Here is a 72,089-nt window from a genome sequence, read left to right as displayed (position 1 = left end):
AAAGAATAATATTTCATAAAATGATTATAAATAATTTCTAGCACCTTCCTATCAAAAGCTCTAAAAATTGCAGTACTCCTCCAATTTAAAGGGGGTGCTAGCCCTGTAATACCAACATCTCCATGTTCAAAATTCCAATATCTCAGTAAAATTCACTAACAATTCAAAACGTTTTTTTTTATGCAAATCAGCCCAGTATGTCCATAAAAGACCCAATATGTCTGTAAAATACCCTAACGAGTGAGTTCAAATCAACAATGTAGTTTTTCACTATGTCAACATGCATGTTATTCCAAACTTCACCAGCAGGCTCAGGGAGGCCATCGCATCTAGAATCCTGATTCTTAGATTCGTACCACCTTCCTGAAGCCAGTTCTTTTCTGGGGCTACATAGGGGCCCCAAACTTAGGATGCTCAATTCAGTATCCGACACAGTTCACAAATGTGCTCTTGGATTATGGATTTATTGATGTCCTGTTTAGGGACTTTTACAGACATGTTGGATTTTTCATACTGAGATGTTGGGTCAAACAAAGAATTAAATGAATTAATTTGAGACCATCATCTCAGTACAGCTATGTTGATGGGACCGACTTCTCCTTTTGAGACCCTTCAGTGTAAATAACTCTTGGATTTGCCACGAGAATGGAGTTGAGACTCCAAATTTAACCAAAAGGCTCCCAGAGGCCATGGCATCTAGAATCCTGAATCCTACACCAATAGCACCTTCCGTAAGCCAGTTCTTTTCTGGGGCCACGTAGGGGCCCGAAACCACCTGAGGTCACTTCGGAATCTGCCACAGAGCACAGTAAACCTATTATATTGCCATTATGAAACAATTTTATTTTTTAAGATAAAATTTGAGCATCAGGTCGCCGGGGGCCCCCGCTCATTTGAGACCAGGATCTCAGTACAGCAATATTGATGGGACCGACTTCTCAATGCAAGACCATTCAATGTAAGTAACGCTTGGATTTGCCACGAGAATGGAGTTCAGACTCCAAATTTAACCAGAAGGCTACCGGAGGCCATGGCATCTAGAATCCTGAATCCTACAGCGGTAGAAGCTTCCCGAAGCATTTATTTTTCCTTATTTTTTTGGATAAAGTGCTGGTTAATTTGTTTTATTTTTACTTTATATTTAATGTTAATTATTTTTGTGTATTTTTGGGGGGCTGTAGAACAAGTAATTTGAAATTGCATTATTTCTTATGGGAAAATTTGCTTTGATTTATGAGTGTTTTGGAATACGAGCCCACCAGCGCAGGTCTGATCCAGGATCTCAATAGTGTGACATGTTGTGTTTTATACTAAGATGTTGGGTGTGACCCAGTATTAAGTGTACAGTAAACTTCAGATTAGGAGTAACGTGGTTTTTGTGTCTTCCGCAAGACGATCAAAATTTTTTAATAAATTTAAACATTGATAACAAGCATTGTCTTGGTTTACGAGCACCAAGTATCATGTATTACGCATGCCCTTCTTGATTTGACACAGAGCATCACCTGATCACAACTTAGCCAACGTTTTTTCTCTCTTTTTTGCGCTGTAGGTAATCATCCACCCTGCTGGTTCTTAGTGCTCGTCTCTTACTGGTATAATCAACATCCGTATTGAGATACTGCCTCCGACCCAACATCTCGGTATAAAACCACCTGAGCTCACTTTAGCATCTGCCACAGACCACAATAAACCTATTATATTTCCATTGTAAATCATTATTGTTTTTTGAGCTGGGGGAGCCATGTCTGTCTCCCTGGGCCATTACAACACTTGTGGCTACTCGAACGAACTAAATTTCGCATTTTGGTAAAAATCCGAGCGCCCCTCCCCCGATGGCAAGCTATCATTTGAGACCATCATCCCAGTACAGCAATGTTGATGGGACCGACTTCTAAATGCAAGACCCTTCAATGTAAGTAACTCTTGGATTTGCCACGAGAATGGAGTTGAGACTCCAAATTTAACCAGAAGGCTCCCGGAGGCCATGGCATCTAGAATCCTGAATCCTACACCGGTAGCACCTTCCCGAAGCCGGTTTTTTTCTGGGGCCACGTAGGGGCCCCAAACCACCTGAGCTCACTTCGACATCTGCCACAGACCACGGTAAACCTATTATATTGCCATTGTTAATAATTTTTGTTTTTGAAGCTAAGGGAGCCACGTCTGTCTCCCTGGGCCATTACAACATTTGTGGCTAAGCATGGACTACTCTAACGAACTAAATTTTGCATTTTGGTAAAAATCGGAGCGCCCCTCCCCCGATGGCAAGCTATCATTTGAGACCATCATCTCAGTACAGCTATGTTGATGAGACCGACTTCTCCTTTTGAGACCCTTCAGTGTAAATAACTCTTGGATTTGCCACGAGAATGGAGTTGAGACTCCAAATTTAACCAGAAGGCTCCCAGAGGCCATGGCATCTAGAATCCTGAATCCTACACCAATAGCACCTTCCGTAAGCCAGTTCTTTTCTGGGGCCACGTAGGGGCCCGAAAACACCTGAGGTCACTTCGGCATCTGCCACAGAGCACAGTAAACCTATTATATTGCCATTATGAAACAATTTTATTTTTTAAGATAAAATTTGAGCATCAGGTCGCCGGGGGCCCCCGCTCATTTGAGACCAGGATCTCAGTACAGCAATATTGATGGGACCGACTTCTCAATGCAAGACCCTTCAATGTAAGTAACTCTTGGATTTGCCACGAGAATGGAGTTGAGACTCCAAATTTAACCAGAAGGCTACCGGAGGCCATGGCATCTAGAATCCTGAATCCTACAGCGGTAGAAGCTTCCCGAAGCATTTATTTTTCCTTATTTTTTTAGATAAAGTGCTGGTTAATTTTTTTTTTTTTCACTTTATATTTAATGTTAATTATTTTTGTTTATTTTTTGGGGGCTGTAGAACAAGTAATTTGAAATTGCATTATTTCTTACGGGAAAATTTGCTTTGATTTATGAGTGTTTTGGAATACGAGCCCACCAGCTCATGGGTGCAGCTCGCGCAGGTCTGATCCAGGATCTCAATAGTGTGACATGTTGTGTTTTATACTAAGATGTTGGGTGTGACCCAGTATTAGGTGTACAGTAAACTTCAGATTACGAGTAACGTGGTTTTTGTGTCTTCCGCAAGACGATCAAAATTTTTTAATAAATTTAAACATTGAGAACGAGCATTGTCTTGGTTTACGAGCACCAAGTATCATGTATTAAGCATGCGCTTCTTGATTTGACACAGAGCATCACGTGATCACAACTTAGCCAACGTTTTTTCTCTCTTTTTTGCACTGTAGGTAATCATCCACCCTGCTGGTTCTTAGTGCTCGTCTCTTACTGGTATAATCAACATCCGTATTGAGATACTGCCTCCGACCCAACATCTCGGTATAAAACCACCTGAGCTCACTTTAGCATCTGCCACAGACCACAATAAACCTATTATATTTCCATTGTAAATCATTATTGTTTTTTGAGCTTGGGGAGCCATGTCTGTCTCCCTGGGCCATTACAACACTTGTGGCTACTCGAACGAACTAAATTTCGCATTTTGGTAAAAATCCGAGCGCCCCTCCCCCGATGGCAAGCTATCATTTGAGACCATCATCCCAGTACAGCAATGTTGATGGGACCGACTTCTAAATGCAAGACCCTTCAATGTAAGTAACTCTTGGATTTGCCACGAGAATGGAGTTGAGACTCCAAATTTAACCAGAAGGCTCCCGGAGGCCATGGCATCTAGAATCCTGAATCCTACACCGGTAGCACCTTCCCGAAGCCGGTTCTTTTCTGGGGCCGCGTAGGGGCCCCAAACCACCTGAGCTCACTTCGACATCTGCCACAGACCACGGTAAACCTATTATATTGCCATTGTTAATAATTTTTGTTTTTGAAGCTAAGGGAGCCACGTCTGTCTCCCTGGGCCATTACAACATTTGTGGCTAAGCATGGACTACTCTAACGAACTAAATTTTGCATTTTGGTAAAAATCGGAGCGCCCCTCCCCCGATGGCAAGCTATCATTTGAGACCATCATCTCAGTACAGCTATGTTGATGAGACCGACTTCTCCTTTTGAGACCCTTCAGTGTAAATAACTCTTGGATTTGCCACGAGAATGGAGTTGAGACTCCAAATTTAACCAGAAGGCTCCCAGAGGCCATGGCATCTAGAATCCTGAATCCTACACCAATAGCACCTTCCGTAAGCCAGTTCTTTTCTGGGGCCACGTAGGGGCCCGAAAACACCTGAGGTCACTTCGGCATCTGCCACAGAGCACAGTAAACCTATTATATTGCCATTATGAAACAATTTTATTTTTTAAGATAAAATTTGAGCATCAGGTCGCCGGGGGCCCCCGCTCATTTGAGACCAGGATCTCAGTACAGCAATATTGATGGGACCGACTTCTCAATGCAAGACCCTTCAATGTAAGTAACTCTTGGATTTGCCACGAGAATGGAGTTGAGACTCCAAATTTAACCAGAAGGCTACCGGAGGCCATGGCATCTAGAATCCTGAATCCTACAGCGGTAGAAGCTTCCCGAAGCATTTATTTTTCCTTATTTTTTTAGATAAAGTGCTGGTTAATTTTTTTTTTTTTCACTTTATATTTAATGTTAATTATTTTTGTTTATTTTTTGGGGGCTGTAGAACAAGTAATTTGAAATTGCATTATTTCTTACGGGAAAATTTGCTTTGATTTATGAGTGTTTTGGAATACGAGCCCACCAGCTCATGGGTGCAGCTCGCGCAGGTCTGATCCAGGATCTCAATAGTGTGACATGTTGTGTTTTATACTAAGATGTTGGGTGTGACCCAGTATTAGGTGTACAGTAAACTTCAGATTACGAGTAACGTGGTTTTTGTGTCTTCCGCAAGACGATCAAAATTTTTTAATAAATTTAAACATTGAGAACGAGCATTGTCTTGGTTTACGAGCACCAAGTATCATGTATTAAGCATGCGCTTCTTGATTTGACACAGAGCATCACGTGATCACAACTTAGCCAACGTTTTTTCTCTCTTTTTTGCACTGTAGGTAATCATCCACCCTGCTGGTTCTTAGTGCTCGTCTCTTACTGGTATAATCAACATCCGTATTGAGATACTGCCTCCGACCCAACATCTCGGTATAAAACCACCTGAGCTCACTTTAGCATCTGCCACAGACCACAATAAACCTATTATATTTCCATTGTAAATCATTATTGTTTTTTGAGCTTGGGGAGCCATGTCTGTCTCCCTGGGCCATTACAACACTTGTGGCTACTCGAACGAACTAAATTTCGCATTTTGGTAAAAATCCGAGCGCCCCTCCCCCGATGGCAAGCTATCATTTGAGACCATCATCCCAGTACAGCAATGTTGATGGGACCGACTTCTAAATGCAAGACCCTTCAATGTAAGTAACTCTTGGATTTGCCACGAGAATGGAGTTGAGACTCCAAATTTAACCAGAAGGCTCCCGGAGGCCATGGCATCTAGAATCCTGAATCCTACACCGGTAGCACCTTCCCGAAGCCGGTTCTTTTCTGGGGCCGCGTAGGGGCCCCAAACCACCTGAGCTCACTTCGACATCTGCCACAGACCACGGTAAACCTATTATATTGCCATTGTTAATAATTTTTGTTTTTGAAGCTAAGGGAGCCACGTCTGTCTCCCTGGGCCATTACAACATTTGTGGCTAAGCATGGACTACTCTAACGAACTAAATTTTGCATTTTGGTAAAAATCGGAGCGCCCCTCCCCCGATGGCAAGCTATCATTTGAGACCATCATCTCAGTACAGCTATGTTGATGAGACCGACTTCTCCTTTTGAGACCCTTCAGTGTAAATAACTCTTGGATTTGCCACGAGAATGGAGTTGAGACTCCAAATTTAACCAGAAGGCTCCCAGAGGCCATGGCATCTAGAATCCTGAATCCTACACCAATAGCACCTTCCGTAAGCCAGTTCTTTTCTGGGGCCACGTAGGGGCCCGAAAACACCTGAGGTCACTTCGGCATCTGCCACAGAGCACAGTAAACCTATTATATTGCCATTATGAAACAATTTTATTTTTTAAGATAAAATTTGAGCATCAGGTCGCCGGGGGCCCCCGCTCATTTGAGACCAGGATCTCAGTACAGCAATATTGATGGGACCGACTTCTCAATGCAAGACCCTTCAATGTAAGTAACTCTTGGATTTGCCACGAGAATGGAGTTGAGACTCCAAATTTAACCAGAAGGCTACCGGAGGCCATGGCATCTAGAATCCTGAATCCTACAGCGGTAGAAGCTTCCCGAAGCATTTATTTTTCCTTATTTTTTTAGATAAAGTGCTGGTTAATTTTTTTTTTTTTCACTTTATATTTAATGTTAATTATTTTTGTTTATTTTTTGGGGGCTGTAGAACAAGTAATTTGAAATTGCATTATTTCTTACGGGAAAATTTGCTTTGATTTATGAGTGTTTTGGAATACGAGCCCACCAGCTCATGGGTGCAGCTCGCGCAGGTCTGATCCAGGATCTCAATAGTGTGACATGTTGTGTTTTATACTAAGATGTTGGGTGTGACCCAGTATTAGGTGTACAGTAAACTTCAGATTACGAGTAACGTGGTTTTTGTGTCTTCCGCAAGACGATCAAAATTTTTTAATAAATTTAAACATTGAGAACGAGCATTGTCTTGGTTTACGAGCACCAAGTATCATGTATTAAGCATGCGCTTCTTGATTTGACACAGAGCATCACGTGATCACAACTTAGCCAACGTTTTTTCTCTCTTTTTTGCACTGTAGGTAATCATCCACCCTGCTGGTTCTTAGTGCTCGTCTCTTACTGGTATAATCAACATCCGTATTGAGATACTGCCTCCGACCCAACATCTCGGTATAAAACCACCTGAGCTCACTTTAGCATCTGCCACAGACCACAATAAACCTATTATATTTCCATTGTAAATCATTATTGTTTTTTGAGCTTGGGGAGCCATGTCTGTCTCCCTGGGCCATTACAACACTTGTGGCTACTCGAACGAACTAAATTTCGCATTTTGGTAAAAATCCGAGCGCCCCTCCCCCGATGGCAAGCTATCATTTGAGACCATCATCCCAGTACAGCAATGTTGATGGGACCGACTTCTAAATGCAAGACCCTTCAATGTAAGTAACTCTTGGATTTGCCACGAGAATGGAGTTGAGACTCCAAATTTAACCAGAAGGCTCCCGGAGGCCATGGCATCTAGAATCCTGAATCCTACACCGGTAGCACCTTCCCGAAGCCGGTTCTTTTCTGGGGCCGCGTAGGGGCCCCAAACCACCTGAGCTCACTTCGACATCTGCCACAGACCACGGTAAACCTATTATATTGCCATTGTTAATAATTTTTGTTTTTGAAGCTAAGGGAGCCACGTCTGTCTCCCTGGGCCATTACAACATTTGTGGCTAAGCATGGACTACTCTAACGAACTAAATTTTGCATTTTGGTAAAAATCGGAGCGCCCCTCCCCCGATGGCAAGCTATCATTTGAGACCATCATCTCAGTACAGCTATGTTGATGAGACCGACTTCTCCTTTTGAGACCCTTCAGTGTAAATAACTCTTGGATTTGCCACGAGAATGGAGTTGAGACTCCAAATTTAACCAGAAGGCTCCCAGAGGCCATGGCATCTAGAATCCTGAATCCTACACCAATAGCACCTTCCGTAAGCCAGTTCTTTTCTGGGGCCACGTAGGGGCCCGAAAACACCTGAGGTCACTTCGGCATCTGCCACAGAGCACAGTAAACCTATTATATTGCCATTATGAAACAATTTTATTTTTTAAGATAAAATTTGAGCATCAGGTCGCCGGGGGCCCCCGCTCATTTGAGACCAGGATCTCAGTACAGCAATATTGATGGGACCGACTTCTCAATGCAAGACCCTTCAATGTAAGTAACTCTTGGATTTGCCACGAGAATGGAGTTGAGACTCCAAATTTAACCAGAAGGCTACCGGAGGCCATGGCATCTAGAATCCTGAATCCTACAGCGGTAGAAGCTTCCCGAAGCATTTATTTTTCCTTATTTTTTTAGATAAAGTGCTGGTTAATTTTTTTTTTTTTCACTTTATATTTAATGTTAATTATTTTTGTTTATTTTTTTGGGGCTGTAGAACAAGTAATTTGAAATTGCATTATTTCTTACGGGAAAATTTGCTTTGATTTATGAGTGTTTTGGAATACGAGCCCACCAGCTCATGGGTGCTGCTCGCGCAGGTCTGATCCAGGATCTCAATAGTGTGACATGTTGTGTTTTATACTAAGATGTTGGGTGTGACCCAGTATTAAGTGTACAGTAAACTTTAGATTAGGAGTAACGTGGTTTTTGTGTCTTCCGCAAGACGAGCAAAATTTTTTAATAAATTTAAACATTGATAACAAGCATTGTCTTGGTTTACGAGCACCAAGTATCATGTATTACGCATGCGCTTCTTGATTTGACACAGAGCATCACGTGATCACAACTTAGCCAACGTTTTTTCTCTCTTTTTTGCGCTGTAGGTAATCATCCACCCTGCTGGTTCTTAGTGCTCGTCTCTTACTGGTATAATCAACATCCGTATTGAGATACTGCCTCCGACCCAACATCTCGGTATAAAACCACCTGAGCTCACTTTAGCATCTGCCACAGACCACAATAAACCTATTATATTTCCATTGTAAATCATTATTGTTTTTTGAGCTGGGGGAGCCATGTCTGTCTCCCTGGGCCATTACAACACTTGTGGCTACTCGAACGAACTAAATTTCGCATTTTGGTAAAAATCCGAGCGCCCCTCCCCCGATGGCCAGCTATCATTTGAGACCATCATCCCAGTACAGCAATGTTGATGGGACCGACTTCTAAATGCAAGACCCTTCAATGTAAGTAACTCTTGGATTTGCCACGAGAATGGAGTTGAGACTCCAAATTTAACCAGAAGGCTCCCGGAGGCCACGGCATCTAGAATCCTGAATCCTACACCGGTAGCACCTTCCCGAAGCCGGTTCTTTTCTGGGGCCACGTAGGGGCCCCAAACCACCTGAGCTCACTTCGACATCTGCCACAGACCACGGTAAACCTATTATATTGCCATTGTTAATAATTTTTGTTTTTGAAGCTAAGGGAGCCACGTCTGTCTCCCTGGGCCATTACAACATTTGTGGCTAAGCATGGACTACTCTAACGAACTAAGTTTTGCATTTTGGTAAAAATCGGAGCGCCCCTCCCCCGATGGCAAGCTATCATTTGAGACCATCATCTCAGTACAGCTATGTTGATGAGACCGACTTCTCCTTTTGAGACCCTTCAGTGTAAATAACTCTTGGATTTGCCACGAGAATGGAGTTAAGACTCCAAATTTAACCAGAAGGCTCCCAGAGGCCATGGCATCTAGAATCCTGAATCCTACACCAATAGCACCTTCCGTAAGCCAGTTCTTTTCTGGGGCCACGTAGGGGCCCGAAAACACCTGAGGTCACTTCGGCATCTGCCACAGAGCACAGTAAACCTATTATATTGCCATTATGAAACAATTTTATTTTTTAAGATAAAATTTGAGCATCAGGTCGCCGGGGGCCCCCGCTCATTTGAGACCAGGATCTCAGTAAAGCAATATTGATGGGACCGACTTCTCAATGCAAGACCCTTCAATGTAAGTAACTCTTGGATTTGCCACGAGAATGGAGTTGAGACTCCAAATTTAACCAGAAGGCTACCGGAGGCCATGGCATCTAGAATCCTGAATCCTACAGCGGTAGAAGCTTCCCGAAGCATTTATTTTTCCTTATTTTTTTAGATAAAGTGCTGGTTAATTTGTTTTTTTTTCACTTTATATTTAATGTTAATTATTTTTGTTTATTTTTTTGGGGCTGTAGAACAAGTATTTGAAATTGCATTATTTCTTATGGGAAAATTTGCTTTGATTTATGAGTGTTTTGGAATACGAGCCCACCAGCTCATGGGTGCAGCTCGCGCAGGTCTGATCCAGGATCTCAATAGTGTGACATGTTGTGTTTTATACTAAGATGTTGGGTGTAACCCAGTATTAGGTGTACAGTAAACTTCAGATTACGAGTAACGTGGTTTTTGTGTCTTCCGCAAGACGATAAAAATTTTTTAATAAATTTAAACATTGAGAACGAGCATTGTCTTGGTTTACGAGCACCAAGTATCATGTATTAAGCATGCGCTTCTTGATTTGACACAGAGCATCACGTGATCACAACTTAGCCAACGTTTTTTCTCTCTTTTTTGCACTGTAGGTAATCATCCACCCTGCTGGTTCTTAGTGCTCGTCTCTTACTGGTATAATCAACATCCGTATTGAGATACTGCCTCCGACCCAACATCTCGGTATAAAACCACCTGAGCTCACTTTAGCATCTGCCACAGACCACAATAAACCTATTATATTTCCATTGTAAATCATTATTGTTTTTTGAGCTGGGGGAGCCATGTCTGTCTCCCTGGGCCATTACAACACTTGTGGCTACTCGAACGAACTAAATTTCGCATTTTGGTAAAAATCCGAGCGCCCCTCCCCCGATGGCAAGCTATCATTTGAGACCATCATCCCAGTACAGCAATGTTGATGGGACCGACTTCTAAATGCAAGACCCTTCAATGTAAGTAACTCTTGGATTTGCCACGAGAATGGAGTTGAGACTCCAAATTTAACCAGAAGGCTCCCGGAGGCCATGGCATCTAGAATCCTGAATCCTACACCGGTAGCACCTTCCCGAAGCCGGTTTTTTTCTGGGGCCACGTAGGGGCCCCAAACCACCTGAGCTCACTTCGACATCTGCCACAGACCACGGTAAACCTATTATATTGCCATTGTTAATAATTTTTGTTTTTGAAGCTAAGGGAGCCACGTCTGTCTCCCTGGGCCATTACAACATTTGTGGCTAAGCATGGACTACTCTAACGAACTAAATTTTGCATTTTTGTAAAAATCGGAGCGCCCCTCCCCCGATGGCAAGCTATCATTTGAGACCATCATCTCAGTACAGCTATGTTGATGAGACCGACTTCTCCTTTTGAGACCCTTCAGTGTAAATAACTCTTGGATTTGCCACGAGAATGGAGTTGAGACTCCAAATTTAACCAGAAGGCTCCCAGAGGCCATGGCATCTAGAATCCTGAATCCTACACCAATAGCACCTTCCGTAAGCCAGTTCTTTTCTGGGGCCACGTAGGGGCCCGAAAACACCTGAGGTCACTTCGGCATCTGCCACAGAGCACAGTAAACCTATTATATTGCCATTATGAAACAATTTTATTTTTTAAGATAAAATTTGAGCATCAGGTCGCCGGGGGCCCCCGCTCATTTGAGACCAGGATCTCAGTACAGCAATATTGATGGGACCGACTTCTCAATGCAAGACCCTTCAATGTAAGTAACTCTTGGGTTTGCCACGAGAATGGAGTTGAGACTCCAAATTTAACCAGAAGGCTACCGGAGGCCATGGCATCTAGAATCCTGAATCCTACAGCGGTAGAAGCTTCCCGAAGCATTTATTTTTCCTTATTTTTTTAGATAAAGTGCTGGTTAATTTGTTTTTTTTTCACTTTATATTTAATGTTAATTATTTTTGTTTATTTTTTTGGGGCTGTAGAACAAGTAATTTGAAATTGCATTATTTCTTATGGGAAAATTTGCTTTGATTTATGAGTGTTTTGGAATACGAGCCCACCAGCTCATGGGTGCAGCTCGCGCAGGTCTGATCCAGGATCTCAATAGTGTGACATGTTGTGTTTTATACTAAGATGTTGGGTGTGACCCAGTATTAGGTGTACAGTAAACTTCAGATTACGAGTAACGTGGTTTTTGTGTCTTCCGCAAGACGAGCAAAATTTTTTAATAAATTTAAACATTGATAACGAGCATTGTCTTGGTTTACGAGCACCAAGTATCATGGATTACGCATGCGCTTCTTGATTTGACACAGAGCATCACGTGATCACAACTTAGCCAACGTTTTTTCTCTCTTTTTTGGCGCTGTAGGTAATCATCCACCCTGCTGGTTCTTAGTGCTCGTCTCTTACTGGTATAATCAACATCCGTATTGAGATACTGCCTCCGACCCAACATCTCGGTATAAAACCACCTGAGCCTACTTTAGCATCTGCCACAGACCACAATAAACCTATTATATTTCCATTGTAAATCATTATTGTTTTTTGAGCTGGGGGAGCCATGTCTGTCTCTCTGGGCCATTACAACACTTGTGGCTACTCGAACGAACTAAATTTCGCATTTTGGTAAAAATCCGAGCGCCCCTCCCCCGATGGCAAGCTATCATTTGAGACCATCATCTCAGTACAGCAATGTTGATGGGACCGACTTCTCAATGCAAGACCCTTCAATGTAAGTAACTCTTGGATTTGCCACGAGAATGGAGTTGAGACTCCAAATTTAACCAGAAGGCTCCCGGAGGCCATGGCATCTAGAATCCTGAATCCTACACCGGTAGCACCTTCCCGAAGCCGGTTCTTTTCTGGGGCCGCGTAGGGGCCCGAAACCACCTGAGCTTACTTCGACATCTGCCACAGACCACGGTAAACAAATTAGATTGCCATTGTTAATAATTTTTGTTTTTGAAGCTAAGGGAGCCACGTCTGTCTCCCTGGGCCATTACAACATTTGTGGCTAAGCATGGACTACTCTAACGAACTAAATTTTGCATTTTGGTAAAAATCCGAGCGCCCCTCCCCCGATGGCAAGCTATCATTTGAGACCATCATCTCAGTACAGCTATGTTGATGAGACCGACTTCTCCTTTTGAGACCCTTCAGTGTAAATAACTCTTGGATTTGCCACGAGAATGGAGTTGAGACTCCAAATTTAACCAGAAGGCTCCCAGAGGCCATGGCATCTAGAATCCTGAATCCTACACCAATAGCACCTTCCGTAAGCCAGTTCTTTTCTGGGGCCACGTAGGGGCCCGAAAACACCTGAGGTCACTTCGGCATCTGCCACAGAGCACAGTAAACCTATTATATTGCCATTATGAAACTATTTTATTTTTTAAGATAAAATTTGAGCATCAGGTCGCCGGGGGCCCCCGCTCATTTGAGACCAGGATCTCAGTACAGCAATATTGATGGGACCGACTTCTCAATGCAAGACCCTTCAATGTAAGTAACTCTTGGATTTGCCACGAGAATGTAGTTGAGACTCCAAATTTAACCAGAAGGCTACCGGAGGCCATGGCATCTAGAATCCTGAATCCTACAGCGGTAGAAGCTTCCCGAAGCATTTATTTTTCCTTATTTTTTTAGATAAAGTGCTGGTTAATTTTTTTTTTTTCACTTTATATTTAATGTTAATTATTTTTGTTTATTTTTTTGGGGCTGTAGAACAAGTAATTTGAAATTGCATTATTTCTTACGGGAAAATTTGCTTTGATTTATGAGTGTTTTGGAATACGAGCCCACCAGCTCATGGGTGCAGCTCGCGCAGGTCTGATCCAGGATCTCAATAGTGTGACATGTTGTGTTTTATACTAAGATGTTGGGTGTGACCCCGTATTAAATGTACAGTGAACTTTAAATTACGAGTAACGTGGTTTTTGTGTCTTCCGCAAGACGAGCTATAATTTTAAATCAATTTAGACTTGGATACCGAGCATTGTCTTTGTTTACGAGCACCAAGTCTCATGTATCACGCATGCGCTTCTTGATTTGACACAGAGCATCACATTATCACAACTTAGGCAAACGTTTTTTCTCTCTCTTGCGCTGTAGGTAATCATCCACCCTGCTGGTTCTTAGTGCTCGTCTCTTACAGGTATAATCAACATCCGTATTGAGATACTGCGTCCGACCCAACATCTCGGTATATAACCACCTGAGCTCACTTTGGCATCTGCCACAGACCACAATAAACCTATTATATTGCCATTGTAAATCATTATTGTTTTTTGAGCTGGGGGAGCCATGTCTGTCTCCCTGGGCCATTACAACAATTGGGGCTACTCGGACGAACAAAGTTTCGCATTTTGTTAAAAATCCAAACGCCCCTCCCACAATGGCAAGCTATCATTTGAGACCATCATCTCAGTACAGCAATGTTGATGGGACCGACTTCTAAATGCAAGACCCTTCAATGTAAGTAACTCTTGGATTTGCCACGAGAATGGAGTTGAGACTCCAAATTTAACCAGAAGGCTCCCGGAGGCCATGGCATCTAGAATCCTGAATCCTACAGCGGTAGAAGCTTCCCGAAGCATTTATTTTTCCTTATTTTTTTAGGTAAAGTGCTGGTTAATTTGTTTTATTTTTACTTTATATTTAATGTTAATTTTTTTTGTGTATTTTTTTGGGCAGTAGAACAAGTAATTTGAAATTCCATTATTTCTTATGGGAAAATTTGCTTTGATTTATGAGTGTTTTGGAATACGAGCCCACCAGCTCATGAGTGCAGCTCGCGCAGGTCTGATCCAGGATCTCAATAGTGTGACATGTTGTGTTTTATACTAAGGTGTTGGGTGTGACCCAGTATTAAGTGTACAGTAAACTTCAGATTACGAGTAACGTGGTTTTTGTGTCTTCCGCAAGACGAGCAAAAATTTTAAATAAATAAAATTCACTGCTTTTAGGCCATGAATCTGGTTTAGAGCTCGAATGTGCATTGGACGTTCAGGCCTATTTCGGAGGAACAGAATGTCTGACTAACCTGTGTTATGCCAAGATGTAAAGGTGGCATTCTAAGCATTTATTTTATATTCTAAATAAATCATATATCTTTTAAGGAATTTGATTGGGATGCTTATGAACATGTGCATTTTTATGCTGCTTTTAGGCCAATAAATCTGGTTCAGACCTCAAATGTGCATTAGACATTCAGGCCTGTATCGGAGGAACAGAATGTCTGACTAACTTGTGTTATACCAAGCTGTAAAGAGGCATTCTAAGCTTTTATTTGTGATCAGATTGATCTGTATATCTTTTAAATTTATTAAAGTTGTTTAAAGAGTTGCCTCTTGCGTCTTGTCTCTGCCTCGTGTCTGCACGCCTGTTTTTCTCTGATGCAACAGAAGAACCTGGTCTTTCACAGAGGCATTGTGGGTGTTGGACATTAAACCTATTTTAAACAGGACATTGGCTTACTTAGAATATAAAATCCCTAAAATATAATTGAAATTTAATAAAATTTTCCACACTTTTTTTCTGAGAAATATGCGGTTTATTCAGACATTAGAAAAAAACAAACAAAAAAACAACTTGATATAAACTCACAGAAATTACTGTAGTGAACAGCAAACACTGTTTGAAATACATTTAACTGTTAAGGTAGATCCTTATTTTGTGTCCATCCTGTTAACCAAAAACTGAGGAGTAACTACTTAAACGTAGCTTCTACATCATTATTCAAGGGCATCTCCAAGAGCAGCGACTAAATATCTTGAGTGGCCACATCACTGCCAATCTTAATCACATTCCGGCCTTGCCCGGATCAGACTTCTGTACGGGAAGTGAGAACATACACCAGACAGTATTTTATAGACACTATAACTTCCGGTATTTAACTCCGCACACAAACTAGAAATCAAACTTTTTTTTCAAGGAAACAGACGCACATCACCTAAGATTTAAATTCAAGAACATCCAGGTATCACACCCTTGAGGCTGAAAAATAGTTTGTTTTTGAAAAACGTTTTTACCTAGAGTTAAATGAAGCAGACTAAAGTTGGGTGTTGGCTTGTCTCATGAGTGAACACTGTCAAGCAAAAACAAGGCCCAGGACAACATGGGCCACAACTGCTACGTAGCCGAGGATTAGGATACTTGTCTTGCTTACACAACAGGAAAGGATTTAAATATGATATGAACCTGTTTTGTTACAATGACATAAAAATAGTGGACATTTGTTTTAGTGACTTTAATGTTTTGCACATATCCAACATAGCTATCCAACACTACCTTTACAAGCGCTTAAGAAATATGCTTTTCATGCCAAAGATTTATTAAAATGCACCCAAAAAAAAAGTCCAATGATACTTTTTAAAATAAAAAATGATTTTTTGGATGACCAACAAAATTGGTTTCCTTACATAAAACATGATAGAAAAAAACCCATCTGAATATATCTGTAATAACTTGTTCTAATGAATACATCTGTTAAAAAAAAAAAAAGTGTTGTAATTTAAGCTTAGTGTTTGTACAGTATAGTGAAACTTAAAATGTAGTGTGACCACTTATGTGACTGTTGTGAATCAGCAAATTCATATTTCTTGAATTGAAAAACAAGCACCAAGAAAGGATTTGTTACTTTGCAGAAAACACTTGTTTAAAAATAACCAATCACATTCCATATAAACTTAATTTTGCTTGTGTAAAGCTGTATTAAAACAATTGTTAAAAGCCCTATACAAATCAAATATGACTCCAAGTTTCAGCAGATGCTGAAGGATGATTTATGAAACAGTGCAGGGTTAACCTTTGACCCTGCTGTACAGGCCTGTATTCACTGGCTTTTATAGTTAAGGGACTTAAGTCTAGAACTTGGTTCTTTTAACTATCATATACTGAGAAGTTGGTCTCAATGAACTGCTGAAACTTGGAGTCATATTTAGGGCCTTTGCTGTTGTGCAAGACAGACAAAACCAAGGATCTTAGTCCTCAGCTACACAGCAAACGTCATTGCGATTTAAAGCAAGTCTGTCAGCTTGACCTCAATACCTTATTGGGTTACCTCACATTAACAGCACCTTGTATTAGACCCATTATGATGCCAATACATCAACAAACTGTTCAAAGGAGATTATTGCATATTTTGGACACCTGCGGCATAGCTTTACAATGTGAAATAATCAGGAATGACCATGGAGGTAGGAAATGATCTCATCAGTAAAAACAAAAACTCAGTTGTGTCAATATAAACTTTTATTCCAACTAAAGACCTTATAAAACAAAGCCATTGAGCCTGCCAAATCACCATTTATGCCAGCTCCACCTTCTCCTCCATGCTGTTCTGTTAAAAACCTCCTCCTACACGTCTGCTCCTTCATCCCGGTTCCTTTTCTTCAAAACCGCCTCTTGAATGTCTGCTTCTTCTGCCCATCCTTCAACTTTACTCCTCCTCCCACTTCACCCAGGGCTCCTTCAGTTTGAGAAGATATTATAGAAATCATGTGTAACCAAAGTACTTACAATTGACAAACCTGAGGTCTTTGGCTGTTAAAAAAAGATTTACTTAACATTTACTGTAATTTGCAATTACCAGATGTTTGTGAGGTGGCTTCAAAGAGACTTGGCTGACAGAATATCATCCTCTTCACCTTACTGGTTCCATGAATTTTGCGAGTGACCTTCCAGGACACTTCCTGTTCCTACGAAGGTATCCTGCATCGAGAGGTTAAAAAAAAAAAAAAAAAAGCCAAAGAGCTAGGGTGCTCTTACACCAGTAGGGCCTCGAACTGTGATCCTTTGATCCTGTGGTGAAAGATGAAAGAATTGTTTAAGCATTCTAGAGTTTACACATTGATTCAAAGTATCTGGATTTGTGACATTCACATTGTTCATCACCAACAATGGCAAAATCCAAATTCTAAACAATATACATGTTTGTTTTAATTACCCCCTTCCCCCCCATACACACCTTGGGAGTTTAGAGTCACCAGAATCACTGGAACAATTGATGTATGCAGTTGGAGATGTGGAGCTGGTCTAGTCTTATCCTGTTAAAATAAAGATACAATATTCTGAAGACATTTTTATAGTTGGACCACCACATGACTACAGACCCAGTTTGTACATGCAAGTCCCTATAATATAAAAATCTGCATCCTTTATATTTACCTGCTTGGATATTTATAAATAGATACACCACTTTCATAAGATATTTGTTCCAATTACATAAATGAGCAGATTTTGAAGGAGGCACACATTTGGTTTGGCTTGAAAAGCAGGTTTGAAGCTCTCTAATGCCAGTTCCTTTGTAACATATCTATCCTCTCTACATGGAGTGATGGTAGGTTTCTAAAAATATACAGATGTAATGTCAATCACTTGAGCACAATTTAACATTTGCCTACAGAGTAAGCATAAATAAATACATACAGCATTCCTGAGCCCATGTTGACTACATAAGACCAAAGGAGCACAGAATCTTTAATGGTGATATTAGATTAAGAGCTACCTTCCCAATACACAAACACCTAGAGACCAACTTCAAACATACCTCAAGTTTGTGGATTTTTTGCAGGTGCTTGTCTAGTCTAATGTATTTAGCCTTGCAGAATTGGACTGGACAGGTGGTGGATGTAGGAGCATCAGGCCAGAGGCATCAGAAGCAGGCTACTGCTGTCTCAAAGTAAAGCTGTAGAAATAAACAGATTATTTTAAAACAAAATGGGCATTTAAGCAAATGTAAAACTGCATCCAATGCAGGTTCAAATTAAGCCTAGAAAAGAGAAAACAGGATACTTACTGTCAGTGAGAAAGTTTGGGTAAAAGAGCAGATTCAGTAACCTTTTCTGTGGACCTTGGGTGCTGGGCTACATCAGCATACACTTGACCACAAATGGGACACCTACAGGTATATCCACCTAGTCGATCGATGCACCTTCGAGAAAGCCGTAGCCTGCCACTCTGCTCCTGATGCCTATGGCCCGATACTCCCACATCCACCACCTGTAAACATTATATTCACAAAAGAGAAACATTTTTAGAAATGCTGCATCACAACCATATTTTGGGGAATAGAGACTCATTAATGAGCTGTTAAAGGGTGCCAGTCTGCTAAAGATTTACAAAGATAACTGCATGAAAAACAGTGATGGTTTTAACCAAGTCCTACATATAAGCTTAAACAAAAAATCACAATAACACACTACCTGCACCCTACAGATATTAAGGCATGCCATTACTCTTTGTTTCTTACCTGCACACTGACAACTTCTCCCTCCACTCAAGAAATTCTTCCCTCAAAAGACCTGCTATTTAAGTGCTTAAACTAATCAACAAGTCTGATCTGATTGGCTGCAGCTCCATTAATTGTTTTCTGCACCTGATTGTGTTCAGTTCATCAAAGGAACACAATCTTATCCTTGGAAATTCACTGGATTGGGAGCTACTGAGATGTTTTAATGATTTTAATGTTTTAAAGTCTAAAGCTATTTCTTTAAAATTAATTCAATAAATTCATTATATAAAGTTAAAATGATCCCTGGTTTTGTCTTTTCTACACAACAGCAAAGGCCCTAAATATGACTCCAAGTTTCAGCAGTTCGTTGAGACCAACTTCTCAATATATGATGGTTCAAAGACCCAACTTCTAGACTTAAGTCCCTTAACTATAAAAGCCAGTGAAAAAAAGTTAACAATGAATGATTAAGGTTTTTATTAAAATGCATCCAAAAAAAGTCCAACAATAATGTTGTGAATCAGCAAATGAATTCATATTTCTTAAATTGAAATACAACAAGCACCAAGAAAGGATCTGTTACTTTGCAGAAAACATTTGTTTAAAAATAACCAATTACATTCCATACAAACTTAAATAATTCTTTTGATTGTGTAAAGCTGCTTTGGGACAATGACAATTGTTAAAAGCTCTATGCAAATAAAATTGAATTGAATTAAATATGACTCCAAGTTTCAACAGTTCATTGAGACCAACTTCTCAGTATATGATGGTTAAAAGACCCAACTTCTAGACTTAAGTCCCTTAACTATAAAAGCCAGTGAATAAAAAGTTAACAATGCATGATGAAGGTCACTGTACACGTATGACTAAAGGTGTTCAGTAGGGATTATGCACTACACTGTGAGAACATGGTACACTCTTATTGAAGGCCTATACAGTAGAGTCAGAGGTTAACCCTGCACCGTTTCATGAATCCTCCATTAGCATCTGCACGTAAGGGGGGTCTTTTAACATGCTTAATATCATTGTAAAGCAGAACTTTTCAGATTTTTTCCTACGTTTTAAGGCTCTTTTCAGCTGTAATTTCCTTTACATTAAGTTGACTAGTGTTTAGATCTTTGCCGTTGTATGATAAAAGGTGTGCACATGCCACAGAATCAGAGGATTGCCATTAACGTCTCCTTTGCTGCAAGAGCGCGCTAGTTTACCCCAGTTACAAGTATATTAGCAACAAGAATACATCTAGCACTTAATTGTATTTTCAGATGCAGCAGGTCTACATAAGCCCAGGTACAGCAAGTATCCTGGAAAATTAATCTTCAAAAATTGTGATGGAACCAATAAGATTAAGAGGCATACATGTGAGTTACAACAGTCAGCGGTATGCAACTATTTACATATAAACTTCTGTAAGGCTTAACATTAACAGACTAGACAAGCACACCAGCAATGATCTCCCATCTTGATGAGGTTCAAGACAGCAGTTGAAGAGGGCATTGGGAGGGAGATGGATGAAACTTTAAGGTGATCACTGAAAAACATGCATCCTCCTTCAAACTCTTGCAGGTCTGGTCAAATAAAAAACACAAGACTGAAAATACATGCAACCTTCACTGTATTTAAAAAACGTGTATATATATATATATATATATATATATATATATATAAGTACTAAGTACCTCTCATCCCTCCCCGCTGAGCGAGCTCGGCCGATCAGCTCTGTCTGGATCTCTGGCTGCGAGAGGTTACAGCATCACCAGGGAACCGAACTAGGGAGCACTTTACCACTGCACTACTCAGAGTCCAGCTAAAAGCATTTTAAATGCAGCAACTTTAATATATGCAATCATAGTAACTGCACTCATTTTAGATGTTTGACGATCAATGGCTAATGGGAGATTTTTTTTAAGGTGCTCTGAATGTTATTTATGATGTATATATTCTCTTTAGTATTATAATATTATATATATATATATATATATATATATAACACTCCTACATCCACCACCTGACCATGGAAACATTAATCACAGAACAAACATTTTTAGAAATGCTGCATCACATGACCATATTTTATTTTTGTCCAGTACATTTAATCTTAATTCCAAGATTACAGTATGTAAAGCATGTTTCTGATATACATGGGAAATAATCTATTACCAGCTATTAAAGTAGAAAGACCGTGTGTAACGAAGAGTGTCGGGGGAAAAATCAAACGCGTCACTCCGGAGTTAATGTGTTAACGACGCATGCGCGCGTGCACAGCGATGGCGGAAATAAAAACTAGTACTGGGACGAAGCGCGCCGTGTGTGTAGAAATCCCGGAAGTGTTTACGGCATCCGACGTCATGGATGACGTTTGAAGCCTCGCTGCGATTGGCGGAAGTGGGTCGTGTCTTGCCGTAATGTGAGTGGATTTATTTTTATTATTTTTTTTAAGGTGCTCTGAATGTTATTTATGATGTATATATTCTCTTTAGTATTATAGGTCTCATGCTTTGTTGTTTTTTGTGTTCACTGTCTTGTTTCGTAAAAATATATATATATAAAACCGGAAGTACTTTCGCCTCCGAGTGGCGCAGTGGCAAAGCGCTCGCCCTATCATCCGGGGATCGCCGGTTCGAACCCCGGGTGATGCTGTTGTCCTCACACAGCCGGAGGCACAGAGAGAGCTAAATTGGCCGAGCTCTCTCAGGGGGGGTGATGACATTAATCATTCAGGGCGTCTGTGAGCCACGGCGTTCGGAGGAACCACGTGACAGCCCTTAGCCTGAGTGGTAGTATGTGAGAGCCCCCCCAGTAATTCGAAAGCAAATTGGACACGCTTAAATTAAAAAAAAATTGTAAATATGTATATATGTAAATATGTATATATATTTATTTTCATTTGTGTTCTAATCGTATATTTATACATTCTATATTTATGTATAAATATACGATTCATTTAGAATATATATAGAATATATGATTTAGAATATAGAATATATGATTCGTATATTTATATATATTATATTTATATATAAATATACGAATCATTTGTCTTTTAAAGATTGGCACGCTAATGAATCTGTTTCATTTGCATTGGATGTTCAGGCCTATTACGAAGGAACAGAATATCTAAATCCTTGTGTTTCACCAAGATGTTAATGTGAGGTTATTGAGGTCGAGCCGGTTGACGACTCATTTCGAATCGCAATGACGTTTGCTCTGTAGCCAAGGACTAAGATCCTTGGTTTTGTCTTTCTTACACAACAGCAAAGGCCCTAAATATGACTCCAAGTTTCAGCAGTTCGTTGAGACCAACTTCTCAGTATATGATGGTTAAAAGACCCAACTTCTAGACTTAAGTCCCTTAACTATAAAAGCCAGTGAATAAAAAGTTAACAGTGCATGATGAAGGTTACAGTACACATATGACTAAAGGTGTTCAGTAGGTTTTATGCACTACACTGTGAGAACATGGTACACCCTTATTACAGGCCTGTACAGCAGGGTCAAAGGTTAACCTTCCACTCTCTCATAAATCATACTTTAGCATTTTAACATACTGTATATTATTGTTAAACAGACCTTTCAGAAAGAGCAGAATCTAATCATAATCCTACTACAATGAGCTTTTGTACAACGGTACATTTTACACACAGAGTCAAAGGTCAAAGGTCAATCCTGCACTGGTAATCAAGCCTATTTTGTAGGAACAGAATGTCTGATTAACTTGTGTTATACCAAGCTGTTAAGGTGGCATTCTAAGCTTATATTTCTGATTAGAATGATTTATATATATTTTAAAGAATTTGATTGGGACGCTTATGAACACGTGCATTTCTATACTGCTTTTAGGCCGATGAATCTGTTTCAGAGGTCAAATGTGCATTAGACGTTGAGGCCTGTATCGGAGGAACAGAATGTCTGACTAACTTGTGTTATACCAAGATGTTAAGGGGGCATTCTAAGCTTTTATTTTTGATTAGAATGATCTGTATATCTTTTAAAGTATTTGATTGGGACGCTTATAAATACGTGCGTTTAATGCTGCTTTTTAGGCCCTATAAATCTGGTTCAGAGCTCAAATGTGCACTGGACGTTCAGGCCTATATCGGAGGAACAGAATGTCTGACTAACTTGTGTTATGCCTTGATCTAAAGGTGGCATTCTAAGCGTTCATGTTAGTTCTATATGATTTATGTATCTTATAAAGTATTTGATCAGGATGCTTATGAATACGTGCGTTTCTATGCTGCTTTTAGGCCGATAAATCTGGTTTAGAGCTCAAATGTGCATTAGACGTTTAGGCCTATATCGGAGGAACAGAATGTCTGACTAACTTGTGTTATACAAAGATGTTAAGGGGGCATTCTAAGCTTTTATTTTTGATTAGAATGATCTGTATATCTTTTAAAGTATTTGATTAGGACGCTTATAAATTTGTGCGTTTAATGCTGCTTTTTAGGCCGATAAATCTGGTTCAGAGCTCAAATGTGCATTAGACGTTCAGGCCTATATCGGAGGAACAGAATGTCTGACTAACTTGTGTTATACCAAGATGTTAAGGGGGCATTCTAAGCTTTTATTTTTGATTAGAATGATCTGTATATCTTTTAAAGTATTTGATTGGGACGCTTATAAATACGTGTGTTTAATGCTGCTTTTTAGGCCGATAAATCCGGTTCAGAGCTCAAATGTGCATTAGACGTTCAGGCCTGTATCGGAGGAACAGAATATCTAAATCCCTTGTGTTTTACCAAGATGTTAATGTGAGGTTATTGAGGTCGAACCGGCTGACGACTCATTTCGAATCGCAATGAGGTTTGCTCTGTAGCCAAGGACTAAGATCCTTGGTTTTGTCTTTCTTACACAACAGCAAAGGCCCTAAATATGACTCCAAGTTTCAGCAGTTTGTTGAGACCAACTTCTCAGTATATGATGGTTAAAAGACCCAACTTCTAGATTTAAGTCCCTTAACTATAAAAGCCAGTGAATAAAAAGTTAACAGTGCATGATAAAGGTTACAGTACACATATGACTAAAGGTGTTCAGTAGGTTTTATGCACTACACTGTGAGAACATGGTACACCCTTATTACAGGCCTGTACAGCAGGGTCAAAGGTTAACCTTGCACTGTCTCATGAATCATACTTCAGCATTTTAACATACTGTGTATCATTGTTAAACAGACCTTTCACAAAGAGCAGAATCAAATAATTCTACTACAATGAGCTCTTGTACAATGGTACATTTTACACACAGACTCAAAGGTCAAAGGTCAATCCTGCACTGGTAATCAGGCCTACTTCAGAAGAAGAGAATGTCTGACTAACTTGTGTTATACCAAGATGTAAAGGTGGCATTCTAAGCTTTTATGTGTGTTCTAAATGATTCATGTATCTTTTAAAGAATTTGATTAGGACGCTTATGAATACGTGCGTTTTTATCCTGCTTTTAGGCCGATAAATCTGGTTCAAAGCTCAAATGTGCATTAGACATTCAGGCCTGTATCGGAGGAACAGAATGTCTGACTAACTTGTTTTATGCCATGATGTAAAGATGGCATTCTAAGCTTTCAGTTCAGCTTTAAATGATTAATGTATCTTTTAAAGAATTTGATTAGGATGCTTATGAATACGTGCGTTTTTATGCTGCTTTTAGGCCGATAAATCTGTTTCAGAGCTCAAAAGTGCACTGGACGTTCACGGCTATTCCGGAGAAACAAAATGTCTGACTAACTTGTGTTATACCAAGATGTAAAGGTGGCATTCTAAGCTTTTATTTCTGATTAGAATGATCTGTATATCTTTTAAAGTATTTGATTGGGACACTTATAAATACGTGCGTTTAATGCTGCTTTTTAGGCCGATAAATCTGGTTCAGAGCTCAAATGTGCATTAGACGTTCAGGCCTGTATCGGAGGAACAGAATGTCTGACTAACTTGTGTTATACCAAGATGTAAAGATGGCATTCTAAGCTTTCAGTTCAGCTTTAAATGATTAATGTATCTTTTAAAGAATTTGATTAGGATGCTTATGAATACGTGCGTTTAATGCTGCTTTTTAGGCCGATAAATCTGGTTCAGAGCTCAAATGTGCATTAGACGTTCAGGCCTATATCGGAGGAACAGAATGTCTGACTAACTTGTGTTATACAAAGATGTTAAGGGGGCATTCTAAGCTTTTATTTTTGATTAGAATGATCTGTATATCTTTTAAAGTATTTGATTGGGACGCTTATAAATACGTGCGTTTAATGCTGCTTTTTAGGCCGATAAATCTGGTTCAGAGCTCAAATGTGCATTAGACGTTCAGGCCTATATCGGAGGAACAGAATGTCTGACTAACTTGTGTTATACCAAGATGTTAAGGGGGCATTCTAAGCTTTTATTTTTGATTAGAATGATCTGTATATCTTTTAAAGTATTTGATTGGGACGCTTATAAATACGTGTGTTTAATGCTGCTTTTTAGGCCGATAAATCCGGTTCAGAGCTCAAATGTGCATTAGACGTTCAGGCCTGTATCGGAGGAACAGAATATCTAAATCCCTTGTGTTTTACCAAGATGTTAATGTGAGGTTATTGAGGTCGAACCGGCTGACGACTCATTTCGAATCGCAATGAGGTTTGCTCTGTAGCCAAGGACTAAGATCCTTGGTTTTGTCTTTCCTACACAACAGCAAAGGCCCTAAATATGACTCCAAGTTTCAGCAGTTTGTTGAGACCAACTTCTCAGTATATGATGGTTAAAAGACCCAACTTCTAGATTTAAGTCCCTTAACTATAAAAGCCAGTGAATAAAAAGTTAACAGTGCATGATAAAGGTTACAGTACACATATGACTAAAGGTGTTCAGTAGGTTTTATGCACTACACTGTGAGAACATGGTACACCCTTATTACAGGCCTGTACAGCAGGGTCAAAGGTTAACCTTGCACTGTCTCATGAATCATACTTCAGCAATTTAACATACTGTGTATCATTGTTAAACAGACCTTTCACAAAGAGCAGAATCAAATAATTCTACTACAATGAGCTCTTGTACAATGGTACATTTTACACACAGACTCAAAGGTCAAAGGTCAATCCTGCACTGGTAATCAGGCCTACTTCAGAAGAAGAGAATGTCTGACTAACTTGTGTTATACCAAGATGTAAAGGTGGCATTCTAAGCTTTTATGTGTGTTCTAAATGATTCATGTATCTTTTAAAGAATTTGATCAGGATGCTTATGAATACGTGCGTTTTTATGCTCCTTTTAGGCCAATAAATCTGGTTCAAAGCTCAAATGTGCATTAGACATTCAGGCCTGTATCGGAGGAACAGAATGTCTGACTAACTTGTTTTATGCCATGATGTAAAGATGGCATTCTAAGCTTTCAGTTCAGCTTTAAATGATTAATGTATCTTTTAAAGAATTTGATTAGGATGCTTATGAATACGTGCGTTTTTATGCTGCTTTTAGGCCGATAAATCTGTTTCAGAGCTCAAAAGTGCACTGGACGTTCACGGCTATTCCGGAGAAACAAAATGTCTGACTAACTTGTGTTATACCAAGATGTAAAGGTGGCATTCTAAGCTTTTATTTCTGATTAGAATGATCTGTATATCTTTTAAAGTATTTGATTGGGACACTTATAAATACGTGCGTTTAATGCTGCTTTTTAGGCCGATAAATCTGGTTCAGAGCTCAAATGTGCATTAGACGTTCAGGCCTGTATCGGAGGAACAGAATGTCTGACTAACTTGTGTTATACCAAGATGTAAAGATGGCATTCTAAGCTTTCAGTTCAGCTTTAAATGATTAATGTATCTTTTAAAGAATTTGATTAGGATGCTTATGAATACGTGCGTTTAATGCTGCTTTTTAGGCCGATAAATCTGGTTCAGAGCTCAAATGTGCATTAGACGTTCAGGCCTATATCGGAGGAACAGAATGTCTGACTAACTTGTGTTATACAAAGATGTTAAGGGGGCATTCTAAGCTTTTATTTTTGATTAGAATGATCTGTATATCTTTTAAAGTATTTGATTGGGACGCTTATAAATACGTGCGTTTAATGCTGCTTTTTAGGCCGATAAATCTGGTTCAGAGCTCAAATGTGCATTAGACGTTCAGGCCTATATCGGAGGAACAGAATGTCTGACTAACTTGTGTTATACCAAGATGTTAAGGAGGCATTCTAAGCTTTTATTTTTGATTAGAATGATCTGTATATCTTTTAAAGTATTTGATTGGGACGCTTATAAATACGTGCGTTTAATGCTGCTTTTTAGGCCGATAAATCTGGTTCAGAGCTCAAATGTGCATTAGACGTTCAGGCCTGTATCGGAGGAACAGAATATCTAAATCCCTTGTGTTTTACCAAGATGTTAATGTGAGGTTATTGAGGTCGAACCGGCTGACGACTCATTTCGAATCGCAATGAGGTTTGCTCTGTAGCCAAGGACTAAGATCCTTGGTTTTGTCTTTCTTACACAACAGCAAAGGCCCTAAATATGACTCCAAGTTTCAGCAGTTTGTTGAGACCAACTTCTCAGTATATGATGGTTAAAAGACCCAACTTCTAGATTTAAGTCCCTTAACTATAAAAGCCAGTGAATAAAAAGTTAACAGTGCATGATGAAGGTTACAGTACACATATGACTAAAGGTGTTCAGTAGGTTTTATGCACTACACTGTGAGAACATGGTACACCCTTATTACAGGCCTGTACAGCAGGGTCAAAGGTTAACCTTGCACTGTCTCATGAATCATACTTCAGCATTTTAACATACTGTGTATCATTGTTAAACAGACCTTTCAGAAAGAGCAGAATCAAATAATTCTACTACAATGAGCTCTTGTACAATGGTACATTTTACACACAGACTCAAAGGTCAAAGGTCAATCCTGCACTGGTAATCAGGCCTACTTCAGAAGAAGAGAATGTCTGACTAACTTGTGTTATACCAAGATGTAAAGGTGGCATTCTAAGCTTTTATGTGTGTTCTAAATGATTCATGTATCTTTTAAAGAATTTGATCAGGATGCTTATGAATACGTGCGTTTTTATGCTCCTTTTAGGCCAATAAATCTGGTTCAAAGCTCAAATGTGCATTAGACATTCAGGCCTGTATCGGAGGAACAGAATGTCTGACTAACTTGTTTTATGCCATGATGTAAAGATGGCATTCTAAGCTTTCAGTTCAGCTTTAAATGATTAATGTATCTTTTAAAGAATTTGATTAGGATGCTTATGAATACGTGCGTTTTTATGCTGCTTTTAGGCCGATAAATCTGTTTCAGAGCTCAAAAGTGCACTGGACGTTCACGGCTATTCCGGAGAAACAAAATGTCTGACTAACTTGTGTTATACCAAGATGTAAAGGTGGCATTCTAAGCTTTTATTTCTGATTAGAATGATCTGTATATCTTTTAAAGTATTTGATTGGGACACTTATAAATACGTGCGTTTAATGCTGCTTTTTAGGCCGATAAATCTGGTTCAGAGCTCAAATGTGCATTAGACGTTCAGGCCTGTATCGGAGGAACAGAATGTCTGACTAACTTGTGTTATACCAAGATGTAAAGATGGCATTCTAAGCTTTCAGTTCAGCTTTAAATGATTAATGTATCTTTTAAAGAATTTGATTAGGATGCTTATGAATACGTGCGTTTTTATGCTGCTTTTAGGCCGATAAATCTGTTTCAGAGCTCAAAAGTGCACTGGACGTTCACGGCTATTCTGGAGGAACAAAATGTCTGACTAACTTGTGTTATACCAAGATGTTAAGGGGGCATTCTAAGCTTTTATTTTTGATTAGAATGATCTGTATATCTTTTAAAGTATTTGATTGGGACGCTTATAAATACGTGCGTTTAATGCTGCTTTTTAGGCCGATAAATCTGGTTCAGAGCTCAAATGTGCATTAGACGTTCAGGCCTATATCGGAGGAACAGAATGTCTGACTAACTTGTGTTATACAAAGATCTTAAGGAGGCATTCTAAGCTTTTATTTTTGATTAGAATGATCTGTATATCTTTTAAAGTATTTGATTGGGACGCTTATAAATACGTGCGTTTAATGCTGCTTTTTAGGCCGATAAATCTGGTTCAGAGCTCAAATGTGCATTAGACGTTCAGGCCTATATCGGAGGAACAGAATGTCTGACTAACTTGTGTTATACAAAGATCTTAAGGGGGCATTCTAAGCTTTTATTTTTGATTAGAATGATCTGTATATCTTTTAAAGTATTTGATTGGGACGCTTATAAATACGTGCGTTTAATGCTGCTTTTTAGGCCGATAAATCTGGTTCAGAGCTCAAATGTGCATTAGACGTTCAGGCCTATATCGGAGGAACAGAATGTCTGACTAACTTGTGTTATACCAAGATGTTAAGGGGGCATTCTAAGCTTTTATTTTTGATTAGAATGATCTGTATATCTTTTAAAGTATTTGATTGGGACGCTTATAAATACGTGTGTTTAATGCTGCTTTTTAGGCCGATAAATCTGGTTCAGAGCTCAAATGTGCATTAGACGTTCAGGCCTGTATCGGAGGAACAGAATATCTAAATCCCTTGTGTTTTACCAAGATGTTAATGTGAGGTTATTGAGGTCGAACCGGCTGACGACTCATTTCGAATCGCAATGAGGTTTGCTCTGTAGCCAAGGACTAAGATCCTTGGTTTTGTCTTTCTTACACAACAGCAAAGGCCCTAAATATGACTCCAAGTTTCAGCAGTTTGTTGAGACCAACTTCTCAGTATATGATGGTTAAAAGACCCAACTTCTAGATTTAAGTCCCTTAACTATAAAAGCCAGTGAATAAAAAGTTAACAGTGCATGATAAAGGTTACAGTACACATATGACTAAAGGTGTTCAGTAGGTTTTATGCACTACACTGTGAGAACATGGTACACCCTTATTACAGGCCTGTACAGCAGGGTCAAAGGTTAACCTTGCACTGTCTCATGAATCATACTTCAGCATTTTAACATACTGTGTATCATTGTTAAACAGACCTTTCAGAAAGAGCAGAATCAAATAATTCTACTACAATGAGCTCTTGTACAATGGTACATTTTACACACAGACTCAAAGGTCAAAGGTCAATCCTGCACTGGTAATCAGGCCTACTTCAGAAGAAGAGAATGTCTGACTAACTTGTGTTATACCAAGATGTAAAGGTGGCATTCTAAGCTTTTATGTGTGTTCTAAATGATTCATGTATCTTTTAAAGAATTTGATCAGGATGCTTATGAATACGTGCGTTTTTATCCTGCTTTTAGGCCAATAAATCTGGTTCAAAGCTCAAATGTGCATTAGACATTCAGGCCTGTATCGGAGGAACAGAATGTCTGACTAACTTGTTTTATGCCATGATGTAAAGATGGCATTCTAAGCTTTCAGTTCAGCTTTAAATGATTAATGTATCTTTTAAAGAATTTGATTAGGATGCTTATGAATACGTGCGTTTTTATGCTGCTTTTAGGCCGATAAATCTGTTTCAGAGCTCAAAAGTGCACTGGACGTTCACGGCTATTCCGGAGAAACAAAATGTCTGACTAACTTGTGTTATACCAAGATGTAAAGGTGGCATTCTAAGCTTTTATTTCTGATTAGAATGATCTGTATATCTTTTAAAGTATTTGATTGGGACACTTATAAATACGTGCGTTTAATGCTGCTTTTTAGGCCGATAAATCTGGTTCAGAGCTCAAATGTGCATTAGACGTTCAGGCCTGTATCGGAGGAACAGAATGTCTGACTAACTTGTGTTATACCAAGATGTAAAGATGGCATTCTAAGCTTTCAGTTCAGCTTTAAATGATTAATGTATCTTTTAAAGAATTTGATTAGGATGCTTATGAATACGTGCGTTTTTATGCTGCTTTTAGGCCGATAAATCTGGTTCAGAGCTCAAATGTGCATTAGACGTTCAGGCCTATATCGGAGGAACAGAATGTCTGACTAACTTGTGTTATACCAAGATGTTAAGGAGGCATTCTAAGCTTTTATTTTTGATTAGAATGATCTGTATATCTTTTAAAGTATTTGATTGGGACGCTTATAAATACGTGCGTTTAATGCTGCTTTTTAGGCCGATAAATCTGGTTCAGAGCTCAAATGTGCATTAGACGTTCAGGCCTATATCGGAGGAACAGAATGTCTGACTAACTTGTGTTATACAAAGATCTTAAGGGGGCATTCTAAGCTTTTATTTTTGATTAGAATGATCTGTATATCTTTTAAAGTATTTGATTGGGACGCTTATAAATACGTGCGTTTAATGCTGCTTTTTAGGCCGATAAATCTGGTTCAGAGCTCAAATGTGCATTAGACGTTCAGGCCTATATCGGAGGAACAGAATGTCTGACTAACTTGTGTTATACCAAGATGTTAAGGGGGCATTCTAAGCTTTTATTTTTGATTAGAATGATCTGTATATCTTTTAAAGTATTTGATTGGGACGCTTATAAATACGTGTGTTTAATGCTGCTTTTTAGGCCGATAAATCCGGTTCAGAGCTCAAATGTGCATTAGACGTTCAGGCCTGTATCGGAGGAACAGAATATCTAAATCCCTTGTGTTTTACCAAGATGTTAATGTGAGGTTATTGAGGTCGAACCGGCTGACGACTCATTTCGAATCGCAATGAGGTTTGCTCTGTAGCCAAGGACTAAGATCCTTGGTTTTGTCTTTCTTACACAACAGCAAAGGCCCTAAATATGACTCCAAGTTTCAGCAGTTTGTTGAGACCAACTTCTCAGTATATGATGGTTAAAAGACCCAACTTCTAGATTTAAGTCCCTTAACTATAAAAGCCAGTGAATAAAAAGTTAACAGTGCATGATAAAGGTTACAGTACACATATGACTAAAGGTGTTCAGTAGGTTTTATGCACTACACTGTGAGAACATGGTACACCCTTATTACAGGCCTGTACAGCAGGGTCAAAGGTTAACCTTGCACTGTCTCATGAATCATACTTCAGCATTTTAACATACTGTGTATCATTGTTAAACAGACCTTTCAGAAAGAGCAGAATCAAATAATTCTACTACAATGAGCTCTTGTACAATGGTACATTTTACACACAGACTCAAAGGTCAAAGGTCAATCCTGCACTGGTAATCAGGCCTACTTCAGAAGAAGAGAATGTCTGACTAACTTGTGTTATACCAAGATGTAAAGGTGGCATTCTAAGCTTTTATGTGTGTTCTAAATGATTCATGTATCTTTTAAAGAATTTGATCAGGATGCTTATGAATACGTGCGTTTTTATGCTCCTTTTAGGCCAATAAATCTGGTTCAAAGCTCAAATGTGCATTAGACATTCAGGCCTGTATCGGAGGAACAGAATGTCTGACTAACTTGTGTTATACAAAGATCTTAAGGGGGCATTCTAAGCTTTTATTTTTGATTAGAATGATCTGTATATCTTTTAAAGTATTTGATTGGGACGCTTATAAATACGTGCGTTTAATGCTGCTTTTTAGGCCGATAAATCTGGTTCAGAGCTCAAATGTGCATTAGACGTTCAGGCCTATATCGGAGGAACAGAATGTCTGACTAACTTGTGTTATACCAAGATGTTAAGGAGGCATTCTAAGCTTTTATTTTTGATTAGAATGATCTGTATATCTTTTAAAGTATTTGATTGGGACGCTTATAAATACGTGCGTTTCTATGCTGCTTTTAGGCCGATAAATCTGGTTCAGAGCTCAAATGTGCATTAGACGTTCAGGCCTGTATCGGAGGAACAGAATATCTAAATCCCTTGTGTTTTACCAAGATGTTAATGTGAGGTTATTGAGGTCGAACCGGCTGACGACTCATTTTGAATCGCAATGAGGTTTGCTCTGTAGCCAAGGACTAAGATCCTTGGTTTTGTCTTTCTTGCACAACAGCAAAGGCCCTAAATATGACTCCAAGTTTCAGCAGTTTGTTGAGACCAACTTCTCAGTATATGATGGTTAAAAGACCCAACTTCTAGATTTAAGTCCCTTAACTATAAAAGCCAGTGAATAAAAAGTTAACAGTGCATGATAAAGGTTACAGTACACATATGACTAAAGGTGTTCAGTAGGTTTTATGCACTACACTGTGAGAACATGGTACACCCTTATTACAGGCCTGTACAGCAGGGTCAAAGGTTAACCTTGCACTGTCTCATGAATCATACTTCAGCATTTTAACATACTGTGTATCATTGTTAAACAGACCTTTCAGAAAGAGCAGAATCAAATAATTCTACTACAATGAGCTCTTGTACAATGGTACATTTTACACACAGACTCAAAGGTCAAAGGTCAATCCTGCACTGGTAATCAGGCCTACTTCAGAAGAAGAGAATGTCTGACTAACTTGTGTTATACCAAGATGTAAAGGTGGCATTCTAAGCTTTTATGTGTGTTCTAAATGATTCATGTATCTTTTAAAGAATTTGATCAGGATGCTTATGAATACGTGCGTTTTTATGCTCCTTTTAGGCCAATAAATCTGGTTCAAAGCTCAAATGTGCATTAGACATTCAGGCCTGTATCGGAGGAACAGAATGTCTGACTAACTTGTGTTATACAAAGATCTTAAGGGGGCATTCTAAGCTTTTATTTTTGATTAGAATGATCTGTATATCTTTTAAAGTATTTGATTGGGACGCTTATAAATACGTGCGTTTAATGCTGCTTTTTAGGCCGATAAATCTGGTTCAGAGCTCAAATGTGCATTAGACGTTCAGGCCTATATCGGAGGAACAGAATGTCTGACTAACTTGTGTTATACCAAGATGTTAAGGAGGCATTCTAAGCTTTTATTTTTGATTAGAATGATCTGTATATCTTTTAAAGTATTTGATTGGGACGCTTATAAATACGTGCGTTTCTATGCTGCTTTTAGGCCGATAAATCTGGTTCAGAGCTCAAATGTGCATTAGACGTTCAGGCCTGTATCGGAGGAACAGAATATCTAAATCCCTTGTGTTTTACCAAGATGTTAATGTGAGGTTATTGAGGTCGAACCGGCTGACGACTCATTTTGAATCGCAATGAGGTTTGCTCTGTAGCCAAGGACTAAGATCCTTGGTTTTGTCTTTCTTGCACAACAGCAAAGGCCCTAAATATGACTCCAAGTTTCAGCAGTTTGTTGAGACCAACTTCTCAGTATATGATGGTTAAAAGACCCAACTTCTAGATTTAAGTCCCTTAACTATAAAAGCCAGTGAATAAAAAGTTAACAGTGCATGATAAAGGTTACAGTACACATATGACTAAAGGTGTTCAGTAGGTTTTATGCACTACACTGTGAGAACATGGTACACCCTTATTACAGGCCTGTACAGCAGGGTCAAAGGTTAACCTTGCACTGTCTCATGAATCATACTTCAGCATTTTAACATACTGTGTATCATTGTTAAACAGACCTTTCAGAAAGAGCAGAATCAAATAATTCTACTACAATGAGCTCTTGTACAATGGTACATTTTACACACAGACTCAAAGGTCAAAGGTCAATCCTGCACTGGTAATCAGGCCTATTTCAGAAGAAGAGAATGTCTGACTAACTTGTGTTATACCAAGATGTAAAGGTGGCATTCTAAGCTTTTATGTGTGTTCTAAATGATTCATGTATCTTTTAAAGAATTTGATTAGGACGCTTATGAATACGTGCGTTTTTATGCTCCTTTTAGGCCAATAAATCTGGTTCAAAGCTCAAATGTGCATTAGACATTCAGGCCTGTATCGGAGGAACAGAATGTCTGACTAACTTGTTTCATGCCATGATGTAAAGATGGCATTCTAAGCTTTCAGTTCAGCTTTAAATGATTAATGTATCTTTTAAAGAATTTGATTAGGATGCTTATGAATACGTGCGTTTTTATGCTGCTTTTAGGCCGATAAATCTGTTTCAGAGCTCAAAAGTGCACTGGACGTTCACGGCTATTCCGGAGGAACAAAATGTCTGACTAACTTGTGTTATACCAAGATGTAAAGGTGGCATTCCAAGCTTTTATTTCTGATCAGAATGATCTGTATATCTTTTAAAGTATTTGATTGGGACACTTATAAATACGTGCGTTTAATGCTGCTTTTTAGGCCGATAAATCTGGTTCAGAGCTCAAATGTGCATTAGACGTTCAGGCCTGTATCGGAGGAACAGAATGTCTGACTAACTTGTGTTATACCAAGATGTAAAGGTGGCATTCTAAGCTTTTATTTCTGATTAGAATGATCTGTATATCTTTTAAAGTATTTGATTGGGACGCTTATAAATACGTGCGTTTAATGCTGCTTTTTAGGCCGATAAATCTGGTTCAGAGCTTAAATGTGCATTGGACGTTCAGGCCTGTATCGGAGGAACAGAATGTCTGACTAACTTGTGTTATGCCTTGATCTAAAGGTGGCATTCTAAGCGTTCATGTTAGTTCTATATGATTTATGTATCTTATAAAGTATTTGATCAGGATGCTTATGAATACGTGCGTTTCTATGCTGCTTTTAGGCCGATAAATCTGGTTCAGAGCTCAAATGTGCATTAGACGTTCAGGCCTATATCGGAGGAACAGAATGTCTGACTAACTTGTGTTATACCAAGATGTTAAGGGGGCATTCTAAGCTTTTATTTTTGATTAGAATGATCTGTATATCTTTTAAAGTATTTGATTGGGACGCTTATAAATACGTGCGTTTCTATGCTGCTTTTAGGCCGATAAATCTGGTTCAGAGCTCAAATGTGCATTAGACGTTCAGGCCTGTATCGGAGGAACAGAATATCTAAATCCCTTGTGTTTTACCAAGATGTTAATGTGAGGTTATTGAGGTCGAACCGGCTGACGACTCATTTCGAATCGCAATGAGGTTTGCTCTGTAGCCAAGGACTAAGATCCTTGGTTTTGTCTTTCTTACACAACAGCAAAGGCCCTAAATATGACTCCAAGTTTCAGCAGTTTGTTGAGACCAACTTCTCAGTATATGATGGTTAAAAGACCCAACTTCTAGATTTAAGTCCCTTAACTATAAAAGCCAGTGAATAAAAAGTTAACAGTGCATGATAAAGGTCACTGTACACGTATGACTAAAGGTGTTCAGTAGGTTTTATGCACTACACTGTGAGAACATGGTACACCCTTATTACAGGCCTGTACAGCAGGGTCAAAGGTTAACCTTGCACTGTCTCATGAATCATACTTCAGCATTTTAACATACTGTGTATCATTGTTAAACAGACCTTTCAGAAAGAGCAGAATCAAATAATTCTACTACAATGAGCTCTTGTACAATGGTACATTTTACACACAGACTCAAAGGTCAAAGGTCAATCCTGCACTGGTAATCAGGCCTATTTCAGAAGAAGAGAATGTCTGACTAACTTGTGTTATACCAAGATGTAAAGGTGGCATTCTAAGCTTTTATGTGTGTTCTAAATGATTCATGTATCTTTTAAAGTATTTGATGAGGAGGCTTATGAATACGTGCGTTTTTATGCTCCTTTTAGGCCAATAAATCTGGTTCAAAGCTCAAATGTGCATTAGACATTCAGGCCTGTATCGGAGGAACAGAATGTCTGACTAACTTGTTTTATGCCATGATGTAAAGATGGCATTCTAAGCTTTCAGTTCAGCTTTAAATGATTAATGTATCTTTTAAAGAATTTGATTAGGACGCTTATGAATACGTGCGTTTTTATCCTGCTTTTGGGCCGATAAATCTGGTTCAGAGCTCAAATGTGCATTAGACGTTCAGGCCTGTATCGGAGGAACAAAATATTCAAATCCTTGTGTTTCACCAAGATGTTAATGTGAGGTTATTGAGGTCGAGCCGGTTGATGACTCATTTCGAATCGCAATGACGTTTGCTGTGTAGCCGAGGACTAAGATCCTTGGTTTTGTCTTTCTATATATATATAACACTCCTCCATCCACCACCTGACCATGGAAACATTAATCACAGAACAAACATTTTTAGAAATGCTGCATCACATGACCATATTTTATTTTTGTCCAGTACATTTAATCCTAATTCCAAGATTACAGTATGTAAAGCATGTTTCTGATATACATGGGAAATAATCTATTACCAACTATTAAAGTAGAAAGACCGTGTGTAACGAAGAGTGTCGGGGAAAAATCAAACGCGTCACTCCGGAGTTAATGTGTTAACGACGCATGCGCGCGTGCACAGCGATGGCGGAAATAGAAACTTTTTTTTTTTTTTTTTACAAACCAATGACGTTTATTTTGCAGTCACAATGCTTACACTATATGTAGCAGACATCCAAACAATTCAACCAGCTATCTTATCACGCAGAAAGGACTCCACACATACACACACACACACACGCCAAACAGACACATTCATATCAGGTGAACCCCCCCCCAAAAAAAAAAGGAAAACGTAATTGAGTGTTGAACATAGTTAAAGAGATGAGCTAGTTCTTCACAAACAGTTAGCAGCAGCATGTTGAGAAGTAGCACAATATCGTCGCTAAAAATATTCCATTCTGGTTCTGTAAATCTATCATATTTCTGATGCACAATTTCTTTGTTGCTTTTAAAATGAAATGGAATTCTTTACAGGGGAAAAAAAAATAAAGTAAAGAGGGGTAAAGGGGTAAGGGGCAAGCTAGAGGAAAACTGGCAAGTGTGATCAGCTCTTGCTTTAACAATGCTTAGTACCAAGTTGTGTTTTATTTTTAAAGTACACAGTTGCAACCTGTAAAGGGGCACCAGTCTGTGGGGGAAAAAAAGGGTTTAGTGAGAAAACAAGTGAAGGCTGATCTAATGTATCCACACACGAGTCATCTTGAACGTTACATTTCTCAAAAGACCCTAGACACAGAGTCGGTTGGCCATACGTCCCATTTCTGTTCTTAACTCGCCTGTGTTGACTTCCCCTTGTTTGAAAATAGAAACTAGTGACAGACCGAAGCGCGCCGTGTGTGGAGAAATCCTGGAAGTGTTTACGGCGTCCGACGTCATGGATGAGAGGTGTGTTCTATATTTATGTATAAATATACGATTCATTTAGAATATATATAGAATATATGATTTAGAATATAGAATATATGATTCGTATATTTATATATATTATATTTATATATAAATATACGAATCATTTGTCTTTTAAAGATTGGCACGCTAATTAATCTGTTTCATTTGCATTGGACGTTCAGGCCTATTACGAAGGAACAGAATATCTAAATCCTTGTGTTTCACCAAGATGTTAATGTGAGGTTATTGAGGTCGAACCGGCTGACGACTCATTTCGAATCGCAATGACGTTTGCTCTGTAGCCAAGGACTAAGATCCTTGGTTTTGTCTTTCTTACACAACAGCAAAGGCCCTAAATATGACTGCTAGTTTCAACAGTCCGTTGAGACCAACTTCTCAGTATATGATGGTTAAAAGACCCAACTTCTAGGTTTAAGTCCCTTAACTATAAAAGCCAGTGAATAAAAAGTTAACAGTGTATGATGAAAGTTACAGTACATGTATGACTAAAGGTGTTCAGTAGGGATTATGCACTACACTGTAAGAACATGGCACACCCTTATTACAGGCCTGTACAGCAGGGTCAAAGGTTAACCTTTGTCTCTGTGTGTAAAATCATAAATCATCCTTCAGCATTTTAACATAGTGTATATCATTGTAAGGCAGACCTTTCAGAAAGAGCAGAATCTAATCATAATCCTACTACAATGAGCTTTTGTACAACGGTACATTTTACACACAGGGTCAAAGGTCAATCCTGCACTGGTAATCAGGCCTATTTCAGAGGAACAGAATGTCTGACTAACTTAGGTTATGCCATGATCTAAAGATGGCATTCTAAGCTTTTAGTTTAGCTTTAAATGATTAATGTATGTTTTAAAAAATTTGTTGAGGAGGCTTATGAAAACAGGCGTTTTTATGCTGCTTTTAAGCCGATGAATCTGATTCAGAGGTCAAATGTGCATTAGACGTTCAGGCCTGTATCGGAGGAACAGAATGTCTGACTAACTTGTGTTATGCCTTGATCCAAAGGTGGCCTTCTAAGCGTTTATGTTAGTTCTATATGATTTATGTTTCTTATAAAGTATTTGATCGGGATGCTTATGAATACGTGCGTTTTATGCTGCTTTAGGGCAATAAATCTGGTTCAAAGCTCAAATGTGCATTAGACGTTCAGGCCTGTATTGGTGAAACAGAATATCTAAATCCTTGTGTTTCACCAAGATGTTAATGTGAGGTTATTGAGGTCGAACCGGTTGACGACTCATTTCGAATCGCAATGACGTTTGCTCTGTAGCCAAGGACTAAGATCCTTGGTTTTGTCTTTCTTACACAACAGCAAAGGCCTTAAATATGACTCCAAGTTTCAGCAGTTTGTTGAGACCAACTTCTCAGTATATGATGGTTAAAAGACCCAACTTCTAGACTTAAGTCCCTTAACTATAAAAGCCAGTAAATAAAAAGTTAACAGTGCATGATGAAGGTCACTGTACATGTATGACTAAAGGTGTTCTGTAGTCAAGTGCTTAAGAAATATGCTTTTCACACCAAACATTTTTATTAAAATGCATTGAAAAAAAGTCCAATAATGATATTTTTTTAAATAAAAATGATTTTTTGGATGACCAACAAAATTGGTTTTCTTACATAAAACATGATAGAAAAAACAACTCGTCTGAATATATCTGTGTAATAACTTGTTCTAATGAATACGCCTGTATTAAAGAAGAAAAAATACAAACAACAAAAAAAAACTAGTGTAGCCATTTAAGCTTAGTGTCTGTACAGTATAGTAAAACATTTAACAAGAAAATGTAGTGTGACCATTTATGTGACTGTTGTGAATCAGCAAATGAATTCATATTTCTTAAATTGAAATACAACAAGCACCAAGAAAGGATCTGTTACTTTGCAGAAAACATTTGTTTAAAAATAATCAATCACATTCCATACAAACTTAAATAATTCTTTCGATTGTGTAAAGCTGCTTTGTGACAATGACAATTGTTAAAAGCTCTATACAAATAAAATTGAATTGAATTAAATATGACTCCAAGTTTCAGCAGTTCGTTGAGACCAACTTCTCAGTATATGATGGTTCAAAGACCCAACTTCTAGACTTAAGTCCCTTAACTATAAAAGCCAGTGAAAAAATGTGAATAAGAAGTTAACAAGGCATGACCAGGTTGCAATGCACATTAGCTGATGTATGTTTGGGAGCAAATATAACCACTGACAGACAAAAATCTAAGAAAGAGCACAAACACTTTTAAAAACAATAGCGTATATTAAAGTTGCTGCATTAAAAAAGCTTTTAGCTGGATCTCAGTTCCAGTGATGGATGTTAAACTAGCCATAGATCGTCAAACATCTAAAAAAAGAGCACAACTGCTATGATGGCATATGTTAAAGTTGCTGCATTAAAAAAGCTTTTAGCTGGATCTCAGTTCCAGTGATGGATGTTAAACTAGCCATAGATCGTCAGACATCTAAAAAAAGAGCACAACTGCTATGATGGCATATGTTAAAGTTGCTGCATTAAAAAAGCTTTTAGCTGGATCTCAGGAGTGGGCAGACCCTGACTCCCCATTGCCCCACAGAAACCCTTGTCCTTTCAGGGGTGAGTGTTTAAAGTGGGCCGCCAAACTTGCCAGATAGGACTCGGGTTTTATTAGGTCTTTCCTAAAGATTTTATTATTCTTACTGATGTGAATAAAAAAATGTATTTAAAAAATTGTGTGGGGTTCAAGTGATGGATGTAAAACTAGCCATAGATCGTCAGACATCTAAAAAAAGAGCACAACTGCTATGATGGCATATGTTAAAGTTGCTGCATTTAAAAAGCTTTTAGCTGGATCTCAGCAACAGAGGCAAGATGTGCGATACCTCTATTAGTACATCTACCTGCTCAAAAAACATCTGGACTATAAACCGGTGGCTCTACTCTTCCACAAGATGATGTTTGAAACTGCCCATGTTCGGTGGTGGGAACTGAACCCCTCATTTTGTTGTCTACCAACTAAAGGTCAAAATACATATGCTAATCCAGCACACACGGCGGGAAGACAACCACTTCCAGTATGTGGAGATATCAAAGTGGAATTCTATCAAAAACAGAGCAAGATGAGAAGGACTAAGATGTTTTACTTCTGGGTAAACACATTCCTTATCCCTGGATCAGTGGGGAACAGATTATTTTCCACAAACTTTAAGGTGAAGCTATATTTCACAAAAACATTGGAGGAACCATCCAACTCAGAGGACAGCCCTTCCGCATGCGTAACCAGTGACATGACAATGAACCGGATCATTATATCATTTTTCTGACTAATATTGATACCCAGGAAGGGATAGAGGCCATAAAAATATCTTAAAAAAGAATCCAAACGCATCCAGGCCTGAACAAAAGCTTTTGACTTTTAGAGGCATGATCACAATACAAGCACATGTAGGAAAGGCGTGGTAGACAGACCCTCCAGCCAATCTGAACTTTTAATTGAACGACGGAGGGAGAATCTGTCAGCGATCAGGTAAGAAAACCAGGATAACTGCATGTATTAATATCTGTATGGTGCAGGTAGTGATTACTGTAAATGTTTAAGATGTATGTAAAACTCGATGTCTGAGGAAAAACATATTGGGTCTTGCAATATGGGTCTGGGCAAGTTGGCTTTGACCATATTGGGTTTTGCATACATTCATAACAAATATTTATAATTATCCTGCTTAAATGGTTAAAGGGTCTTTTACGGACATGTTGGGTTTTTTCATACAAAGATGTTGGGTAATTTAAATGTTTTAAAGTTTAAATCACTCATGAAGGTTTTTAAAACCTATTTCTTTTAAATTAATTCAATAAATTCATTATATAAAAGTAAAATGATCCTTGGTTTTGTCTTTCTTACACAACAGCAAAGGCCCTAAATATGACTCCAAGTTTCAGCGGTTCGTTGAGACCAACTTCTCAGTATATGATGGTTAAAAGACCCAACTTCTAGACTTAAGTCCCTTAACTATAAAAGCCAGTGAATAAAAAGGTAACAATGCATGATAAAGGTTACAGTACATGTATGACCAAAGATGTTCCGTAGGGATTATGCACTACACTGTGAGAACATGGTACACTCTTATTGAAGGCCTATACAGTAGAGTCAGAGGTTAACCCTGCACCGTTTCATGAATCCTTCATTAGCATCTGCACGTAAGGGGGGTCTTTTAACATGCTTAATATCATTGTAAAGCAGAACAGATTTTTTCCTACGTTTTAAGGCTCTTTTCAGCTGTAATTTCCTTTACATTAAGTTGACTAGTGTTTAGATCTTTGCCGTTGTATGATAAAAGGTGTGCACATGCCACAGAATCAGAGGATTGCCATTAACGTCTCCTCTGCTGCAAGAGCACGGTAGTTTACTCCAGTTACAAGTATATTAGCAACAAGAATACATCTAGCACTTAATTGTATTTTCAGATGCAGCAGGTCTACATAAGCCCAGGTACAGCAAGTATCCTGGAAAATTAATCAGTAAAAATTGTGATGGAACCAATAAGGTTAAGAGGCATACATGTGAGTTACAACAGTCAGCGGTATGCAACTATTTACATATAAACTTCTGTAAGGCTTAACATTAACAGACTAGACAAGCACACCAGGAATGATCTCCCATCTTGATGAGGTTCAAGACAGCAGTTGAAGAGGGGATTAGGAGGGAGATGGATGAAACTTCAAGCTGCTCACTGAAAAACATGCATCCTCCTTCAAACTCCTGCAGGTCTGGTCAAATTAAAAACACAAAAAAAAAGACTGAAAATACATGCAACCTTCACTGTATGAAAAAAAGTATATATATATATATATATATATATATATATATATATATATATAAGTACTAAGTACCTCTCATCCCTCCCCGCTGAGCGAGCTCGGCCGATCAGCTCTGTCTGGATCTCTGGCTGCGAGAGGTTACAGCATCACCAGGGAACCGAACTAGGGAGCACTTTACCACTGCACTACTCAGAGTCCAGCTAAAAGCATTTTAAATGCAGCAACTTTAATATATGCAATCATAGTAACTGCACTTTTTTTAGATGTTTGACGATCAATGGCTAGTTTTTTCTCCCAAACCTTCATGAGTTGGTTTTTCATCAGCCTCTGACCCAACACTCCTACATCCACCACCTGATCATGGAAACATTAATCACAGAAATGCTGCATCACATGACCATATTTTATTTTTGTCCAGTACATTTAATCCTAATTCCAAGATTACAGTATGTAAAGCATGTTTCTGATATACATGGGAAATAATCTATTACCAGCTATTAAAGTAGAAAGACCATGTGTAACAAAGAGTGTCGGGAAAAAATCAAACGCGTCACTCCGGAGTTAATGTGTTAATGACGCATGCGCGCGTGCACAGCGATGGCGGAAATAGAAACTATTTTTTCCTGCTTTCACAGACCATTAATTTATTCTACAACTGAACAGTCATAAATCCAAGTCTCACACTTACACTTTCCTGTAGAACTGTAGGCTGTAAAAACTGTGGGGAGTCGGTTGCATTTACACTGTTTTGCTCAGTGCATGGACTTCTGTGTAAATACACAAGTAGTGAAAGTGCATAATAATGATAATAAAAACAACAACAACGGAGCGGAAATAGAAACTAGTGACAGACCGAAGCGCGCCGTGTGTGTAGAAATCCCGGAAGTGTTTACGGCATCCGACGTCATGGATGACGTTTGAAGCCTCGCTGCGAATGGCGGAAGTGGGTCGTGTCTTGCCGCAATGTGGGTGGATTTATTATTTTTTCATTTTTTATTTTTTTAAGGTGCTCTGAATGTTATTTATGATGTATATATTCTCTTTAGTATTATAATTATATATATTTATATATATATATATATATATATATATATATATATATATATATATATATATAACACTCCTACATCCACCACTTGATCATGGAAACATTAATCACAGAACAAACATTTTTAGAAATGCTGCATCACATGACCATATTTTATTTTTGTCCAGTACATTTAATTCTAATTCCAAGATTACAGTATGTAAAGCATGTTTCTGATATACATGGGAAATAATCTATTACCAACTCCGGAGTTAATGTGTTAACAACGCATGCGCGCGTGCACAGCGCTGGCGGAAATAGAAACTAATGCTGGGACGAAGCGCGCCGTGTGTGTAGAAATCCCGGAAGTGTTTACGGCGTCCGACGTCATGGATGACGTTTGAAGCCTCGCTGCGAATGGCGGAAGTGGGTCGTGTCTTGCCGCAATGTGGGTGGATTTATTTTTTTTAAGGTGCTCTGAATGTTATTTATGATGTATATATACTCTTTAGTATTATTGGTCTTTGCTGTGTTGTTTTTGTGTTCACTGTCTTGTTTTGTAGATTACATTATATATATATATATATATATATATATATATATATATATATAAGCCGGAGAAATCCCTGGGTAGTATGTAGTGGGTAGTATTGTTTTTGAATAAACATTCATTCATTTTCATTTGCGTTGGGACGCCTATTAATACATGATTTTGTATTATCTGCTTCACCTAGGCCTGGTTTGGAAACGGCACCATGCAGGACAGACGAGCTCTACAGAGGATGGTGCGATCAGCCGAGCGCATCATCCGCACCGAGCTCCCTGACCTGCACTCGATCTACACCAAGCAGTGCTGGACCAAGGCCAGGAAGATTGTGAAGGACCAACAATGGACTGTTCTCTCTGTTGCGATTCCGCTCCCTGAAGGCCAACACAGAGAGACTGAGAAGGAGCTTCTTCCCGCAGGCGATACGGTCTCTCAACCAGATCAATACTCAGGACTAAACAATCTCTGCATCCTTGCACATTGCACAATTCACAGTTATGGACATTTTACGGGATCTACAGTAACCTCTCTGCATTTTTGCACGATACATCGTAATGGACACTCATGCACAGTTGCACAAACCCTGGACATTCATGGCACATTTCACATTCATGCACATTTGCACTTTTGCACAGATGATGGACATTTATGGACCACGGACACACATCTACGTACACATGCACATTTGCACACTTCCTGGTCATTTCCAGTTACTGTATTTCCATCTAAATTCTTCTTTATATTTTTATCCCGTTGTATAGATGTTTTTTTTTTTTTAATCTTATATATTTTTTGAAGTGTTTTATATTTTGTTTTATTTATTTATTGTTAATTTTATGTCACGGGAGGTTGTTTAAGCATTTCAGTGCATAGCTGGCTGACGACTCATTTCGAATCGCAATGACGTTTGCTCTGTAGCCGGGGACTAAGATTCTTGGTTTTGTCTCTCCTACACAACAGCAAAGGCCCTAAATATGACTCCAAGTTTCAGCAGTTCATTGAGACCAACTTCTCAGTATATGATGTTTAAAAGACCCAACTTCTAGACTTAAGTCCCTTAACTATAAAAGCCAGTAAATAAAAAGTTAACAATGCATGACCAGGTTGCCATGCACACATTAGGCTTAAGATGTTCGGTAGGGATTATGCACTACACTGTGAGAACATGGTACACCCTTATTACAGGCCTGTACAGCAGGGTCAAAGGTTAACCTTGCACTGTCTCATGAATTATCCTTCAGCATCTGCACCTAGGGGGGTCTTTTAACATGCTGTATATCATTGTAAAGCAGAACTTTTCAGATTTTTTTTCTACTTTTTAAGGCTTATGAATTAATGTGTTTTTCAGCTGCTCTTAGGCCCATGGACCTAGTTCAGAGGTCAAATGTGCACTGTAATTTTTTAATGGCTTTTGATATTTTTAGCTTTTGTGTTTTGTTTTTAATTTTATTATCTTGTGTTTTGTTTTGTGTGGGTTTTTTTTTGTTTGTTTGTTGTAAAGACTCCATTTTGAGCTTTCATTTGAACTCTAAATGATTCATGTATCATTTAAGGGATTTGAGGGGCAGCCTGATGAATTGATGATGTTCAGCTGTTCTTGAGGCCATGGAGCTGAGGTTGAACATGCACTAGGGAATTAGGCATATTTTGGAGGAAAAGAACATCAAAATCCCCTCTGCTATAAAAAAAGATGTAAAGGTAATCTTCTAAGTGTTAATCTGAGCTCTAGTGGTTCATCCATGGTTAATATATCTTTTAAAGAATTAAATTGGCAGCCTGATGAATTAATGTTTTTCAGTTGCTCCTAGGCCCATGGATCTGAGGTTAAATGTGCATTGCATAGTCAGGCCTATGTTAAAGGAAAAGAATGTCTGAATAAATTATGCTATACCAAGATGTAAAGGTTAAATTCTAAGCTTTCATGTCTGTTCTAAATGTTTTATATATCTTTTAAGGAATTTGATTGGGATGCTTATGAACACCGTGTTTTTTATCCTGCTTTTAGGCCGATAAATCTGGTTCAGAGCTCAAATGCGCATTAGACGTTCAGGCCTGTATCGGAGGAACAGAATGTCTGACTAACTTGTGTTATGCCAAGATGTAAAGTTGGCATTTTAAGCTTTTAGTTTAGCTCTAAATGATTAATGTATCTTTTAAAGAATTTGATTAGGATGCTTATGAATACGTGCGTTTTTATCCTGCTTTTAGGCCGATAAATCTAGTTCAGAGCTCAAATGTGCATTAGACGTTCAGGCCTGTATCGGAGGAACAGAATGTCTGACTAACTTGTGTTATACCAAGATGTTAATGTGAGGTTATTGAGGTCGAGCCGGTTGACGACTCATTTCGAATCGCAATAACGTTTGCTGTGTAGCCAAGGACTAAGATCCATGGTTTTGTCTTTCTTAAACAACAGCAAAGGCCCTAAATATGACTCCAAGTTTCAGCAGTTCGTTGAGACCAACTTCTCAGTATATGATGGTTAAAAGACCCAACTTCTAGACTTAAGTCCCTTAACCATAAAAGCCAGTGAATAAAAAGTTAACAATGCATGATGAAGGTTACTGTACATGTATGACTAAAGGTGTTCAGTAGGGATTATGCACTACACTGTGAGAACATGGTACACCCTTATTACAGGCCTGTACAGCAGGGTCAAAGGTTAACCTTCCACTCTCTCATTAATCATCCTTCACCATTTTAACATACTGTATATCATTGTAAAACAGACCTTTCAGAAAGAGCAGAATCTAATCATAATTCCACTACAATGAGCTCTTGTACAACGGTACATTTTACACACAGACTCAAAGGTCAAAGGTCAATCCTGCACTGGTAATCAGGCCAATTTCAGAGGAACAGAATGTCTGACTAACTTGTGTTATACCAAGATGTAAAGGTGGCATTCTAAGCTTTTATTTGTGATCAGAATGATCTGTATATTTTTTAAAGAATTTGATTAGGACGCTTATAAATACGTGCGTTTTTATGCTGCTTTTAGGCCGATAAATCTGGTTCAAAGCTCAAATGCGCATTAGACGTTCAGGCCTGTAGCGGAGGAACAGAATGTCTGTGTAACGGTTAGCCCCTAGAGGGCGCCAAAGCGCCTGGGTTTGTTTGTTTTATTTTGGAGTTATGTTTAAGCTGGACTGCATGTCCCAGACAGCACCTCGGTCAGGTGACGTGGGAGTTCACCTGAACCGAGGTAAGGTAATTAAGTTGATTATAAAGAGCCTGACTGGAGCACAGTCAGGCGTCTAGCTTTTGTTGTCGTTATTTAGTGTATGATTTAAGTCGGTGTTTTCTTTATGTGTTGCTTTAATAATAAAAGCCGATATTGAACCGCCAGCTCGCCTCCTGCAATTATGCCACGCACACACACACGCCGACTGAAGATCCATGACAGTCTGACTAACTTGTGTTATACCAAGATGTAAAGGGGGCATTCTAAGCTTTCAGTTCAGCTTTAAATGATTAATGTATCTTTTAAAGAATTTGATTAGGATGCTTATGAATACGTGCGTTTTTATCCTGCTTTTAGGCCGATAAATCTAGTTCAGAGCTCAAATGTGCATTAGACGTTCAGGCCTGTATCGGAGGAACAGAATGTCTGACTAACTTGTGTTATACCAAGATGTAAAGGGGGCATTCTAAGCTTTTATTTGTGATCAGAATAATCTGTATATCTTTTAAAGTATTTGATTGGAATGCTTATGAACACGTGCGTTTTTATGCTGCTTTTAGGCCGATAAATCTAGTTCAGAGCTCAAATGTGCATTAGACGTTCAGGCCTGTATTGGTGGAACAGAATATCTAAATCCTTGTGTTTCACCAAGATGTTAATGTGAGGTTATTGAGGTCGAGCCGGTTGACGACTCATTTCGAATCGCAATGACGTTTGCTGTGTAGCCAAGGACTAAGATCCTTGGTTTTGTCTTTCCTACACAACAGCAAAGGCCCTAAATATGACTCCAAGTTTCAGCAGTTCGTTGAGACCAACTTCTCAGTATATGATGGTTAAAAGACCCAACTTCTAGACTTAAGTCCCTTAACTATAAAAGCCAGTGAATAAAAAGTTAACAATGCATGATGAAGGTCACTGTACATGTATGACTAAAGGTGTTCAGTAGGTTTTATGCACTACACTGTGAGAACATGGTACACCCTTATTACAGGCCTGTACAGCAGGGTCAAAGGTTAACCTTCCACTCTCTCATAAATCATACTTCAGCATTTTAACATACTGTATATCATTGTTAAACAGACCTTTTAGAAAGAGCAGAATCTAATCATAATCCTACTACAATGAGCTCTTGTACAACGGTACATTTTACACACAGACTCAAAGTTCAAAGGTCAATCCTGCACTGGTAATCAGGCCTATTTTGTAGGAACAGAATGTCTGATTAACTTGTGTTATACCAAGATGTAAAGGTGGCATTCTAAGCTTTTATTTGTGATCAGAATGATCTGTATATCTTTTAAAGAATTTGATTAGGACGCTTATAAATACGTGCGTTTTTATCCTGCTTTTAGGCCGATAAATCTGGTTCAGAGCTCAAATGTGCATTAGACGTTCAGGCCTGTATCGGAGGAACAGAATGTCTGTGTAACGGTTAGCCCCTAGAGGGCGCCAAAGCGCCTGGGTTTGTTTGTTATATTTTGGAGTTATGTTTAAGCTGGACTGCATGTCCCAGACAGCACCTCGGTCAGGTGACGTGGGAGTTCACCTGAACCGAGGTAAGGTAATTAAGTTGATTATAAAGAGCCTGACTGGAGCACAGTCAGGCGTCTAGCTTTTGTTGTCGTTATTTAGTGTATGATTTAAGTCGGTGTTTTCTTTGTGTTGCTTTAATAATAAAAGCCGATATTGAACCGCCAGCTCGCCTCCTGCAATTATGCCACGCACACACACACGCCGACTGAAGATCCATGACAGTCTGACTAACTTGTGTTATGCCAAGATGTAAAGGTGGCATTTTAAGCTTTTAGTTTAGCTCTAAATGATTAATGTATCTTTTAAAGAATTTGATTAGGACGCTTATGAATACGTGCGTTTTTATCCTGCTTTTAGGCCGATAAATCTGGTTCAGAGCTCAAATGTGCACGGGACGTTCAGGCCTATTTCGGAGGAACATAATATCTAAATCCTTGTGTTTTACCAAGATGTTAATGTGAGGTTATTGAGGTCGAACCGGCTGACGACTCATTTTGAATCGCAATGACGTTTGCTCTGTAGCCAAGGACTAAGATCCCTGGTTTTGTCTTTCTTAAACAACAGCAAAGGCCCTAAATATGATTCCAAGTTTCAGCAGTTTGTTGAGACCAACTTCTCAGTATATGATGGTTAAAAGACCCAACTTCTAGACTTAAGTCCCTTAACTATAAAAGCCAGTGAATAAAAAGTTAACAGTGCATGATGAAGGTCACTGTACACATATGACTAAAGGTGTTCAGTAGGTTTTATGCACTACACTGTGAGAACATGGTACACCCTTATTACAGGCCTGTACAGCAGGGTCAAAGGTTAACCTTCCACTCTCTCATTAATCATCCTTCACCATTTTAACATACTGTATATCATTGTAAAACAGACCTTTCAGAAAGAGCAGAATTTAATCATAATTCCACTACAATGAGCTTTTGTGCAACGGTACATTTTACACACAGACTCAAAGGTCAAAGGTCAATCCTGCACTGGTAATCAGGCCTATTTCAGAGGAACAGAATGTCTGACTAACTTGTGTTATACCAAGATGTAAAGGTGGCATTCTAAGCTTTCATGTGTGTTCTAAATGATTCATATATCTTTTAAAGTATTTGATTGGGACGCTTATAAATACGTGTGTTTAATGCTGCCTTTAGGCCGATAAATCTGGTTCAGAGCTCAAATGTGCACTGGACGTTCAGGCCTGTATCTGAGGAACAGAATGTCTGACCAACTTGTGTTATGCCTTGATCCAAAGGTGGCATTCTAAGCGTTCATGTTAGTTCTATATGATTTATGTTTCTTATAAAGTATTTGATCGGGATGCTTATGAATACGTGCGTTTTATGCTGCTTTAGGGCAATAAATCTGGTTCAGAGCTCAAATGTGCATTAGACGTTCAGGCCTGTATCGGAGGAACAGAATGTCTGACTAACTTGTGTTATACCAAGATGTAAAGAGGGCAATCTCAGCTTTTATTTCTGATCAGAATGATCTGTATATCTTTTAAAGTATTTGATGAGGAGGCTTATGAATACGTGCGTTTTTATGCTCCTTTTAGGCCAATAAATCTGGTTCAAAGCTCAAATGTGCATTAGGCGTTCAGGCCTGTATCGGAGGAACAGAATGTCTGACTAACTTGTGTTATACAAAGATGTTAAGAGGGCATTCTAAGCTTTTATTTTTGATTAGAATGATCTGTATATCTTTTAAAGTATTTCATTGGGACGCTTATAAAGACGTGCGTTTAATGCTGCTTTTTAGGCCGATAAATCTGGTTCAGAGCTTAAATGTACATTGGACGTTCAGGCCTGTATCGGAGGAACAGAAAATCTGACTAACTTGTTTTATGCCATGATGTAAAGATGGCATTCTAAGCTTTCAGTTTAGCTTTAAATGATTAATGTATCTTTTAAAGAATTTGATGAGGAGGCTTATGAATACGTGCGTTTTAATGCTGCTTTTAGGCCAATAAATCTGTTTCAGAGCTCAAAAGTGCACTGGACATTCACGGCTATTCCGGAGGAACAAAATGTCTGACTAACTTGTGTTATGCCAAGATGTAAAGGTGGCATTTTAAGCTTTTAGTTTAGCTCTAAATGATTAATGTATCTTTTAAAGAATTTGATCAGGATGCCTATGAATACGTGCGTTTTCATCCTGCTTTTAGGCCGATAAATCTAGTTCAGAGCTCAAATGTGCATTAGACGTTCAGGCCTGTATCGGAGGAACAGAATGTCTGACTAACTTGTGTTATACCAAGATGTAAAGGGGGCATTCTAAGCTTTTATTTGTGATCAGAATGATCTGTATATCTTTTAAAGTATTTGATTGGAATGCTTATGAACACGTGCGTTTTTATGCTGATTTTAGGCCGATAAATCTGTTTTAGAGGTCAAATGTGCATTAGACGTTCAGGCCTGTATCGGAGGAACAGAATATCTAAATCCTTGTGTTTCACCAAGATGTTAATGTGAGGTTATTGAGGTCGAGCCGGTTGACGACTCATTTCGAATCGCAATGACGTTTGCTGTGTAGCCAAGGACTAAGATCCTTGGTTTTGTCTTTCTTAAACAACAGCAAAGGCCCTAAATATGACTCCAAGTTTCAGCAGTTCGTTGAGCCCAACTTCTCAGTATATGATGGTTAAAAGACCCAACTTCTAGACTTAAGTCCCTTAACCATAAAAGCCAGTGAATAAAAAGTTAACCATGCATGATGAAGGTCACTGTACACGTATGACTAAAGGTGTTCAGTAGGGATTATGCACTACACTGTGAGAACATGGTACACCCTTATTACAGGCCTGTACAGCAGGGTCAAAGGTTAACCTTCCACTCTCTTATAAATCATACTTTAGCATTTTAACATACTGTATATCATTGTTAAACAGACCTTTCAGAAAGAGCTAAATCTAATCATAATCCTACTACAATGAGCTCTTGTACAACGGTACATTTTACACACAGACTCAAAGGTCAATCCTGCACTGGTAATCAGGCCTATTTTGTAGGAACAGAATGTCTGACTAACTTGTGTTATACCAAGATGTAAAGGTGGCATTCTAAGCTTTCATGTGTGTTCTAAATGATTCATATATCTTTTAAAGTATTTGATTGGGACGCTTATAAATACGTGTGTTTAATGCTGCCTTTAGGCCGATAAATCTGGTTCAGAGCTCAAATGTGCACTGGACGTTCAGGCCTGTATCGGAGGAACAGAATGTCTGACTAACTTGTGTTATGCCAAGATGTAAAGTGGGCATTCTAAGCTTTTATTTCTGATCAGAATGATCTGTATATCTTTTAAAGTATTTGATTGGGACGCTTATAAATACGTGCGTTTAATGCTGCTTTTTAGGCCGATAAATCTGGTTCAGAGCTTAAATGTACATTGGACGTTCAGGCCTGTATCTGAGGAACAGAATGTCTGACTAACTTGTGTTATGCCTTGATCCAAAGGTGGCATTCTAAGCGTTCATGTTAGTTCTATATGATTTATGTTTCTTATAAAGTATTTGATCGGGATGCTTATGAATACGTGCGTTTTATGCTGCTTTAGGGCAATAAATCTGGTTCAGAGCTCAAATGTGCATTAGACGTTCAGGCCTGTATCGGAGGAACAGAATGTCTGACTAACTTGTGTTATACCAAGATGTAAAGAGGGCAATCTAAGCTTTTATTTCTGATCAGAATGATCTGTATATCTTTTAAAGTATTTGTTTGGGACGCTTATAAAGACGTGCGTTTAATGCTGCTTTTTAGGCCGATAAATCTGGTTCAGAGCTTAAATGTGCACTGGACGTTCAGGCCTGTATCGGAGGAACAGAATGTCTGACTAACTTGGGTTATGCCTTGATCTAAAGATGGCATTCTAAGCTTTCAGTTCAGCTTTAAATTATTAATGTATCTTTTAAAGAATTTAATTAGGATGCTTATGAATACGTGCGTTTTTATGCTCCTTTTAGGCCGATAAACCTGGTTCAAAGCTCAAATGTGCATTAGACGTTCAGGCCTGTATCGGAGGAACAGAATGTCTGACTAACTTGTGTTATGCCAAGATGTAAAGGTGGCATTTTAAGCTTTTAGTTTAGCTCTAAATGATTAATGTATCTTTTAAAGAATTTGATCAGGATGCTTATGAATACGTGCGTTTTCATCCTGCTTTTAGGCCGATAAATCTAGTTCAGAGCTTAAATGTGCATTAGACGTTCAGGCCTGTATCGGAGGAACAGAATGTCTGACTAACTTGTGTTATACCAAGATGTAAAGGGGGCATTCTAAGCTTTTATTTGTGATCAGAATGATCTGTATGTCTTTTAAAGTATTTGATTGGAATGCTTATGAACACGTGCGTTTTTATGCTGATTTTAGGCCGATAAATCTGTTTTAGAGGTCAAATGTGCATTAGACGTTCAGGCCTGTATTGGTGAAACAGAATATCTAAATCCTTGTGTTTCACCAAGATGTTAATGTGAGGTTATTGAGGTCGAGCCGGTTGACGACTCATTTCAAATCGCAATGACGTTTGCTGTGTAGCCAAGGACTAAGATCCTTGGTTTTGTCTTTCTTAAACAACAGCAAAGGCCCTAAATATGACTCCAAGTTTCAGCAGTTCGTTGAGACCAACTTCTCAGTATATGATGGTTAAAAGACCCAACTTCTAGACTTAAGTCCCTTAACTATAAAAGCCAGTGAATAAAAAGTTAACAATGCATGATGAAGGTTACTGTACATGTATGACTAAAGGTGTTCAGTAGGTTTTATGCACTACACTGTGAGAACATGGTACACTCTTATTGAAGGCCTGTACAGCAGGGTCAAAGGTTAACCTTCCACTCTCTCATTAATCATCCTTCACCATTTTAACATACTGTATATCATTGTAAAACAGACCTTTCAGAAAGAGCAGAATTTAATCATAATTCCACTACAATGAGCTTTTGTGCAACGGTACATTTTACACACAGACTCAAAGGTCAATCCTGCACTGGTAATCAGGCCTATTTTGTAGGAACTTTTAACATACTCTATGAACATTGTAAAGCATACTTCTCGAATAGAGCAGAATCCTTCATGTCATAATCCCAGTATAATGAGATCTTGTACAACAGTACATTTTACATAAAGCTATTCAAAGCCTGTAAATCTGGGTCAAAGGTCAAACATGCACTGGACGTTTGGGCCTATTTTGATGGAACAGAATGTATGACTAACTTGTGTTATACCACGATCTAAAGGTGGCACTCTGAGCTTTCATTTGAGAAAAAGTTTATTCCTTTGTTTTATGAGGCCTCTACGGTCTTTTGTTGAATAAAAATTCATATTGACACAACTGAGTTTTTGTTATTACTGATGTGTTGTAGAAAAGTATGCACTACACTCAAGTTTGGGATCACATCCTACCTCCTTGGTCATTCCTGATTCTTTCTACATTGTAAAGCCATGCCGCAGGTGTCCCAAATATGCAAAATTGTCCTTTGAACAGTTTCTGTTTAGATGTAACTGCTACCCATTAACTGTATTCGCATCATAATGGCTCTAATCCCAGGTGCTGTTAATGTGAGGTAACCCAAGATTCGGCTTCTGCCACGGATCACGGAGGTTCTCTCGTATCACATTTTGCATTTTGGGGTCCCTGGGGGGCGAATCTGCCTACTCACGCTATCGTGGTTGCTCCCGTGTCTACACTGTCCACTCGGATTGACCGGATTTCACTTTGTGAAAAAATTTGAGAGTCGGAGCACCTGAGGCCCCCACTCATTGGAGACCAGGATCTTAGTACAGCAATGTTGATAGGACCGACGTCTCAGTACGAGACCCTTCAACGTAAAATCTGGGATTTTCCCAAAGAATGGAGTTGTGACTCCAAATTTAACCAGGAGGCTCAGGGAGGCCATCGGATCCGGGATCCCGAATCCCGAGGCCGTAGCACCTTCCTGGAGCCCGTTCTCTTCAGGGGCCACGTAGGGGCCCGAAACCACCTGGACTCACCTCGGCATATGCCGCAGACCGCAGAAAACATATTATATTGCCATTATAAAGCTTTCTTTATTTTTTACGATTAAATTTTTGCATCGGGGCCCAGGGGGCCCCCGCTCAGTCGAGACCAGGATCTCAGTACAGCGATGTTAATAGGACCAACTTCTCCTTTCCAGACCCTTCAGTGTAAAAAAACCTTGGATTTGCCAAGAAAATGGTGTTGAGGCTCCAAATTTAACCTGGAGGCTCACGGAGGCCATGGCATGAAGCCTCCGGAATCTTAGACTCGTAGGCCCTTCCTGAAGCCGGTCCTCTTCAGGGGCCACGTGGGGGCCCCGAACCGAGCACGCTCGATTCGGCGTCTGCCACGGATCACGGAGGTGCTCTCGTATCGACGTCTTACAAATTTTTCATTTTGGGGTCCCTGGGGGCCGAATCTGCCTACTCACGCTAGCGTGGTTGCTCCCGTGTCTACACTGTCCACTCGGACTGACCGCATTTCACTTTGTGAAAAAATTTGAGTCGGAGCACCTGAGGCCCCAACTCATTGGAGACCAGGATCTCAGTACAGCAATGTTGATGGGACCGACGTCTCAGTACGAGACCCTTCAACGTAAAATCTGGGATTTTCCCAAAGAATGGAGTTGTGACTCCAAATTTAACCAGGAGGCTCAGGGAGGCCATCGGATCCGGAATCCCGAATCCCGAGGCCGTAGCACCTTCCTGGAGCCCGTTCTCTTCAGGGGCCACGTAGGGGCCCGAAACCACCTGGACTCACCTCGGCATATGCCACAGACCGCAGAAAACATATTATATTGCCCTTATAAAGCTTTCTTTATTTTTTACGATTAAATTTTTGCATCGGGGCCCCGGAGGCCCCCGCTCAGTCGAGACCAGGATCTCAGTACAGCGATGTTAATCGGACCAACTTTGCCTTTCCAGACCCTTCAGTGTAAAAAAACCTTGGATTTGCCAAGAAAATGGTGTTGAGGCTTCAAATTTAACCTGGAGGCTCCCGTGTCTACACTGTCCACTCGGACTGACCGGATTTCACTTTGTGAAAAAATTTGAGTGTCGGAGCACCTGGGGCCCCCAGTCATTCGAGACCAGGATCTCAGTACAGCAATGTTAATAGGACCGACTTCTCAGTAAGAGACCCTTCAATGTAAAATCTTTACATTTGGAGTTGTGACTCCAAATTTAACCAGGAGGCTCAGGGAGGCCATCGGATCCGGGATCCCGAATCCCGAGGCCGTAGCACCTTCCTGGAGCCCGTTCTCTTCAGGGGCCCCGTAGGGGCCCGAAACCACCTGGACTCATCTCGGCATCCGCCACCGACCCCAAAAAACATATTATATTGCCATTATAAAGCTTTTTTGGTCACGGGCCCCCAGGGGCCCCTGGGGTCTTCAGGGGCCACTCAGGAGACCTCAGACATGCTAGAAATCACATAAAAACAAAAAAAAATTTGGGGGCCCCCGGGGGCCTCCGGGGCCCCCGGGTAGTACCCGAGGGCCCTTGGGACCTCATAGATATACTAGATTTCGCTTTGGAGGCAATTTGGAGTTTGGGGCCCCTGGGGCCCCTGGGGGCCCCTGGGAGCCAGCGGGCACCCATGGGCTATCCATCTGGGCTATGTTCGAACCCGGGGCCAATGTTGAAAAGTAAGGGTCTAATATTGTGATCCTGGGTCTTCTAGGGCCCAACTTGTGCGACCCCACCCCACCAGGGACTCAATCTAGCGCCCCTCAATGGCCAAAAGTGTAATGGCACAAAGGGATTTAAGGACCTAGAACCTGGCCCTCTAAGTTGGCCCCGAGGCCCGACAAGTTGGCCCCGGGCATGTTGGCCCCCATTGGAAATGAATGGGCGGCGGGCCCAACATAGCGAAAGCGCTCTTTGGGGACCACTAACTCAAAAACCCAATTGACTTGGGGCCAACTTCTCCGTGTAAGTCCCTAACCCTAACCTTAACCCTAATTTACCCAACCCTAATTCTCCCTACCCCTAATCCCAAATCTTTCCTTTTGTTTCCGGCGTGGGAGCGGGCATGACCTGGCGTTGCGGCTATTTCCCCTAACCTAACCTAGCCAGTGCCACCTCCGATAGTTGAGCTACCGATGTATCCGCATTATCCATGGAACCTGTCAAAAAGAATAATATTTCATAAAATGATTATAAATAATGAATAGAAAATATAATAATTATACTTGGACATTCAAAATAATAATCTATTTTACTTACCTGGATTTACTTACCTGTTTTCATTAAATACAATTCAAAAAGATTGGGAAATGAAAAAAATGGAAAAACAAAGGAAGAGATAATTATAATAATTATTATTATTTTTATATATATTTTTTATATATATTTTTTGAATACAAGGAGACCATATTAGAGATTATCGGGGAGAGGAAAAAACCACTGAGGAAAATAAAAATAAGCTCCACACTGAAAAAGTTTCTTGTTATTTTCCTTTTTCCTTTTTTACAAGGGGGCGGAGCTTAGCCTCTGTGTGTGACTCACAGGCAAGCAGCCTCTCAGTTGGAGACAGAGAGCTATAGCAGCAACACGAGCTATTGTTGAGTTTTAGAGCCTATTTCTTTGAAAAAAATTGTTCAGAACTGGTGAAGGATTGTTAAAAGACCTTAGTCTTTCTTCCCTTAATAGCCAGTTTGAACTCTTTATTCAAGAGGACAAAACTTTTCTCTCTTTTGTGTATATATATTTTTCCTCAATTTTCTTGAGTTTGTTTGGCTAATTAGCTTTTGCTTAGCATAGCTTTTTTTCCTAGCAAACTCTTTTCCTCCCTGTTTCAGTTCTTTATTGAACTCACTATAATTTATTTTCTTCTGTATTCATTGTTTTTCTTTTTCTCTTCCCTTTTCCCTTTTCCCATCTTTTGAATTTAATTATTTTCGGCAAGTCTATGCCTGATGAAGGCTTAAGCAAGCCGAAACGTTGCAGCAACGGACTTGCCATTTGTTTAAATCAATTTATTTCATTTTATTTTGAGCAGCAACAGACTTGCCATATTGTTTAAAGAATTCTATTTTGTTTTACTTTGAATATGTCATACCGTGGTCCATTCTATTCGGGACGGGGGCGACCCTACTCCCATCCTGATGATTGGGGATGGAGAGACAGGTATCCCTGTCCTGAGGAATGGTATCACAACGTCAGATACCAGGAATACAGAGTTCCCCAAAACACTAGGGAGTTCAGAAATAGTAAACTGTACCCCAGATTCACTCAGAATTACCCTAGACAAATTCCTGAATGGAGCGATTATGACCCCTACTGGAGACAGTGGGGACGTGCTCCAAGACGTAAGAGCCCTCAGCAAAGACCACGATCCACTAGTGGCAAACAACGGGGCACTACAAATGACAAAAAGTCTAAACAAAAACAGGGCAAAAAACAGAAAAAACAGCCCAAACAAAATAGGAGGGGTAAAAATAAAAATAAAAAACAAACTGCAGAAGCCCAAGATAAAAAATTTAGAAGCTTAGTTAAACAATTATTAGAATTACTGAGATCCTTCCATCATCTTGAGAAGATCTCTATACATGCGGAGGAGGAACCTCCTTCTTTTACTAAGCTCACATATTTTCTGGGCGATGTAGTAAAACCGGCTAATCTGACACCAGAAACAAAAACCCTCCTAGAAGGTAATGCCAAAAATTGGGCATACACCACACGCCTAATCCTGCAAGATCACTACATAAATTTCATTGAGAAAGAGAGTGAAATCTTGCAGAAAACACTGATTGGGGATTGGGACACAGCCCTGAAGGTTGCAATTAAGTGGTACAGAAGGAGATATCCCAAAAGACATATGCAGGAGCCTATAAAGAAAGTAGAGGCACTCCTGCTGTCTTTTGATCGGATTGAAGGACGAAGGGATAGGGACACAGAAAGGGATAGGGTCACCTCTGTTATCACAGAGGAAGATTTCCCACCCCTGTCACAGGCCCCAGAACCCCCTTCTCCTGTACCTACTGCAACTAGAGAGAGAACACCTCCTCCGTCCCTTACCCCTTTTCCCATTGCACTGCCACGTAGGATCCCGCGGCCTAGGCAGCGGATCACAGTGCAAGTGTCTTCCCCGAAAAATCCGGCGGTCGCACATCAGGATGAACATCCAGAACTACTGGAAGTTCATAGTGACCCGGGAACTCAAAAAACATCCACAGATATGCCAGTTCCCATAGAAAGGTCACGAACACAGGATGATGTGTCTCATACACAACATGAGGAGGTTCTCTCACACGTAGATACACGTGAGGAGTTCTCCTTGCCAGTGGTTCAGATACATGCAATTCAGTGCAGTAGTAGTTCATCCGATGTAAGCGATACTGAACTAGAGCCTCTTATCAATTTTGAGGATGATCGGGGAGAGTTAGACACCCTCCCACTTATGGATTCCCCTTGTTCACTGGGGTTCCGGGTGGGGGGATGTCTTTTACCCGAACCCCCTCTAGATCAGTCTAATGTGTTCACAAGCACACCGTCTGAGTCACCAAAAGCGTACAAGCCCATTAGACACCTGCGCACAGTTAGGAAACTGGTTGATTGGGGTCTTAGTGTACGGAAAAAATATTGCATTCTGGGGGACTCCAATGTGAGTAGATTTCCTCATCACTCCTTTGCTGATGTCCAAATTGACAGCTACCCGGGTGCTACATTCCGACATGCAGAAAACCTGATTAAAAAAGCACAGGTGCACGTGGCTGTAGAGAAAGTGATCTTATCCTTCGGGATAAATCACCGTGGTCAAAAAGCTAAGTTAACGGCTATTAAAGAAATGCAGCGGGCTTTAAAGGCAGCAAGGGAGAAATTCCCCAATGCCGATATCATAATCCCGCTTATTAATTTCTCCAGGACATTAAAGAGAGATGAACAGGTGATCCTGGATAACCTAAATAGCCACATCCAGAGAAACATGTCTCACCTGCCATTATTGCCCAAAGCGCAATTTAAAGTAGGTGATGATCAAATTCACTGGACATTAAATTGTGCTCGCGCCATATTCGAACAATGGGTCGAGCACTTAAACTTAGCTGCCCTATAAACCCAAAACCGGGATTATCAGATAGGAAGAGTGAAGTTTTAAATTTATCTAAACACTTCACACCTACAAAAGGGCAAATTCAATTATTGAGCAAGGGCCTTACTTTCATCCCCACACCCAAAATTAACATAAACACAAAAAAACTACTGATTGCTGATATACAACAATATCATAGAAGACTGCTTCTGGCAGCCTTCTATAGATATGAGAAGGAGGGAGAAATCCTTCCATTTGTAGGGAAATCCAGTTGGACTCCCAAATTATCCCAAGTCCCAAATACCATCAGACAAATAATTAGAGCGGACAAATATGCAATCAGAAATATACCCTGGAATTACAGGGTAGTTCCAAATCTGAGTCGGGATGAAAGACAGGCCTTACAACAATTAAAAAATAACAGATCCATTGTGATCAAGCCGGCCGACAAAGGCAGTGCTGTGGTCATAATGGATAGATATGCATACATAATGGAGGCGGAACGGCAGTTGAACCTGGAAGAATACTATAAAAAACTCACAGAACCTATCTTCCTTAAAACGGTTCCTGTCGTGCGGGACATTCTTATTAAATTAAGGGAGGAGGGTTTCATAAACAAAAAACAAGAAATTTACCTGATGGGCCCTGATGATCCACGCCCCAGGTATTTCTACCTCCTCCCTAAAATTCATAAGGAACCACACACTTGGAGTGTTCCCTTTGAGATGCCCCCAGGCCGCCCCATTGTCTCTGACTGTGGCAGTGAAACACAGGCCACAGCAGAGTATATCGAATATTTCCTTAACCCGATAAGTACCAGACACCCCAGCTACATTAAGGATACCTATGACTTCATTGAAAAGATAAAAAATCTTTCTCTCCCGCCTGACTGTTTCCTGTTCACTATCGATATTGATAGTTTATATACCAACATTGAAACACCAGCTGGTATGGAAGCGGTCAGAGAGTGGTTTATTAAATTCCCTGATAAAAACAGACCTGAGGAAGCGATTTTGAAATTGCTGGATATTAACCTTACAAAAAATGATTTTGAGTTTAATTCCAAGCATTACCTTCAGGTCAAAGGCACAGCCATGGGCAAAAAATTCGCCCCTTCCTATGCCAACATATTTATGGCAAGATGGGAGGAAAGGGCCCTGGCTGCTTGGGAATTTAAACCTTTCAGTTATTATAGGTTCCTCGATGACATTTGGGGTGTCTGGACCGGTACAGAGGTTCAATTTAAACAATTTGCGGACCACCTAAATAATTTTCACCGTTCTATAAAAATAAAATACACACTGGACAGAGCGGGGGTCAACTTTTTGGACACAGTAACCTACAAGGGCAAAGGGTTTGTGGAGACGGGCAAATTAGATGTTAGAGTCTATTTTAAAGACACGGACACTCATGCACTTCTCCACAAATCAAGCTTCCATCCTAAACATACTTTCAGGGGTATCGTGAAATCTCAGATACAGAGATTTCACAGAATATGTACCCAGCCCGAGGATTTCCTGGAGGCGAAAAGCATTCTCTTTTCTGCACTCCGGAAACGAGGTTATTCCCGTTCCTTCCTGAGAAGCTGTGAGAGTCGATTTCTCGAAAAGAGGAAAAGCGATAATAAAAAAATGATTCCATTAATCACAACCTTCTCTAAAGGAAGCGTCCATCTTAACAAGTTGATGAAATCTAATTTCCATCAATTTCATATGCAAAATAAAGTGTTGGACGACCACAAAATCATTTCAGCCTACCGCAAAAATCAAAATCTCAAGGATATTCTGGTCCGAAGCAGGTTGCCTCCCTCGGGAGAGGAAAAAAGGAAACCTGTCCCACCGGGAGAATACAGGCCAAAACGATGGATCCAGAATCCACAAAATAAAACCATCTATGAGATTTCCCCGGCCTTGAAACATGACACAAGCAATTGTGTCTATTTAATTTATTGCACAAAGTGCAATAAACAGTATGTGGGGGAGACCAGAAACACTTTGGCGGTGAGGTTGACACAACATAGATATAATATTAAACATAAAAAAGATTCACACACTGTGGTTGTCCAACACTTTATAAAACACGGTATTGAATCCCTAAGGTTTATGGGATTACAATATAACAGATGGTGGTCCCACCAAGATAGAAAAAAGGCAGAAAGAACATGGATTAACAATTTAAGTTCCATGCATCCATGGGGTTTGAATGAACAATCTAGAGTAGTTTAAGACTCATGTTCAGGACAACCAGTGGCGGAGGTGTCGGTGCTTGGTGACTGTGAGGTAGGCCAGTGCACAACGTGGACGCTGGAGATTGCCCACTCTGCGCTTTCTAGCCCCCACCCTTACCTATCCCTAATCTTAACCTTCCCCTAACCATAACCTTTCCTACTTTTAGCTTTCTAACCCTATCTTTTCCTAACCCTAATTAGGGTCAGTTAGGGAATTTTACGAAGAAGCTGGCCTTAGGGTGTCAGAAGCCTTCTAAAATAGCCCTGAGCTTGGAGCTAGGGTTTTTGGAATTTTTGCTCGCTTCTAAACCATAGACACATCAATTTTCTACCCTTTGCAGAGCTCCTATCATTTCTCTGACCAAAAATCTGAATTCCTCGAATTTTTTCATGATTTTAGGAAAAAAAATCAGCTTTCTAGCACCTTCCTATCAAAAGCTCTAAAAATTGCAGTACTCCTCCAATTTAAAGGGGGTGCTAGCCCTGTAATACCAACATCTCCATGTTCAAAATTCCAATATCTCAGTAAAATTCACTAACAATTCAAAACGTTTTTTTTTATGCAAATCAGCCCAGTATGTCCATAAAAGACCCAATATGTCTGTAAAATACCCTAACGAGTGAGTTCAAATCAACAATGTAGTTTTTCACTATGTCAACATGCATGTTATTCCAAACTTCACCAGCAGGCTCAGGGAGGCCATCGCATCTAGAATCCTGATTCTTAGATTCGTACCACCTTCCTGAAGCCAGTTCTTTTCTGGGGCTACATAGGGGCCCCAAACTTAGGATGCTCAATTCAGTATCCGACACAGTTCACAAATGTGCTCTTGGATTATGGATTTATTGATGTCCTGTTTAGGGACTTTTACAGACATGTTGGATTTTTCATACTGAGATGTTGGGTCAAACAAAGAATTAAATGAATTAATTTGAGACCATCATCTCAGTACAGCTATGTTGATGGGACCGACTTCTCCTTTTGAGACCCTTCAGTGTAAATAACTCTTGGATTTGCCACGAGAATGGAGTTGAGACTCCAAATTTAACCAAAAGGCTCCCAGAGGCCATGGCATCTAGAATCCTGAATCCTACACCAATAGCACCTTCCGTAAGCCAGTTCTTTTCTGGGGCCACGTAGGGGCCCGAAACCACCTGAGGTCACTTCGGAATCTGCCACAGAGCACAGTAAACCTATTATATTGCCATTATGAAACAATTTTATTTTTTAAGATAAAATTTGAGCATCAGGTCGCCGGGGGCCCCCGCTCATTTGAGACCAGGATCTCAGTACAGCAATATTGATGGGACCGACTTCTCAATGCAAGACCATTCAATGTAAGTAACGCTTGGATTTGCCACGAGAATGGAGTTCAGACTCCAAATTTAACCAGAAGGCTACCGGAGGCCATGGCATCTAGAATCCTGAATCCTACAGCGGTAGAAGCTTCCCGAAGCATTTATTTTTCCTTATTTTTTTGGATAAAGTGCTGGTTAATTTGTTTTATTTTTACTTTATATTTAATGTTAATTATTTTTGTGTATTTTTGGGGGGCTGTAGAACAAGTAATTTGAAATTGCATTATTTCTTATGGGAAAATTTGCTTTGATTTATGAGTGTTTTGGAATACGAGCCCACCAGCGCAGGTCTGATCCAGGATCTCAATAGTGTGACATGTTGTGTTTTATACTAAGATGTTGGGTGTGACCCAGTATTAAGTGTACAGTAAACTTCAGATTAGGAGTAACGTGGTTTTTGTGTCTTCCGCAAGACGATCAAAATTTTTTAATAAATTTAAACATTGATAACAAGCATTGTCTTGGTTTACGAGCACCAAGTATCATGTATTACGCATGCCCTTCTTGATTTGACACAGAGCATCACCTGATCACAACTTAGCCAACGTTTTTTCTCTCTTTTTTGCGCTGTAGGTAATCATCCACCCTGCTGGTTCTTAGTGCTCGTCTCTTACTGGTATAATCAACATCCGTATTGAGATACTGCCTCCGACCCAACATCTCGGTATAAAACCACCTGAGCTCACTTTAGCATCTGCCACAGACCACAATAAACCTATTATATTTCCATTGTAAATCATTATTGTTTTTTGAGCTGGGGGAGCCATGTCTGTCTCCCTGGGCCATTACAACACTTGTGGCTACTCGAACGAACTAAATTTCGCATTTTGGTAAAAATCCGAGCGCCCCTCCCCCGATGGCAAGCTATCATTTGAGACCATCATCCCAGTACAGCAATGTTGATGGGACCGACTTCTAAATGCAAGACCCTTCAATGTAAGTAACTCTTGGATTTGCCACGAGAATGGAGTTGAGACTCCAAATTTAACCAGAAGGCTCCCGGAGGCCATGGCATCTAGAATCCTGAATCCTACACCGGTAGCACCTTCCCGAAGCCGGTTTTTTTCTGGGGCCACGTAGGGGCCCCAAACCACCTGAGCTCACTTCGACATCTGCCACAGACCACGGTAAACCTATTATATTGCCATTGTTAATAATTTTTGTTTTTGAAGCTAAGGGAGCCACGTCTGTCTCCCTGGGCCATTACAACATTTGTGGCTAAGCATGGACTACTCTAACGAACTAAATTTTGCATTTTGGTAAAAATCGGAGCGCCCCTCCCCCGATGGCAAGCTATCATTTGAGACCATCATCTCAGTACAGCTATGTTGATGAGACCGACTTCTCCTTTTGAGACCCTTCAGTGTAAATAACTCTTGGATTTGCCACGAGAATGGAGTTGAGACTCCAAATTTAACCAGAAGGCTCCCAGAGGCCATGGCATCTAGAATCCTGAATCCTACACCAATAGCACCTTCCGTAAGCCAGTTCTTTTCTGGGGCCACGTAGGGGCCCGAAAACACCTGAGGTCACTTCGGCATCTGCCACAGAGCACAGTAAACCTATTATATTGCCATTATGAAACAATTTTATTTTTTAAGATAAAATTTGAGCATCAGGTCGCCGGGGGCCCCCGCTCATTTGAGACCAGGATCTCAGTACAGCAATATTGATGGGACCGACTTCTCAATGCAAGACCCTTCAATGTAAGTAACTCTTGGATTTGCCACGAGAATGGAGTTGAGACTCCAAATTTAACCAGAAGGCTACCGGAGGCCATGGCATCTAGAATCCTGAATCCTACAGCGGTAGAAGCTTCCCGAAGCATTTATTTTTCCTTATTTTTTTAGATAAAGTGCTGGTTAATTTTTTTTTTTTTCACTTTATATTTAATGTTAATTATTTTTGTTTATTTTTTGGGGGCTGTAGAACAAGTAATTTGAAATTGCATTATTTCTTACGGGAAAATTTGCTTTGATTTATGAGTGTTTTGGAATACGAGCCCACCAGCTCATGGGTGCAGCTCGCGCAGGTCTGATCCAGGATCTCAATAGTGTGACATGTTGTGTTTTATACTAAGATGTTGGGTGTGACCCAGTATTAGGTGTACAGTAAACTTCAGATTACGAGTAACGTGGTTTTTGTGTCTTCCGCAAGACGATCAAAATTTTTTAATAAATTTAAACATTGAGAACGAGCATTGTCTTGGTTTACGAGCACCAAGTATCATGTATTAAGCATGCGCTTCTTGATTTGACACAGAGCATCACGTGATCACAACTTAGCCAACGTTTTTTCTCTCTTTTTTGCACTGTAGGTAATCATCCACCCTGCTGGTTCTTAGTGCTCGTCTCTTACTGGTATAATCAACATCCGTATTGAGATACTGCCTCCGACCCAACATCTCGGTATAAAACCACCTGAGCTCACTTTAGCATCTGCCACAGACCACAATAAACCTATTATATTTCCATTGTAAATCATTATTGTTTTTTGAGCTTGGGGAGCCATGTCTGTCTCCCTGGGCCATTACAACACTTGTGGCTACTCGAACGAACTAAATTTCGCATTTTGGTAAAAATCCGAGCGCCCCTCCCCCGATGGCAAGCTATCATTTGAGACCATCATCCCAGTACAGCAATGTTGATGGGACCGACTTCTAAATGCAAGACCCTTCAATGTAAGTAACTCTTGGATTTGCCACGAGAATGGAGTTGAGACTCCAAATTTAACCAGAAGGCTCCCGGAGGCCATGGCATCTAGAATCCTGAATCCTACACCGGTAGCACCTTCCCGAAGCCGGTTCTTTTCTGGGGCCGCGTAGGGGCCCCAAACCACCTGAGCTCACTTCGACATCTGCCACAGACCACGGTAAACCTATTATATTGCCATTGTTAATAATTTTTGTTTTTGAAGCTAAGGGAGCCACGTCTGTCTCCCTGGGCCATTACAACATTTGTGGCTAAGCATGGACTACTCTAACGAACTAAATTTTGCATTTTGGTAAAAATCGGAGCGCCCCTCCCCCGATGGCAAGCTATCATTTGAGACCATCATCTCAGTACAGCTATGTTGATGAGACCGACTTCTCCTTTTGAGACCCTTCAGTGTAAATAACTCTTGGATTTGCCACGAGAATGGAGTTGAGACTCCAAATTTAACCAGAAGGCTCCCAGAGGCCATGGCATCTAGAATCCTGAATCCTACACCAATAGCACCTTCCGTAAGCCAGTTCTTTTCTGGGGCCACGTAGGGGCCCGAAAACACCTGAGGTCACTTCGGCATCTGCCACAGAGCACAGTAAACCTATTATATTGCCATTATGAAACAATTTTATTTTTTAAGATAAAATTTGAGCATCAGGTCGCCGGGGGCCCCCGCTCATTTGAGACCAGGATCTCAGTACAGCAATATTGATGGGACCGACTTCTCAATGCAAGACCCTTCAATGTAAGTAACTCTTGGATTTGCCACGAGAATGGAGTTGAGACTCCAAATTTAACCAGAAGGCTACCGGAGGCCATGGCATCTAGAATCCTGAATCCTACAGCGGTAGAAGCTTCCCGAAGCATTTATTTTTCCTTATTTTTTTAGATAAAGTGCTGGTTAATTTTTTTTTTTTTCACTTTATATTTAATGTTAATTATTTTTGTTTATTTTTTGGGGGCTGTAGAACAAGTAATTTGAAATTGCATTATTTCTTACGGGAAAATTTGCTTTGATTTATGAGTGTTTTGGAATACGAGCCCACCAGCTCATGGGTGCAGCTCGCGCAGGTCTGATCCAGGATCTCAATAGTGTGACATGTTGTGTTTTATACTAAGATGTTGGGTGTGACCCAGTATTAGGTGTACAGTAAACTTCAGATTACGAGTAACGTGGTTTTTGTGTCTTCCGCAAGACGATCAAAATTTTTTAATAAATTTAAACATTGAGAACGAGCATTGTCTTGGTTTACGAGCACCAAGTATCATGTATTAAGCATGCGCTTCTTGATTTGACACAGAGCATCACGTGATCACAACTTAGCCAACGTTTTTTCTCTCTTTTTTGCACTGTAGGTAATCATCCACCCTGCTGGTTCTTAGTGCTCGTCTCTTACTGGTATAATCAACATCCGTATTGAGATACTGCCTCCGACCCAACATCTCGGTATAAAACCACCTGAGCTCACTTTAGCATCTGCCACAGACCACAATAAACCTATTATATTTCCATTGTAAATCATTATTGTTTTTTGAGCTTGGGGAGCCATGTCTGTCTCCCTGGGCCATTACAACACTTGTGGCTACTCGAACGAACTAAATTTCGCATTTTGGTAAAAATCCGAGCGCCCCTCCCCCGATGGCAAGCTATCATTTGAGACCATCATCCCAGTACAGCAATGTTGATGGGACCGACTTCTAAATGCAAGACCCTTCAATGTAAGTAACTCTTGGATTTGCCACGAGAATGGAGTTGAGACTCCAAATTTAACCAGAAGGCTCCCGGAGGCCATGGCATCTAGAATCCTGAATCCTACACCGGTAGCACCTTCCCGAAGCCGGTTCTTTTCTGGGGCCGCGTAGGGGCCCCAAACCACCTGAGCTCACTTCGACATCTGCCACAGACCACGGTAAACCTATTATATTGCCATTGTTAATAATTTTTGTTTTTGAAGCTAAGGGAGCCACGTCTGTCTCCCTGGGCCATTACAACATTTGTGGCTAAGCATGGACTACTCTAACGAACTAAATTTTGCATTTTGGTAAAAATCGGAGCGCCCCTCCCCCGATGGCAAGCTATCATTTGAGACCATCATCTCAGTACAGCTATGTTGATGAGACCGACTTCTCCTTTTGAGACCCTTCAGTGTAAATAACTCTTGGATTTGCCACGAGAATGGAGTTGAGACTCCAAATTTAACCAGAAGGCTCCCAGAGGCCATGGCATCTAGAATCCTGAATCCTACACCAATAGCACCTTCCGTAAGCCAGTTCTTTTCTGGGGCCACGTAGGGGCCCGAAAACACCTGAGGTCACTTCGGCATCTGCCACAGAGCACAGTAAACCTATTATATTGCCATTATGAAACAATTTTATTTTTTAAGATAAAATTTGAGCATCAGGTCGCCGGGGGCCCCCGCTCATTTGAGACCAGGATCTCAGTACAGCAATATTGATGGGACCGACTTCTCAATGCAAGACCCTTCAATGTAAGTAACTCTTGGATTTGCCACGAGAATGGAGTTGAGACTCCAAATTTAACCAGAAGGCTACCGGAGGCCATGGCATCTAGAATCCTGAATCCTACAGCGGTAGAAGCTTCCCGAAGCATTTATTTTTCCTTATTTTTTTAGATAAAGTGCTGGTTAATTTTTTTTTTTTTCACTTTATATTTAATGTTAATTATTTTTGTTTATTTTTTGGGGGCTGTAGAACAAGTAATTTGAAATTGCATTATTTCTTACGGGAAAATTTGCTTTGATTTATGAGTGTTTTGGAATACGAGCCCACCAGCTCATGGGTGCAGCTCGCGCAGGTCTGATCCAGGATCTCAATAGTGTGACATGTTGTGTTTTATACTAAGATGTTGGGTGTGACCCAGTATTAGGTGTACAGTAAACTTCAGATTACGAGTAACGTGGTTTTTGTGTCTTCCGCAAGACGATCAAAATTTTTTAATAAATTTAAACATTGAGAACGAGCATTGTCTTGGTTTACGAGCACCAAGTATCATGTATTAAGCATGCGCTTCTTGATTTGACACAGAGCATCACGTGATCACAACTTAGCCAACGTTTTTTCTCTCTTTTTTGCACTGTAGGTAATCATCCACCCTGCTGGTTCTTAGTGCTCGTCTCTTACTGGTATAATCAACATCCGTATTGAGATACTGCCTCCGACCCAACATCTCGGTATAAAACCACCTGAGCTCACTTTAGCATCTGCCACAGACCACAATAAACCTATTATATTTCCATTGTAAATCATTATTGTTTTTTGAGCTTGGGGAGCCATGTCTGTCTCCCTGGGCCATTACAACACTTGTGGCTACTCGAACGAACTAAATTTCGCATTTTGGTAAAAATCCGAGCGCCCCTCCCCCGATGGCAAGCTATCATTTGAGACCATCATCCCAGTACAGCAATGTTGATGGGACCGACTTCTAAATGCAAGACCCTTCAATGTAAGTAACTCTTGGATTTGCCACGAGAATGGAGTTGAGACTCCAAATTTAACCAGAAGGCTCCCGGAGGCCATGGCATCTAGAATCCTGAATCCTACACCGGTAGCACCTTCCCGAAGCCGGTTCTTTTCTGGGGCCGCGTAGGGGCCCCAAACCACCTGAGCTCACTTCGACATCTGCCACAGACCACGGTAAACCTATTATATTGCCATTGTTAATAATTTTTGTTTTTGAAGCTAAGGGAGCCACGTCTGTCTCCCTGGGCCATTACAACATTTGTGGCTAAGCATGGACTACTCTAACGAACTAAATTTTGCATTTTGGTAAAAATCGGAGCGCCCCTCCCCCGATGGCAAGCTATCATTTGAGACCATCATCTCAGTACAGCTATGTTGATGAGACCGACTTCTCCTTTTGAGACCCTTCAGTGTAAATAACTCTTGGATTTGCCACGAGAATGGAGTTGAGACTCCAAATTTAACCAGAAGGCTCCCAGAGGCCATGGCATCTAGAATCCTGAATCCTACACCAATAGCACCTTCCGTAAGCCAGTTCTTTTCTGGGGCCACGTAGGGGCCCGAAAACACCTGAGGTCACTTCGGCATCTGCCACAGAGCACAGTAAACCTATTATATTGCCATTATGAAACAATTTTATTTTTTAAGATAAAATTTGAGCATCAGGTCGCCGGGGGCCCCCGCTCATTTGAGACCAGGATCTCAGTACAGCAATATTGATGGGACCGACTTCTCAATGCAAGACCCTTCAATGTAAGTAACTCTTGGATTTGCCACGAGAATGGAGTTGAGACTCCAAATTTAACCAGAAGGCTACCGGAGGCCATGGCATCTAGAATCCTGAATCCTACAGCGGTAGAAGCTTCCCGAAGCATTTATTTTTCCTTATTTTTTTAGATAAAGTGCTGGTTAATTTTTTTTTTTTTCACTTTATATTTAATGTTAATTATTTTTGTTTATTTTTTTGGGGCTGTAGAACAAGTAATTTGAAATTGCATTATTTCTTACGGGAAAATTTGCTTTGATTTATGAGTGTTTTGGAATACGAGCCCACCAGCTCATGGGTGCTGCTCGCGCAGGTCTGATCCAGGATCTCAATAGTGTGACATGTTGTGTTTTATACTAAGATGTTGGGTGTGACCCAGTATTAAGTGTACAGTAAACTTTAGATTAGGAGTAACGTGGTTTTTGTGTCTTCCGCAAGACGAGCAAAATTTTTTAATAAATTTAAACATTGATAACAAGCATTGTCTTGGTTTACGAGCACCAAGTATCATGTATTACGCATGCGCTTCTTGATTTGACACAGAGCATCACGTGATCACAACTTAGCCAACGTTTTTTCTCTCTTTTTTGCGCTGTAGGTAATCATCCACCCTGCTGGTTCTTAGTGCTCGTCTCTTACTGGTATAATCAACATCCGTATTGAGATACTGCCTCCGACCCAACATCTCGGTATAAAACCACCTGAGCTCACTTTAGCATCTGCCACAGACCACAATAAACCTATTATATTTCCATTGTAAATCATTATTGTTTTTTGAGCTGGGGGAGCCATGTCTGTCTCCCTGGGCCATTACAACACTTGTGGCTACTCGAACGAACTAAATTTCGCATTTTGGTAAAAATCCGAGCGCCCCTCCCCCGATGGCCAGCTATCATTTGAGACCATCATCCCAGTACAGCAATGTTGATGGGACCGACTTCTAAATGCAAGACCCTTCAATGTAAGTAACTCTTGGATTTGCCACGAGAATGGAGTTGAGACTCCAAATTTAACCAGAAGGCTCCCGGAGGCCACGGCATCTAGAATCCTGAATCCTACACCGGTAGCACCTTCCCGAAGCCGGTTCTTTTCTGGGGCCACGTAGGGGCCCCAAACCACCTGAGCTCACTTCGACATCTGCCACAGACCACGGTAAACCTATTATATTGCCATTGTTAATAATTTTTGTTTTTGAAGCTAAGGGAGCCACGTCTGTCTCCCTGGGCCATTACAACATTTGTGGCTAAGCATGGACTACTCTAACGAACTAAGTTTTGCATTTTGGTAAAAATCGGAGCGCCCCTCCCCCGATGGCAAGCTATCATTTGAGACCATCATCTCAGTACAGCTATGTTGATGAGACCGACTTCTCCTTTTGAGACCCTTCAGTGTAAATAACTCTTGGATTTGCCACGAGAATGGAGTTAAGACTCCAAATTTAACCAGAAGGCTCCCAGAGGCCATGGCATCTAGAATCCTGAATCCTACACCAATAGCACCTTCCGTAAGCCAGTTCTTTTCTGGGGCCACGTAGGGGCCCGAAAACACCTGAGGTCACTTCGGCATCTGC

The 72,089-nt window shown here is 40.0% G+C and overlaps 1 long non-coding RNA gene across 2 annotated transcripts; it reads right to left on the bottom strand.

Moving 5' to 3' along the window:
• Positions 1 to 16,881: 16,881 nt before the first annotated feature.
• LOC128531038 (uncharacterized) lies at positions 16,882 to 43,541 on the bottom strand. 2 transcript variants are annotated; one of them, XR_008361177.1, is made up of 6 exons: positions 43,358 to 43,541; positions 18,446 to 18,648; positions 18,197 to 18,334; positions 17,615 to 17,693; positions 17,237 to 17,448; positions 16,882 to 17,116 (listed from the first exon to the last, which is right to left on the bottom strand). It is a non-coding gene; the product is annotated as an uncharacterized LOC128531038 (long non-coding RNA). The 2 variants fall into 2 exon arrangements; XR_008361176.1 differs by lacking the exons at positions 16,882 to 17,116; positions 17,237 to 17,448; positions 17,615 to 17,693; positions 18,197 to 18,334; positions 18,446 to 18,648 and adding exons at positions 39,429 to 42,618; positions 42,742 to 43,023.
• Between the last annotated feature and the right edge of the window lie 28,548 nt (positions 43,542 to 72,089).

Source organism: Clarias gariepinus, chromosome 1 (assembly GCF_024256425.1).
Source record: "Clarias gariepinus isolate MV-2021 ecotype Netherlands chromosome 1, CGAR_prim_01v2, whole genome shotgun sequence".
Lineage (NCBI taxonomy): Eukaryota > Metazoa > Chordata > Actinopteri > Siluriformes > Clariidae > Clarias > Clarias gariepinus.
The sequence above is the reverse complement of the archived record's forward strand: the minus strand, read 5'-3'. Positions and strand labels throughout refer to the sequence as shown.